Here is a 72,089-nt window from a genome sequence, read left to right as displayed (position 1 = left end):
AGGGTAGGGAGATTATATTTGCTCCCTAAAATACACAAGCTCAATATTGAGACTTTTAATGAGATTAAAAACAATGGTAGCTGCAATTCACCAATTATTCCACCAGGTCGACCTATCATCTCACAAATAGGTTCACCTACAGAACGCATAAGCCAGTATGTAGATTACTTTTTGACTCCCATCGTGCAAACACTAAGCACGTATATCAGGGACAGTTCAGTCTTCATTCTAAAAGTCAACTTAGACCACACGCTAAGTGCCTACTGGTCAGTTATGATGCAACTTCGCTCTACACCAATATGCATTTCGAGGAGCTAATTACGGCTGTTCAAATGGCCTATACAAACTTCAACAAAGCAGAATATATCATACCAGCTCCACCTACTACTGATCTTTGTTTTCTTCTACGACTTGTACTAGAAAACAATATATTTGAATTCAACTCTGCTTTGTATAAACAAACAATAGGATGTGCGATGGGTTCTAAGTGTTCCCCATCTGTGTGCGACATACGCCTACACCAAATTACTGATGAAGTCATCGATAAATTTACAGGGAAAAATAAAATAATATATCATGGTCGCTATCGCGACGACGGATTTATCATTTTTCATGGATTAGAAACTTAGATCCATGAGCTATTTGAAATAGCTAATTCATACCATCCTCTGCTCAAATTCACATATGAAATTTCTACAAAAGAAATCAATTTCTTATACACTACAGTGTTCAAAGGAAATAGATTTAAAACCAGTCAAATTCTGGATTTTAAAACCTACATTAAACCAACAAATACATTCCAATATTTGGAACGTAACAGTGCACATAATTCCTCTGTTTTTAAAGGATTTATCAAAGGTGAAACAATACGCCATATGAGAAATACAAGCAATAAAATCACCTTGCTTAAAATTCTGCGTGAGTTTGAGGTTAATCTCTTAAAAAGAGGATATGATAAAACTGAAATCAAATCTAACATGCAAAATGTACTCGCTAATTATAGCAGGGAAAAACCCCGCAAAGTAAAAGTGGCATCAGGAAAAAAGGAATTCCTCTCGTTTTTGTCACAAAGTACAACCCCTGACATTTAAAACGAAAACTGATAAAATATTGGCATATCCTTGCAAAGGATGAAGCCTGTCAAAAGGTCTTCTCTGAATTACCTATTGTGTCCTACAAACGCAATAAAAACCTGGGTGATATTCTCACCTCCTCAACAATTAAATAATCTTATTGTTTATGAGTAGATGCATAATGCAAATAGTCTCCTGATGAGGCGGATTTGCAGCAGTAGGAAGAAAATTATTTCTTCATTATGAAATTAATTTATATAAATATACCTCGTTTCACACCGCCGAAACACTAAATTAGTGTAGAGTCAAGTGATCGGAGGTACGTGGCTGATGGGAGCCACCTTTTTGAAATATATTTGACGGGCGTATCATGCTGTGGCGGGGCACTTTATTTTATTCTCCAAAGAAATGATTCAAGATGAATCTTCACCTCGGAAAACGTTGTAAATTCTTAAAACGATATCCTTTATCATGCTAAATTATCGTCCGATTTTAACAATCAACAAAAATTTTTAGAATATTAAGGTTTTTCCACATGAGGCATACATAATTAATTCTGTTTATGTAAAATAAAACGATATCCTTTAAAAGCTAAAATATTATGCGATTTTAACAATTAAGAAACAAAATTTACAATATTTAAAAAAAGGCATAAATAATTAATTCTGTCTCGTCTTTCATAACCATATATTTCCATGAAAACTAACCGCATTATACAATGTGTGAGATGGATATAAAATTAATGAAAAATTATTTTAGAGCTGAAAAAATAAAACTCTTTTCTTGTTTATTTTAAGAGCATTTTGACCGATATATCCTCGATTTATTTTTCAGATTGACTGTTTATTCATTTAACTACTTGTCAAATTGAATAAGCTTGTAAAAATATTCAGAACAGATTTAGAGATTTAATTTACAGAAAGAAAAAATACGAAAATACGTTAATTAAATTCTGATACGAATATTATTTTTCATCGTTTGAAAATTTTCTTTTTCTAAGTCAATTTTCATGGAACAAATTAGAAATTCGAAAATCTTTCTGAATTTTATGAGTCCACAGTTGAATTGTAATGTTTATAAAATTATATTTAGACATAAATGTTATAGTAAATTATCACAATTTAACATATTAGTAAACAATTTAAAGACAATTGAACATCTTACCATTACCAATTCTACTTATCTGAATTTTATCTTCAATATAAGAAAACAAAAACACAGTCATTTCAAAATGTGAATAATTTTATTTAAAAATTTTTAAGGAATAATTACTGATAAACTAATGAAAAGCCGATGAAAAGGTTGTTGAATTACGACTGAAAGGTCACTGAAAGATAACTGAAATGTGTCCGCTGAATGATGACTGAAAGGAACCTGAATTGTGGCTGAAAGGTCACTGATATGTACCTGCCATTCAGTGACTGAATGGCCACTGAAAAGTCACTGAAAGCCGTCTTTCAGTTTTGACTGAAAGGTCTTGTTTCTTCCTGTGATTTCTTCTTCATCTACCAATTTATTAGTTTAATTATCAATGATATGTTGCTTAATTTATTTTGTTGAATTCTTTTTAAAAAAAAGGCAAGTACATGTACTGATATGCAATTTGTCGTGCTCCCATCTGGGCTTCTGGTTTGTTGTTCTTCATAAGTAAAGATTTTATCGACGGCACAAAATATTAGAAAAGTATGTTGGTAACTGGTTGCTACGGATAAAGGCGCGTATGAACAGAACATAACGAAATCTTGATAAGAAAATAAGGTTCAGGCGCGGATCCAGGAATTTTGTCCAAGGAGGGGGGTCCACCCCAGGCAAAAAAAAAAAAAATCCAACCCAAAAGTTTTTGACGAACCAAAAAAAAAACGTGAATTCCATTTCCCAAACGTGAATAACACCTATTTCATGGTGGCTGTGGTGTGGGCCACGTTTTCTAAGGGGGATGGGGGGGGGGTTCCAAAGTCTTTTTTTTGCTTCTGTATATACTTTTAATAACTCTGCTAATTCTAGGGGGGTTCGGACCCTCCTCCCCCAACCCCCTCTAGATTCGCACATGTGGTTAATACATTTATGAAAGTTTACTGATTATTACTTGACAAAAATAATTAATAAATTAAATGTTAAAATTTACACTGTCATTGTGTTATAAGATCAGCAAGGTGTGACACTACTCGTGATTAAGAAGACTGGCAAAGTTTAAATAACTGTTAAATTATTACAATCCAAGATGGCAAACAATTTAACAAAGGTTCGGATCAAAGTCAAAAGGTACTTAAAATCTCTCTAAACAACAAGCGTTCACCAAAGGTCTCGAAGCCAAGGATGGTAAAAGACTTCCGGAGCCAGGATGTTGAAAGGATATATGTTAATACAATTATGAAAATTTCACAATAATAATTTTTATATTTAAATTTATACTGTCATTGTGTTACAAAGGTCAAATGAGGCTCTCTAAAGATTTAAGATTATCGTCATCTTCCTACATGTAGTCCGAATCACATACTACATAAAGGAAATATATCATTGTGCACTCGACCTTCCTGACAAACACAAGACAAGGCCAATGGCATATTCTTCTGAATGTTGTCCCAGTTGCTTGGACAGCCACCTGACAACATCATAAAGTCGATTCCTTTCTTTTACAGAGGGAGAATTGGAAAAATCTTCTTCTTTTACGACTTTTTTTTATTTTTTTGTTGAATTTTTCTTTAAAATATTACTAAATTAATTTTGTTGAATATTGTTTTAAGAACGGATAGGAAAATGCTATGCAATTTGTCCTGCTTCTATCGAGGCTTCTTCTGTTTTGTTCTTCTTCATAAGGAACAATTTTATCTTCTGATAGTGGGAAATCTAGTTAGGAGTGATTAGTCGCCATCGCTGGAATTGTTCAATTCCCTTGTTGATACGTCGTTTCTTCGCCGCGATATGAAGCTCATCTATCATTCCCTTAGGAACCCATGAACAAGAAGGGGTAGGACGATAACAGAAAAGTTTTGAACCATCTAATTAATACAGGTACATGTATCGTAAACATAGTCTAAGACTTTTTTAAATAAAACTTTGAACGTTTTAAGTTTTGTTTTATTATGTGCATTTATTATATCCATCTCATCAAAATCTAACAATTCATCATTTATTTTATGGTCATTCTCACCGTCTCATTCTTCGGCGATATCAACGGTTTGCTGTTTTGTTTCGTTCGTTTTGACAAATTCCATAATGGTGTGTCATCTTCCGAGGACCAACCATTCCTCTCTTTCTTGTATTTGTTAGCAAGTTTAGCTAGCGGTGTTTCATCTTTGCAATCAGCTCGTCATGGATTTTCTTAAGGTTTTGGATCTTTCCGGAAATATGTGACAGCTGAATGGAGGCCGAGCCTTAGCAGTCTGTCTTCTTGGAGAGTCAAAGAAGTTTGCAAGTCTGTAAGGTTTTCAATGACATGTCCTTGTTTTTCAGATGCACCGGATGTATCCATCAATGGTAAAATGGGAAATAAGTTGGCAGTCATCACTTCGTAATTCACCAAAACATTCTGCGGCCCATTTCTCTTATTTCCAATGGTGGTCTTTCAAGAATGGTCGCAGAGCAATCTTCGTTTCCTAGGCAGGTATGTACCTTTCCTGCATAGTTTATTCCCACAGAGCACTATTCATCGAGGTTTATTTCCAATTATAATACATGTCACTTGGATGGCAGCTTGAAATGGAGTTTTCCAATGGCACTGAAGTTGGCATTATTATACATGACATCTTCCCCTGTGATAGGCATATCAGGATGTCTACAATTTTAAAATTCAGTTAATGAGTGTTGTGTCTTATTTTGTTGTTTATTCACATTTGTAATTATTTTCCCCACTGCTGGTCTGTTGCATGTTGGCGGCTGACGGTTGTTAAATATTTGCACCCTCTAGGGGTGAGTGGTTGGGCTAAAAGCATCAAAATCAATGGAATCTTTAAAAATCTTCTTTACCACTGGACACCAAAATGCATTAAGCCCTCTACCAAAATTGTAAAATTCATGGCCAAAGAGTTCGGAGTTCTTGAGTTATGACGGGGCTCTGTTGCATATATGATTGAGATATATTATCTTTTAAAGCTTTCTGTAATCTCGGGGTCGCCCCCGTGGCGCAGTGCTCTAGAGTCGCGGATTAAGGAGTTGATCCTTACGTTGCGGGTTCGAATCCCATTCTGGGACGTGGAGACCGGTCATTTGGATGAGACCGTATAAACCGAGGCCCCGTGTCGCAGTAGATGCTGACACGAAAAAGATCCCTCACTGCTTAATGGCCTTGATCGCCGAGTTTAGGTCAAAATTTGCAGCTCTCCACTGCAGGTGGTGGCGACTCAATATGATTGAAAAATTCTCGAGAGGGACGTTAAACAACACACAAGAAAACAAAACTGCAAACAAACAAACAAAATGCCTAGTTACATGTATGATGGGTACGGGTGGCTCGTCCAAAAAATTGTGAAATTCATGGAACTGCACAGCACAATTAGGCTACAAAAAAGAGACGGGGTCTATTTTATGGGGGAATGTTATCCATTACATTACACAAATCTACAAATTCTTTAAAATACCACAAAATGATTTGCAATTTCAAACTATACGAGAGAATTAAACTACTTTAAACTTAATATATTACATACTGTTTTCTCGGGAGTCAAGACAGAATAAACAGAACATGTCGATGTGATCTGATCATGTCATTTCGTAAAACATTACTTAGTTTGTATAAAGTGAGAGACAGATCAACTAATATAATGTATTTTGTAATTAATCAAACATTTGCAGATAATTACCGGTAAGACGCCAATAACTTGGATACGATATCTTACGATTTTACCCATGAATTTTTCGTTCATTTCCTAATTAACTGATACTTGTGTGAAAATGCATTATTTCTTTGACAATCCTCTGCTCTGTTTCTGGGTATTAAATAAACAAACTAAGTGTTTCGGTAATGAGCAAGTGTGCCTCTTTCAGTAGTGTGCATTTCATGTTGAAAAAAAGACCACTGTGTATAGAAGGTAGACGCTATATTTACGTTTATCTACTGTACTATCAATAAGTAAAAATTAAATTGCAACATGGCGAAGCGATCGGCAGTTCCCCAACTGTTTTGTACATGAAAAAAAAACGTATATTACTAATGCTAATGCTACGTGTATATCACAAACGCTGTTTCTCAAAGAAATGCTAATCACTTATATTTTATCTAACAAAGAAACACACAATTCTGTAAATATTTTGACAATTATATATACGTGTACTCTAAACCTATTGAAAAATGATTTTTATGCCCCGCCATGAATATGGCCGGGGCATATAGTTTGTCATGTCCGTCTTCTGTCCTTCCGTCACACTTTGCGTTTAGCTCTGTTCAAAGCTCAGTTTCAAAGAAACTTTCCAAGATATTTTTATCAAACTTCATATGCTGATAGATATTGATTTAGCTATTCAACTGCATCAACATTTTTTGACCTTGATCTTTCTTTTGACCTTGACCTCATTTTTCTTAAATTATTGTTTAACTCAGTTTTACAGATACCATTCAAGATAGTGTAATCAAACTGCATATGTTGATACATACTGATGTAAGCTATTCAACTGCATCAACATTTTTTGACCTTGACCTTTCTTTTGACCTTGATCTCACTTTTCTTAAATAAGTGTTTAGCTCAGTTTTAATGGAACCATTCAATATCATGCATACCTCAAACAGATAAACACTCTGCTTAACAGATAAGTCAATTTCTTGCACATTAATCGGTGTAAAAACATGTCTTTCAATTTTGAATATAAATGAAATGTTTTTATATTTGTAATAAATTATATTAATTAAAAAAACTACGATATAAAAAGGCAAATCTCTCATACTAGCAGTAGCACATCAAATGGGTTTAGATTTGCATTAAAACAGAACATTTTTACTTATAAAGAAAAGATAATGGAGCAATGACTAGTGATGTGCATATTAATTATGACTATTACTAGCAAATATCTTTGTGAAAACCCAGGTCTTTGCGAAGATACATCTAAGAAATTATCAATTTTTTTTGTTCCAAACAAATAATAGCCAGTATCAAATTCTCTTGTTTTCAAATAAAAATAAGCTGAATATAATATGAAATAGATTCTGTAGTCAAGATTTTTACAGCTGGATTAAATTAGCATCGGTTATAGTGAATAAACATTTCATGTAGAGCGTCACAAACAGAGCGGTAATCATCATAAATATCTATCTATCGTCGTCTAAAGATTCATTATGATCTTCTGCTTGATTACGAAAAAACGCTGGTATGGTTAACACTTTCTCTCGTTCAAAAATTTGCTCGTGCGATATGTTCTCAGTTTTTTTTTTTTTTTTTTTTTTTTTTTTTTTTTTGTAATCTATACATTGAAATCCTTAAAAGTAGAGCGAGCTTACTGTCTTTGTCTGCATGGCACAACTTCATGTAAAACATCATCATTGGGGTCTTCTCCCTTTTTTCTTCGCATTTTCTGTCTGATAGTAGACAAAGTGTTGATATTCCAATAAATTTGTGAAGAGATCCTCTACTGCCACCATAATATTGAACGGGGGCTCTCCGTGTCATCGGCAATGATAAATAACCATTGAACACCTGAATTACAGGTTACAGCTGCGCTATTTTTTTGGTCGAGGCTACAACCTGGACGTTAAATGTATCAAATGACCGAGTTCACTGGAACTTTGAACCATTCAAAATTAATTTCAATGAACAGTTGACAACACTGCCGTACCTTACTTCACTCAAGATTAGGAGCGTCTTACTTCACTCAAGATTAGAAGCGTCACAAAGAATGAGTGTATATATTTACTTGTTTTCTTCTCAGAAAAAGCACAACAGTTTTAAGCCAAATATTATGTGAAGTGTATATATAGTTGTTTAATTTACAAAGCTTATATGAGTAACCTAATTTCGTTTTCGGTTTTTGTTTACTGGCATACGGAATACTGATTACATGTAGTGTACAGGCTAAATACGATTGTTTTATGTAATTACTTACTTGGTATCGATGTAAGCATTCCGAAATACTAAATAAATTCATAACTGAATCGTTTCAAATAGAAAGGTTGGTAAGATTTAGGCTTTTCATTGTTATTTAAAGCCGATAATCATGACAATTTGTTCCTCTTATGTATTCCAATTCACTCTATCCAATAATATCTACAGGGGACACAAATTCATATAATGTATATATTCTACGTAAAAGGTAGAATAAATTATGTAATATCTTTAGGTGTTATACAATTTACTGATTAATGTATATTAACGGCTTTTAAGTTTACTTTTAAAGGTGGTTTAGACTCTGTCAAAATATTTATTATCAATGTGAAGTACAGTTGTGTTATAACAAAATGCAAAAGTCGTTTTCTACCTATTACAAAGAGGAATTAATCTCGAATTCATAGAAATGATTAAATTGTCATGCATCGTTCGTGTGATATATATTTTTTTTATTTAAACATTTATGCATAATTATATTTTATATATTGCATAAAAAAAACTGCGTAGTAGCATTTATTTCATATCAACAATTGGGGGCTGACCGCTAGAGTAAGGGAAATAGAGGGGATGAAAGTGTTTTTCTACATATCTCAAAAATTTTTGCGGATTTACGAGATATCAAAAAAGCAATGTTGTTCAAAATGACAAGTAGCAACTAGTGAAATTTTCAAGTCATCATCTTACGTCACTTCCGGACAAAAAGGAAGTAGTCGAAAATGGCTTATTTTCACAGATATTGACATAGAATTGACCTTAAAATTCTCAAAGGACGTCAGACCTTATTTTCAATCAAGCACCGTCCCTTCAGACTACTACTTGTCAAACCGAAAGTAGACAGAAATTACTAATTTTTGGAGATACTGACGAAAATTAAATGATTACCATTATGGAAGACTTCAGACCTTATTCTTCGAAGATTTGCGTCACTTCCGGTCAAACCGAAAGTAGTCATAATTTTATTATGTAATTCGGCTTTGACTTTAATGATATAGAGAGACCGACATTTTTCCTCGAATAGCCTTTAGAAGTAAATTTCTTTCCATCATAAACCTATCAAGGCCGGGGACGACCTAGATTTTTTGCCACCTGGTGAAATAGGCGGTGCTTATTTTTGTATGTCAATAAATAAACAACTGAAATCTGTGTGCACTATGAATCTAATTATTCTAGATTAATTATGAAACATTTACTTATAAACACATATATACAGTGAATAAACAATTACTTTTTTGAAGATAATCACAGGACAAAAGCTTCAAACTCTGTAATGATTGAATGGAATTTTATCCAAAGTTCTTACGTTTTGGGATGTGACACATGTCTTGTTCAATTAAATTCAATAATATCAGTTTGTTCTAGCTTTGTAGACTCTTTTTACGTATCGCTTCCAAATATTTTCCTAAAAATGAAAGTTCTTTTTTTGTAGTACTGTTTACTGATAGCACTTCTAGGCATTCTGTGATTTGGTTTCCAAACAGATGTGTATTCTCTGTCTACATTTTCATTCCATTGACACACAGCCAAATTAGATCTTGCTTTGTGCATATCACCAGAACAGATCCCTTTGACCTGGTATACATTCATTACATTGTTGAAGCTTTCAACGTGAAGGTATCATGACAAAAAATGTAATCCTGGGGATGCTTATAAACAAGAAAATATTAATGACCCCTAGTAACAACTTCTCGGCACATGGGTTAGTAATGGCTTTTCGAGATATTTCATAGTTTGGTTCTATCTTGCACCTGGAGGGCGAATGACAATTTGAGTGATTGTTCTTGTAATGTTCTACTATGTTCAATAGAAGTACTCCAAGTTTTGAGGTATCTTCATCACAGTTTCTAATTGCCCAGTGAAAGTGAGTGCACTCTGGCTCCACTTTGTCATTAGTTTGGAAAGACAAGGTTTTCCCCTCAAGATATGCGGGTCCGGACGATATTTTTTTCAAAGAAGATTTAACTGATTTTACGGCATGCCACGTGTAATTTTGATTTATAGACTCGCATTCCTTACGAATATATTATTAACAGACAAATTTCTGTCATGAGTATGGATTCCTACAGTTACATTTTGATCTCTCAGATGTTGGTAGATTCTTTCTGTTCTGAGTTTTTCAGGCCGTTGTGACACTTGGTCATCAGATTTTGTCACGTTTTGACAAGATAAAGTTTTGTGAGTATTGTCCCCAATAGCCACTACGCTGGAATCTTTGGCGTTTTTGCGCCAACCATGACGTGCATCAGTCATAATATTTATGCTTTCCAGGTCTTCATATTATGCCACTTCCTCCAGAGTTGCTGTGTATATTGAGTCCTATTGAATGCGTTTTTTAGTTTTTTTTCCTCAAAATTGATAGGCAATAGATTCTTAATTATGGCGCTAAATCAATATTTCCACTCAGGTATTATCTTCAATGACGATATGATATTTTCAAATTTTGAAGTCGTTCGAACCCTTGGTTATAAAGAAACAGGAGATTCTAAAAACCATATCAAAATGACTAAACGGAATATTGACGTTTCAGTACAATGTCGGGAACAACGCGCTGCTATCAGAATCTTTTTCTAGGGAATCTAGAATCTGTATCTAGGAAAGACACTACAAGAACCTATCCAGATGATGGACATGGCTGGGGACGCCTGGTGGGAGCTTACAAGTGGCCTGAACGAAGGAAGGAAGAGAATCCGTATACCTCAGGAAATTGACGCTACCGTATTGGCGTCATACGCGACGCAGTTAATGATGAAAGAATAACAATAAAAGACTTATAGGTAGTAAATTGCTCAATTTCAACTGTTCAATTGATTTTTACAGGAAAACATCAACATAGAAAGAGAATGCGCTATTACAACTCGAGATAAAAGCAGGTTTTAATTACTACGTAACCAAAAAAAAGTTGAAAACATCAGAGATGTATTTAACTAAATGATGTGTACTTTGAAAAAGAATTAAAAAAAAAATAATTGACGTCAATTTTGACGTTATTGAAAGTTATTTTACCGATGTATTTCTTAGATTTTTGCAAAATTTATGCATTTTATCTTACTTAATACATTGACATTAAAAATAAATATCTGTACATAAAGATGGTAAAATAGTGAAACTTGTCTACGAATTTATCGAACAACCCTCGTATATGAGAAGCTGTAGACAGACGATGGTCTCCATGGTGCTGTGTTGTACTTTATTAATGTTGTCTACTGTGTTATCTGTAGACAGTTTGTTGATGTTAAACTCCCTGTCTATATAAATTAAATAACCTTCACTATTCAAAGTGTGTCCCCCCGCTTAACTACCTAAATCTGTCAGATGATTTTGTTAATCACTGTCACATTTAATTTTATCCTTTTTGAGCTCCATTCCTTCATGGGTTTTTATTTATTTATTTATTATTTATTATTAGCTCTTCTGAGCCAAAGGCTCAAAGAGCTAATGCTATGGCCATTTGTGCGGTGTGCGTAAACTTTTTAGAATATGGGCCATAACTCAAGAACCCCTTGGCCAATTATTGTCAAATTTGTCACAGGGTATCCTTGGCCCAAGGGTTCCCTTTTATACTAAAACTGGGGTTTTGACCCTTTAACAAGGGGAGATAATTAGGAAAATAGAAACAAAAGTACTGGTTGCTAAAAAATCTTCTTCTCAAGAACCACTGGGCAGATTATCACCAAACTTACACAAAAGGATGAGGATATGTTGTAGATTAACCCTGGGGCAAAGGGCGTGGTCTCAAGGTCACTTCAAAGTTGACCAAAAATTACATTTTATTAAAATGTTGATATTTTGCTTACTATAAGGACTAGTATCATCAAATCTTGTCAGTTGGTGCATCTAAGGACCTCATATCATGTTGACTCAAAAGTAGGTCACGGTGACCTACTTTTTAAATTTTGCGGCCATTCTTTTTCAAAATGATTTAGAGGCATATTTTAAAGAATTTAAGACCTATGATCATCAAACTTTGTCAGTTGATGCATCTTGGGTCCTCAAAGTACGTCAACTAAAAAGTAGGTCACCTTGACCTACTTTTTGAATTTTATGGCTAATCTTTTTTAAAACAATTAAGGTCATTAATTCGAATACGGGGAGGCTTAGAATCATTAAATCTTGTAAGATGATGCATTTTGGGGCCATAAAACATATTTATTAAAAAGTAGGTCACAGTGACCCACTTTTTGAACTTTGCAGGCATTCGATTTCAAAGCGTTTTAGAGGCATAATTTGGACATTTTAAGTCCTATGATCATAAAACTTTGTAAGTTGATGCATCTTGGGTCCTCAAAAAAGGTCAACTGAAAAGTAGGTCACCGTGACCTACTTTTCAATTTATATGACTATAATTAAATATTTCAGGTACTAATTGGCTTAGAATCATCAAACTTTGTCAGTTGATGCATCTTGGGTCTTCGGAGTAGGTCGACTAAAAGTAGGTCACTGTGACCTACTTTTGAAAATTTATGGCGTTAATTAAATATTTCGGGAATTATTTGGCTTAGAATCGTCAAACTTTGTCAGTTGATGCATCTTGGGTCTTCAGAGTACATCGACTAAAAAGTAGGTCACGGTGACCTACTTTCGGAAAATTTGGCTTTAATAAAATATTTCAGGTACTAATTGGCTTAGAATCATAAAACTTTGTCAGTTTATGCGTCATGGGTCCTCGGAGTACAACAACTGAAAAGTAGGTCACGGTGACCTACTTTTGAAAATTTATGGCTTTAATCAAATATTTCGGGTACTAATTGGCTTAGAATCATTAAACTTTGTCAGTTGATGCATCTTGGGTCCTCGGAGTACAACAACTGAAAAGTAGGTCACGGTGACCTACTTTTGAAATTTTATGGCTGTATTTAATTTTTCAGGAATTATTTGGCTTAGAATCGTCAAAATTTGTCAGTTGATGCATCTTTGGTCCTCGTAGTAGGCTGACTGAAAAGTAGGTCACTGTGACCTACTTTTGGAAATTTATGGCTGTAATTAAATATTTCGAGTACTTATTGGCTAGAATCATCAAACTTTGTCAGTCGATGTATCTTTGGTCCTCGGAGTACAGCAACTGAAAAGTAGGTCACGGTGACCTACTTTTGAAAATTTATGGCTTTAATTAAATATTACAGGTACTAATTGGCTTAGAATCATCAAACTTTGTCAGTTGATGCATCTTAGGTCCTTGAAGTAAAACAATTGAAAAGTAGGTCACTTTGACCTACTTATAAAATTTGATGATTATAATTTTAAAAAATATTTTAGGTATTAATTGGCTTAGAATCATCAAACTTAGTTGATGGGTCCTCAGAGAATGACAAGTGATAAGTAGGTTACCATGACCAACTCTCAGGTACTAATTGGCTTAGAATCATCTTGGGTTCTCAGGGTGTGAATTGGAATTTCAAGGGTTTATGTAAATATACAGGATACTTCGAGGCTTCAAATAGAAGTGATAGGTTGTACAGTTTATCAGAAGAGCGATTCAAGGCCCATGGGCCTCTTGTTAACATTTGTAATGCAATCAATGGCGCTGTACATGTACATGCAATTATAATGACCTTAAGAAAGTTAAACAGCTAAATAAGATAAGCATATAAACTACTTTATCTGTAAATAAAACAAAGTTATATAGTTAACCTATAATTAAAACGTCAATTGAATGCACTTGTAAAAGAAAGAGCTTTTAAATGTCTCTTAAAAAGGTTAAAATCGCTGATGACTCTTATGTTAGGAGGTACGTTCCACGCGGTAGGTCCTGAAATGGCGAAGGATCTTGAGGCAAATGTTTTACGTTTTGTTATCAATGGAGCGAATCTTATATGTGGATTTCCCGCAGATATAAGGGACTGTCACTGTCATTAAGACACTTAAAAACAAGATAAGTTATTTTAAATTTAATCCTATAGGTAACTGGTAGCCAGTGTAGAATTTTAAGAGCTTCTGTAGAACTTCAGTTGATTTTAGTTTAAGCACGAGTTTTAATAGTCCATTTGAAATATAGTTCTTATTCTATATTAACTGTAGGAGGAGTGGCGTTTTAAAGGAATTTCACAGAAATTTTTATTTTTTGGTAATAATGGCAACGCCGTTCATCAAAATCAAAAACCGATGCACTAAATAATGTATCTTAGTGTAGTTACTTGTGTGTCAAGTTACATTGGAATTATGTATCTTAGTGTAGTCCACTTGTGTGCCAAGTTTTATTGAAATCAGGTTAAAACTGTAAGAGGAGTAGTGTTTTAAAGTAATTTCACAGAAATTTTTTTTTATAACCATGGCAACACCGTTCATCAAAATCAAAAACTGATGCATTAGGTTATGTACCTTAGTGTAGTCTACTTGTGTACCAAGTTATATTGAAATCAGATTAAAACTGTAGGAGGATTGATTCATTGATTTTATGTTGTTTTACGTCCCATTCGAGAATTTTTCATTCATATAGAGACGTCACCATATACCAGCGAAGGGCTTCAAATTTAGACCTTTACTCGGCACTCAGGGCCATTGAGCAGTGAGGGATCTTTATCGTGCCAACGCCTGCCGTGACACGGGGCCTCGGTTTTTAAGGTCTCATCCGAAGGACCCGTAACTTTCACTTCAAAGTGCCGAGCGCATGGCGAAGGAACAGTTGCTACCCATTTTTTGATCGACTTAGGTCAGTCGCGGCCGAGATTCGAACTGACGACCTCCCGATCACGGAGCGAGCGCTCTACCGACTGAGCTACCGTGAACGGTCTCTAAATGTGATGATGTACTATACAATATCATTATGCTTCCTGTCAGTTTGTCTCTATATAATCAATACCCAACTATTTTCGCATAGTGTTCTATGGATTTATATAGCGTAAGCATACTATGCCGAAATAGTGCACGGCTTCTTTTTCTGAAGAAAATCTGACGCCGGGATCGAACTCACGACCCCGGGATTGTTAGCCCGACGCGCTACCGATTACGTCACAGACGCCGTTGTCTAAAACACTGTATTATAATATAGATAAACTTAGTTTCAAATATTTTACACTGAAAGAAAAAAATAAACAAAATAATATTCTTAAAATAGTTTCTTGCATTTTTTCCCCTTCACTTAACTAAAATTCTCTGAAACTATCTGTACATTATACCTAATGCATGAAACATTCAAAATTAAAGAAAAAAGATTATGACGTAAATGTAGCACAAATGCCTTATTGTTTGAATCTCTTTTACCTACTTTATGAGATGGAACGTTAAGATATCAAATTCATTACACATTCAACAGTGCTTGTTGTGTACTTTCGCTCATTTTCATCAAAAAGTATGACTTCTTCAAGCAAAGTTTCTAAGTAACTCCTATTCATTGACTTTCTGCTGTAGGTTCCTCAAACCTGTATTATCTGCCTGCAGATTTAGGATTTGTTTTTGATCAATAGCGAGTTGAATTTGTGCTGATGTTAATTGATTTTTAAGTAATGAATTTTCTTGTCTGAGATTTTTATTCAGTCTGTAAAACTTACTACTCTTTGATTTTTCAAATTTTAATCTATTGTCTTTTAGTCGTTTTACTGATTGTATTTCTTTCATAACTTTACCTTATTTCTTTGCATGCTCCTCAAGTTTTTGAATTTGAGTTTTAGAATTTTCTTTCTTTGTCTATTTTTTCTTTTCAGTTTTCTGCAAAGCTGCTTACATTTTATATTCAAGTCTTTCACTTTTTTTCTCCTCTCATCTAAAGTTTTTTTGTAGTCTTTTCCTCTTGTAAAACAGATGTTTCTGTTCTTTGTAATGTTTGGGTGATTGTAAAAGTAAGTTAAGAAAATGTTTCTTTTTCATCACGACGCTTACTTCACTAGTCTTTTAATGTCTGTGAATTTTTCAAAGAAAAGCAGGTTCATTTATGGATTCTCTGGGATTGGTCGTTACTTTGATACCCAAAGAAGAAAATCTTTAACTTCCAATTTCTTCACTTTCATATAATTATGAAGCTCTATGATTACACCAGTGGGTAAAGTATTTATAATAAAGGGAATGCTTTCTGAGCTTTCTATAAGACAATCTATAGGTATTTTTATAATAGTGGCATTATCTTGCTGTAGCTATTGATTGACAAGATTTATTGTTCTTTTGGAAAGTGTAAAGTAATTTTCAATATAAATGTTGGAGGTCGTTAATTTGAATGGTTCTTCCATTGATGCTTGAGTTGATCAGCTGTTGTTTTTTTTTTTAATAGGGAAAATATAATAGTTTGTGTTTGTTTTTCATTTGGTGTGTGTGACATACCCATTTCCCTTCCATCATGTTTAATGTAAATACCTGCTTGATATGATGATTGGAATTCAATCGTCTGTGTTGAGACATTTGATATGAAAGTTTGGTCTTTTTTCTATAACATTTTAAAATTGACTGAGAAAGTTTACCTTTTTCTGAATCACTGGAAACAGTATCCGACTCACTAAATAGTAAAGGACTTTCAAAAGTTGGTGGATTATTATGCCCCCGTATCGAAGATTCGGGGATATATAGTTTTTGCCCTGTCCGTCCGTCTGTCTGTCTGTTTGTCCGCAAAAACTTTAACCTAGTCCATAACTTTTGATTGGTTTTGATATGGCTTTCATATTTCACATGTGCATTCCTTGTGACAAGACCTGTCTTGGGGTACCACCATATTTGACCTTTTGACCTTGGAGTTTGACCCAGTCTTGCAAAATTTTACTAAACTTTAAACTTGGCCATAACTTTTGAACAATTGGTGCTAGGGCTTTCATACTTCACAAGTGTAATTCTTGTGACAAGACCTTCCTTTGGATACCAACAACTTCGACCTTGACTTTGGAGTTTGACCTAATTTTGGAAAACTTTATCCTTGGCCATAAAATTTGAACGGTTGGTGCTAGGGCTTTCATATTTCACATATGTAATCCTTGTGACAAGACCCGGATACCAATTACTTTGACCTTGAAGTTTGATAAACTTTTTGAAAATTTAAACTTTGGTCATAACTTTTAAATGGTTGGGCTAGGGCTTTCATACTTCACATATGTAATCCCTGTGACAAGACCTTTCTTTGGACACCAACAATTTTGAACCTTTGCTATAAGTTGCCAAAAGGGGGCATCAGTGTTTCACAAACACATCTTGTTCTCAATAAATTTCAAAAAAGTGTTCTGCAATTACTTGACTTTTTAATTTACATTTCATATACTGTATGTATAAGTTTTATTCATATCTTTTACTTGAGCATTTAAAGTAATTAAATTTAATCTTTTATTAATCTACAGGTGTAAGCAATACATAACTGACCTAGATCTCTTCTTGAAGGTTTCTGTGATTCGGACAAGATTCAACTTTCAATCTTATTTGACAATGACATATCGTTCTGCAAGTGCAAGAGATTTGAGATTCACAAAATTGTCGTTCTTCGAAACTTGCAAGATAATGCCATTGAATGACAGAATGAAATGTTTTCATATATTTATAAATTAAATATATTTTTCGAAGATAACAAAAGCTAGGAAAACTCACTGAACCGGAAAAATCGGCGATTTATTGCTTTGTTTATAAGTATACACATAATTTTTCTCGGATTTCAGAACATTAGAGTTATCGTTCTTGTTCGTTCGATCCTACCGGATTGAAATTCAATTTTACATTATTATCCGAGCATATACTTTTTACTTAAGTATTGTTTTAAGCTTAAAAAAGATAATAATTCAAGACTGACCAAAAAATCTGGGTATATTGCCGAATTCTGGTCTTGTCACCTTTTTTCTCACTTAAAATATCGATTGGATGTTATTTTAGCTCACCTGAGCTGAAAGCTCAAGTGAGCTTTTCTGATCACAATTTGTCTTTAGTCCCTCTGCATGTCTGTCCGTCTGTAAACTTTTCACATTTTCGACTTCTTCTCCAAAACCACTGGGCCAATTTCAATCAAACTTGTCACAAAGCATCCTTTGGCGAAGGGAATTTATGTAGGTTCAAATGAAGGGCCATGCCCTCTTTCAAGGGGAGATAATTAAGAAGTTGTGAAAATTTAGTAGCATGTTTTAAAAATCTTTTCAAGAACCACTGGGTCAGGAAAGATGAAACATGTGGAAGTATTCTCAGGTAGGCCACAATGGACAATCAAATTTAAGATAGGAATATATAGGAAAAATCTTTAAAAATCTTCTGAAGAAGAAACCGTTCACGGTAGCTCAGTCGGTAGAGCGCTCGCTTCGTGATCGGGAGGTCGTCAGTTCGAATCTCGGCCGGGACTGACCTAAGTCGATCAAAAAATGGGTAGCAACTGTTCCTTCGCCATGCGCTCGGCACTTTGAAGTGAAAATTGCGGGTCCTTCGGATGAGACCTTAAAACCCGAGGCCCCGTGTCACGGCAGGCGTTGGCACGATAAAGATCCCTCACTGCTCAATGGCCCCGAATGCCGAGTAAAGGTCAAAATTTGAAGACCTTCACCGGTATATGGTGACGTCTCTATACGAGTGAAAAATTCTCGAATGGGATGTAAAACAACATACAATCAATCTTCTGAAGAACACTAAAGCCACGATTGGTCATATTATAAGGAAGATTCCTCAGGTAGTGTAGATTCAAGTTTATTGAAATCACGACCCCCGGGGATAGGGTGGGGCCACAATGGACGATCAAAGTTTTACATAGGAATATATAGGAAAATCTTTAAAAATCTTCTTCTGTAGAACAACAAAGCCATGATTGGTCATATTTATAAGGAAGCATTTTCATGTTTTAAAGATTCAGGTTTGTTGAAATCATGAGCCCCAGAGGTAGGGTTGGGCCACAAGGGATGATCGAAATTTTACATAGGAATATATAGGAGAAATCTTTAAAAATCTTTTCAAGAGCAACAAGGCCATGATTGGTCAGTCATATGGAAGCATCCTCAGATAGTGTAGATCAAGTTTTTAGCTCTACTGGTCAGAGACCAGAAGAGCTTATGCGATAGTAAGGTGTCCGTCGTCCGTCCGTCTGTCTGTCTGTCTGTCTGTCTGTCTGTCTGTCTGTCCGTCTGTCTGTAAACAATTTTTCAAAACGCTACTCCTCCTACAGTTTTGGTCCGATTTCAATATAACTTGGCACACAAGTAGACTGCACTAAGATACATAATTTAGTGCATCGGTTTTTGATTTTGATGGACGGTGTTGTCATGGTTACTAAAAATAGAAATTTCTGTGAAATTCCTTTAAAATGCTACTCCTCCTACAGTTTTGGTCCGAATTCAATATAACTTGGCACACAAGTAGACTACACTAAGATACATAATTTAGTGCATCGGTTTTTGATTTCGAAGGACGGTGTTGCCATGGTTACTAAAAATAGAAATTTCTGTGAAATTCCTTTAAAACGCTACTCCTCCTACAGTTTTGGTCCGATTTCAATATAACTTGGCACACAAGTAGACTACACTAAGATACATAATTTAATGCATCGGTTTTTGATTTCGATGGACGGTGTTGCCATGGTTACTAAAAATAGAAATTTCTGTGAAATTCCTTTAAAACGCTACTCCTCCTACAGTTTTGGTCCGATTTCAATATAACTTGGCACACAAGTAGACTACACTAAGATACATAATTTAGTGCATCGGTTTTTGATTTCGATGGACGGTGTTGCCATGGTTACTAAAAATAGAAATTTCTGTGAAATTTCTTTAAAACACTACTCCTCCTACAGTTTTGGTCCAATTTCAATATAACTTGGCACACAAGTAGACTACACTAAGATACATAATTTAGTGCATCGGTTTTTGATTTCGATGGACGGTGTTGCCATGGTTACTAAAAACAGAAATTTCTGTGAAATTTCTTTAAAACGCTACTCCTCCTACAGTTTTGGTCCGATTTCAATATAACTTGGCACACAAGTAGACTACACTAAGATACATAATTTAGTGCATGGGTTTTTGATTTCGATGGACGGTGTTGCCATGATTACTAAAAATAGAAATTTCTGTGAAATTGCTTTAAAACGCTACTCCTCCTACAGTTTTGGTCCAATTTCAATATAACTTGGCACACAAGTAGACTACACTAAGATACATAATTTAGTGCATCAGTTTTTGATTTCGATGGATGGTGTTGCCATGGTTACTAAAAATAGAAATTTCTGTGAAATTTCTTTAAAACGCTACTCCTCCTACAGTTTTGGTCTGATTTCAATATAACTTGGCACACAAGTAGACTACACTAAGATACATAATTTAGTGCATCAGTTTTTGATTTCGATGGACGGTGTTGCCATGATTACTAAAAATAGGAATTTCTGTGAAATTCCTTTAAAACACTACTCCTGCTACAGTTTTAGTCTGCTTCTAATATAATTAGGCATACAAGAAGACTATACTAAGATACATAATTTATTGCATTTTTTTGAATTCGATGAACAGTGTTGCCATGGTTACTTAAAATAGAAATGTCTGTGAAATTCCTTTAAAACGTTACTCCTCCTACAATTTTGGTCTGATTTCAATCTAATTTGGCACACAGTTAGAATACACTACGATACATAATATGTATTTCTGTTTTTTTTTTTATTTGGGTGAATGGTGTTGTCATGGTTACCGGTAATAAAAAGAGAAATTTCCGTGAAATACTTTCAAAACGCTACTACTCCTAGTTTTCATTTGATTTCAATACAACTTGTCACAAAAGTAGACTACATTAAGATACATAATTCTATTTATTGTTGCATGTTGCAATGTTTCAAATCCAAGTGCTACTTTTCTTTTGTTATACAAACAGACCAGTAGAGCTACAGTCTCATCAGAGACTTCTGGTTTGAAATCATGATCCCCGGGGGTATGGTGGGACCACAATGGGTGATCAAAGTTTAACACAGAAATATATAGTAAAAAGCTGTAATAAATCTTCTTCAAGAACAACAAAGCCATGATTGGTCATATTTATATGGAAGTATCCTTAGATAGTGTAGATTCAAATTTGTTCAAACATGATCCCCGGGGGTAGGATGGGGCCAAAATGAAAGTTCAAACTTATAGGGAAAATAGCCACTGTAAGTCAAAGAAATATGTAAGCATTCTTAGTGTAGATTCAAGTTAATTCAAATCATATCCCTCCCCCACTTTTACTGGTTGTAGGGACCACTTATGCATTTAAGCTTTTCAATACTGGATTGATTTTTACTTTTTTCCTAACCATAGTGCTCATAGAGATGTGGTCCATGGGTCACTTGTTTACCATGTGCTTTCTATAAATATAATATAGGTTAAATTTGAACTCCTGACTTCAGTTTCACACCATTACTTTCGTATTTTAGCCTCAGGTTTTATCATGTAAGACCTTGCAAAATCCAAGCGCAACGAGGTTAACTTTTCCTGATTGCGGAAATACTTGCCGCCAGCGCCACCTAGCGATGGCGCCCATTGCTATCAAATTGCATTTTGAAAATCAAACACATGAAATTGCACAAGTTATAAAATACAACAAATATAGACAAAACGATAGATAAGTAAAACATAATTTACATGTAAAATAGGACAGGAGACGTCAGTAGAATTTCACGTGTTTATTTCTTGAAGTCCGAAGAAAAAGTAATTGGACAATACAAGATAGCGTCCCCTTACCGGAAAGTTTCCCATGTATACAATAATAATTCTTGGCAACATATTTGCATTGAAAAGGTAAGAAGAACAAGGGCTCAAAGGTGCCACCAAAAAGCGCGATTTGCCTAAGAGTTAATCTACGATTACGATGAAAAAGAGCGAAAATAGGTTTATTTAACGAATTAACAGAGTAAATCGGCTTCTTTTGATTTGTGTGACACTAATCGACACTAATTGATTTTTATAGAATTCAAAGAAAAATTGTCAAAATAAATATAAGGTATACTTATTACAATATAATTCTAAAATCCGTACACAACAAAGGAATTTTAAAAAAGGGGGTAAAAGGACAAAGTAACCTTTTAAATAAATGAATTCATGGAAAATACAAGGTTTTTGTGAAATAAAAATGTTTCTTAAACAAATAAAATTTAAATGTTGAAATGTGTGAAATATAGATGTGAACCTATGATAGTACTATGAAAATTAAAGACAATTTTTGAGCGACACTGACCTCTTGTTTGTAACGGCTTAAAGTGCTGTTACCTACAAGTTTTATTCGCTAATTTGCCTTCCATATCCAACAAGTAAAATTGATGTTCTATACATTGAAAAGTCGCAAAACAAAACAAGAGGGCCACATCGCTCATGGTAGGACTCTGGCTAGGAAAAAGCAGAAATCAGTTCACCCCTGAAAAGTTTTAATATAAAAGTGGTTCGAGGGGGTGGGGGGTTGTTCATTTGGATTAACTAGGATATATACTTCATAGGGATATTTTTGAATTAATATGACAAACCTTTGCTATTCTTAAGGATACACCAAAGGTTTCCAAATGCCAGAATTTAATTTGCATGTAATTCTTTCATTATCAAAGATAACATAATAAAAGTATATATCATTTGAAAGCTTGTTAAATTTACTATTTAATTATTCTAATTTAAACATTAATTAATAACTTATTTAAAAATTATTTAAATATTAATGTAAATTTTAGTGCATAAATATTTTATAAATCAACTTTTTTGTATTTAACCCCTCAAAATGGTTATTTTGCCTCAAGGTAGATTAAAGATTGAACTTAAAAACTGTATCTCAGATTTTTGATAAATCTTCTAATTCAAAAGTTACAGCCATTTGCTCTTCAATATTACCAATTTATTAGCCTAATTTAACATTTCCCTCAATAATTCCAAAACTAAGCTAGATATCAAAAATCTGAGATACGGTTTTGTGAACACACATTTGAGAAGCAACCCATCCAATTTTCAGAGAAATCGGTCAATAAATAAGGGAGCTGAATCCTTTGAAATAATACCACAAACTGTCTGATCTTACTTTACAGTAGAGGGCAAAAACCCATTACACAACAAAATCTGCCAAAGCTAGAAATATATGACACCTTTGAGATTCAGCTTTGGATACCTGTCACTTGGCCATATTTCCTATGCATATTCACATGAATGGGAGGTTCTTTTCTGTATTTAGATGCTTTTAATTAAGTAAAATAGGTTCAATTCTGAATCAGAAAGATTTCCCGGCAAAATGGCAAGAGCTAAGCTCCACCTCCTATTTTATGGTCATCAGTGATCTGTTAGATCTCCTTCTCTAAATCTAGAGTCCCTGTAGTTTAATTACTGATTACCTCTGTGTGGCTAGTGTAGAATTCCCCAAGTGGTCACAGTGATTTATTGCGTCTTTCATGAGCAGGCAGCCACAGATCAAATCAGAAGCTTCAATAACGGAACATTCACATGTGGTAGTGTTTATGTTTCATTATTGTTAAATAATTAGAAAACCATTTCATAATTACCAAGAATTTTGCATGCATTATAAAGCAGTGATTAACTTCTTTTTCTTAGCCAAAAATCTCAAAATTGTTGAAAATCTTGAAAAAAAGCCTTTGGTGTATCCTTAAGAAGAATTAATATATCCTTTGTATAACTATGATCCCCTGGTATGGCCCCTCTATTCTCCTGGGGGTGAGGGTCATGATTTGAATAAAATTTGAATCTACATTACCTGAGGGAGGGTGCTTCCATTTAAATATGACCAATCATGGCTTTGCTGTTCTTGAGAAGAAAATTTTAAAAGATTTTTCCTGTGTATTCTTATGTAAATCTTTGATCACCCATTGTGGCCCCATCCTACTCCTAGGGGTCATGATTTGAACAAACTTGAATCTACACTACTTTAAAATGTTTCCATATAGATATGACCAATCATGGCTTTGTTGTTCTTGAGAAGATTTTTTCTATGTATTCCTATGTAAAACTTTAATTGCCCATTGTGGCCCCACCCTACCCCTGGGGGTCATGATTTGAACAAAATTGAATTTCCTTGAGGATACTTTCATGTAAGTTTCATATTTTCAAACATAGTGGTTCTTGAGAAGAAGATTTTAAAATGATGCCATTCATTTTTCTCGAATTCATAATTATCTCCCCTTGGAAGAAGGCGTGTCTCTTCCTTTGAACAAACTTGAGTCCCCTTTACCCAAAGATACTTCGTGGCAAGTTTGGTTGAAATTGGCCCAGTGGTTCTTGAGAAGAAGATGAAAATGTGAAATGTTTACGACAAAAACGACGACAGATAACGGGCAAATTTCGATCGGATAGGTTACTTGAGCCTTTGGCTCAGTTAAGCTAAAAAGCTGCACAAAGGAAAAACAACAAATAAAAAATAAAGTCTGCCCTCCCGCCTCGATTTAAAAAAAAAAATCGAATTAGAATCTAGTATTTTTTAGCTCTACTGGTCAGAGACCAGAAGAGCTTATTGGATAGTAAGGTGTCCGTCGTCCGTCCGTCTGTCTGTCCGTCTGTCTGTAAACAATTTTTCAAAACGCTACTCCTCCTACAATTTTGGTCCGATTTCAATATAACTTGGCACACAAGTAGACTACACTAAGATACATAATTTAGTGCATCGGTTTTTGATTTCGACGGACGGTGTTGCCATGGTTACTAAAAATAGAAATTTCTGTGAAATTTCTTTAAAACGCTACTCCTCCTACAGTTTTGGTCCGATTTCAATATAACTTGGCACACAAGTAGACTACACTAAGATACATAATTTAGTGCATTGGTTTTTGATTTCGATGGACGTTGTTGCCATGGTTACTAAAAATAGAAATTTCTGTGAAATTCCTTTAAAACGCTACTCCTCCTACAGTTTTGGTACGATTTCAATATAACTTGGCACACAAGTAGACTACACTAAGATACACAATTTAGTGCATCGGTTTTTGATTTCGATGGACGGTGTTGCCATGGTTACTAAAAATAGAAATTTCTGTGAAATTCCTTTAAAACGCTATTCCTCCTACAGTTTTGGTCCGATTTCAGTATAACTTGGCACACAAGTAGACTACACTAAGATACATAATATAGTGCATCGGTTTTTGATTTCGATGGGCAATGCTGCCATGGTTACTAAAAATAAGAATTTCTGTGAAATTCCTTTAAAACGCTACTCCCCCTACAGTTTTGGTCCGATTTCAATATAACTTGGCACACAAGTAGACTACACTAAGATACATAATTTAGTGCATCGGTTTTTGATTTCGATGGACGGTGTTGCCATGGTTACTAAAAATAGAAATTTCTGTGAAATTCCTTTAAAACGCTACTCCTCCTACAGTTTTGGTACGATTTCAATATAACTTGGCACACAAGTAGACTACACTAAGATACATAATTTAGTGCATTGGTTTTTGATTTCGATGGACGGTGTTGCCATGGTTACTAAAAATAGAAATTTCTGTGAAATTCCTTTAAAACGCTACTCCTCCTACAGTTTTGGTACGATTTCAATATAACTTGGCACACAAGTAGACTACACTAAGATACATAATTTAGTGCATCGGTTTTTGATTTCGATGGACGGTGTTGCCATGGTTACTAAAAATAGAAATTTCTGTGAAATTCCTTTAAAACGCTACTCCTCCTACAGTTTTGGTACGATTTCAGTATAACTTGGCACACAAGTAGACTACACTAAGATACATAATTTAGTGCATCGGTTTTTGATATCGATGGACGGTGTTGCCATGGTTACTAAAAATAGAAATTTCTGTGAAATTCCTTTAAAACGCTACTCCCCCTACAGTTTTGGTCCGATTTCAATATATCTTGGCACACAAGTAGACTACACTAAGATACATAATTTAGTGCATCAGTTTTTGATTTCGATGGACGGTGTTGCCATGGTTATTAAAAATAGAAATTTCTGTGAAATTCCTTTAAAACGCTACTCCCCCTACAGTTTTGGTCCGATTTCAATATAACTTGGCACACAAGTAGACTACACTAAGATACATAATTTAGTGCATCGGTTTTTGATTTCGATGGACGGTGTTGCCATGGTTACTAAAAATAGAAATTTCTGTGAAATTCCTTTAAAACGCTATTCCTCCTACAGTTTTAGTCCGATTCAATATAACTTGGCACACAAGTAGACTACACTAAGATACACAATTTAGTGCATCGGTTTTTGATTTCGATGGATGGTGTTGCCATGGTTACTAAAAATAGAAATTTCTGTGAAATTTCTTTAAAACGCTACTCCTGCTACAGTTTTAGTCTGCTTCTAATATAATTAGGCATACAAGAAGACTATACTAAGATACATAATTTATTGCATTGGTTTTTGAATTCGATGAACAGTGTTGCCATGGTTACTTAAAATAGAAATTTTTGTGAAATTCCCATTAAACGTTACTCCTCCTACAATTTTGGTCTGATTTCAATCTAATTTGGCACACAGTTAGAATACACTACGATACATAATATGTATTTCTGTTTTTTTTTATTTGGGTGAATGGTGTTGTCATGGTTACTAAAAATAGAAATTTCCGTGAAATACTTTCAAAAGGCTACTACTCCTAGTTTTCATTTGATTTCAGTATAACTTGTCACAAAAGTAGACTACATTAAGATACATAATTCTATTTATTGTTGCATGTTGCAATGTTTCAAATCCAAGTGCTACTTTTCTTTTGTTATACAAACAGACCAGTAGAGCTACAGTCTCATCAGAGACTTCTGGTTTTATTATGGCCTAATGACCATTCTCGTTCTTCATTAGCGAAGTCTATTTCCTATATATTCCAAAGTAAAACATAGACAATCCATTGAAGCCCCATTTTACCCTACACTACATGAGGATGCTTTCATATAAATGCCTTATCATGGCTTTCCTTTTCTTGAAAAGAAAAATTTTAAGGGAATTTTACGCATTCCTATGTAAAACTTTTATTCCCATTGTTACCCATCCTTTCCCAAGGGGCATGACTTGAACAAACTTGAATATACATTACCTAATGATGAATCCATGTAAATATGAATTTACATGGTTTTTAGGTTTTTGAGAAACAGATTTTTCTTATGTTTTTTTGTGTATATTTATGATTGCCAATCGTGACCCCACCCCACAGGGTCATGAATTGACTTGAATCTACACTACCTCAGGGTTCTTCCATATAAATATGACTTCTCACGGCTTTGCTGTTCTCAAGCAGATTCCTCCTATTCATATCCATGTAAAATTTTGATCACTTAAAGTGGCCCCGCCCAACCTCTGGGGGTCAATATTTTAACAAACTTGAATCAACACTGTGTCAAACGTTGATCGATCATTGTACCCCCCCCCCCCCCCCGTGTCATGATTTGAACAAAACCATTTAGATATGACTGATCGTGGCTTTGCTGTTCTCCTAAAGATTTTTAAAGATTTTTCTTATACATCTCTATTTAAAAGTTTGATTCCCTATTGTTGCCCCATTCTACCCTGGGGATCATGATTTGAACAAACGTGCATGGTGTACTTGAACATGTTCCGGATTTGCGATGGCGCGGATATGATGATGATTGTGGCCGTTAAAGGACCAAAGAATGTAAATCTTTAGATCATGAAATACCACGCTTCTTCCATTTTATCCGGAAACTTTATTATTAACATAAAAGAGAAAATCTATCCGGTCAAACATTCAATATCCGGAAATCTGGTCTGATAGAAAGAGACTGTCGTACAGTACATCCCCGCCGAACAGAAAAAAAAATATGTGGAAAATATTTTTGTGCAAAGTTGTAGCATCAGACCAGAAATCCTTACAATTTGAAATACAATTGATTCAGAAATGAAAATGCATGAAACGACAAATGACTAAATAGCATATCCAAGGCAGTAATAAATGAAACATTGCCAGGTTACAAAAGAAATTGCATCATGGTATATAAACTAGTATTCCAAGGTGTAGTCAACCCAAATGTTTGTTGTTAATCCATTAATATGCAAACAGAGTCAAATACAATGTAAAAAGGGTCACTATCATACCACATTCATTGGGATCCCATCATATACACAGACACAAACACACTAACATTACATTTGATTCAGAATACACATTGTGAATAAACTCTCTGCTAGCATAACACTGCACAAATATGGCTATTGTATAGAGCTCTGTGATCAGCTATTACACTTTGTTGTAGAAATGACTAGATCAGGAATATGACTAGAAAACACATGATTGGATTGTACTGTAACCTGTAACAATGGAAAACAAATGCATAACAGTGATTGTATAGTAATGCATAACAGCTATACAGTGATGTATGTAAGTGATATGTAAAATACAATACTACATGAGGGTACTGTAAGTACAAATGCAAGGGATATGCAAGAAAAAACACTGAAAAAAAAATATGTTTGATCAGTATTTCTGATGTCAATTAAAAAACTTGGTAAAAAAGAAATATTAACAGATCATATTTGCATAAAACAGTATGGTATACAATATTACAGTGTCTTATACCCCAAAGGTCAGATACTAACTCATTATGACAGAACTGGGGGTGGGAATTTAGCAATACGGGTTAGAGCTTTTGCGTCAAGGTCTTTACGCGAAACCCAAAATGATTTGTGTGAAGGTTCACCACACAAAGTAACCTTGTACTGTATGTCATTGTCGACTTGTTTTTGACCCACAATTCGTTTTATCTTGTAACGACTGGACCAATCTTACGAAGAAACGATATCCTCAGATACACAGGTAGAGTTTCTGTAATGCACTGGTTTCCGAATGGTACGACTGGGTCGGAGAGAAACAAGCTGAGGTAAGATAGGTTCTGTGGATGATGATGTACTCTGAACATCTTGACTTTGTGAACCCATTTGCTGATGGTGCATCTCCATATCCACTGGAGTACTCTCAGATTGTCTCTGGGTTTGAACATTGTCCATAAAATAAGGAGAGGGTGCCGGTTCACGAACGAATGCCATTTTGAGTCGATCAATGTGAACTGCATCCTTAAGACACATATTGGTATTGGGGTCCTTGATAATGACCATGTGTGGACTAGATAAACGGTGTACAACGTAAGGTCCCTCAAATTTGTGTTGTAACTTTTGTCCATGGCCAGTAGGTTCAGTGGAAAGAAATACATAATCTCCACTTTGTAGGTTCAAAGGTTGAACTCCTGAATTGTATCGAGACACCATTTTGAGTTGAGATTGTCTGACATTTTCATGTACTTGGGCTCGGACTGTCTGAATTTGCTTAGAACACAATTTCACATATTGCTGAACATCAGGTGAAATGGAATTCAGGTCTGGATCCAATACACCAGATAGTGGAAATTGGGGTCGGTGTGAAAACACAATTTCGAATGGTGAGTACTGTGTAGTTGAATGAACAGCATTGTTCATAGAAAACACAATCATAGGCAGGAATGATTCCCAGTTAGAGAATTGATCATGTACATATGGTGTAAGTTTTTCAGCTAAAGTTCTATGAGTTCGCTCACAAGCGCCTAAGCAATGATGGACATAGCTAGGGGTAAACTGCTGAGGTACATTATGTTGAGAACACACCAAACGAGTTACTTCTGCAATAAATTCACTGCCATTGTCACTGACTAAAGTTTGACACACACCAAATAAGCTGAATAGGTGAATAAGGGCTGTGGAAACAGTCACTGCGTCCTTGGCTGCTATTGGTTCAGCATAAATATATTTACTGAAAAGGTCGACTGCAGTAAATATGTATTTCGATCCTTGACGTGAAAGAGGGAGCGGACCATACAAGTCGATTTCCCACACTTGGAAAGGAGCGGAGAGTGTTCGGAAAGCAGTTATTCCTGACTTGGTAGGTATTTTTGTTTGTTTCCGCTTTTGACATTCCAAGCATGATCGAATATAATCTGCAACTCTCTGTCCCACTTTCTTGAAAAAGTAGTCTTCCCGCACTCTGTCTAGGGTGTCCTGAATTCCAGAATGACCTCCCATGGGTGAATCATGGTAGAGTTCAATAATTGTTTTGATCATGACATCTGGAAGCACAATTTGGAAATGAGACATATTTTTGGTGCGTTTAGATTTTGCAATCCTCGATTTCAGTAAGACACCATCAATCACAACATATTCACTCGACTCCAATAGAAGGCATCTACTATGTTTCTGGGAAACTGGTAAAGTACCATGTTGAATATATTGAATAAGGGGAAATAAATCTTTGTCCACAGCTTGTAGTCGACCAAGATCAGAGACAGTATAGTTTGTGCGCTTGAATAGGTCGACGGTGGTAAGCTGTGTAGATAGTGAATCTAACACTGGATGATCATCAGCGCTCATTCCAGTTGAATGAGAAGGTTCCGTCTCTGCCGAAAGATCAACTTCATCAGTTAACACATTAGGACGAGAATCCGAGTCCGTCACTGTCAGTTCATTGTCTTGTGTTCTATTGTCTGTGTCTACTTCAGTTGTGCATTGAAATTTGTCCTCGAGTGAATCATTACAGTCTCTATCTGTATGTATATAGTGTTTGATATAACCAGAGTCTCTATCTCGGTGTGTAGCACAGTCTTTGTCTGTGGAAACACTATAAGAAGAATCACTATCATCAATTTCGGTATCAGCATCATACGGATCACTAAAGGTATCCTTCTCCTTTGGATACAAACATATGAGATCTGTGGTATGCTTCGGTGTAGATGCTTTCTTTCGAATATCAGGTGGTTTGCACAAATTCGGGTTCGTACGTAAAATAGCTGCTTTGTTCGAAATGGCTGCATTGTCTCTGTTTTGGAACAGGTGACCAAACTGAAGTCCGTCATTTTCTAGTTGAATATTTTCCTGTACATGAGGGAAAAATGCGTCATCTTCCTCTGGACTAGAGCTTAGAATATCAGTTGTCTGTTCATGACTTATTCTGGACAGAGCATCTGCAACACTCATTTCCCGAGCACACTTGTACTTGATCTCGAAGTTGAATTGTTGCATAAGGGTGAGCCATCGATCGTAGAGAGCTCCTTTGAGGGGGTTGTTGTACAAAGGGGTAAAGCCTTATGGTCACACTCCACATAGAATTTGTTGCTCCGGAGATACTGTGCACAGTCCATAATACTAGTCACCATTCCTAACAGCTCTAATTTGGTAGGGCCATATGACTTCTGCCAACGAGAGAGTCCTTTTGATCCAAAGCGAATCACACGAATTCTGGATTTCTCTTCCTCTGATTCCTTCTTGGGTAGAATTTGATACAGCATATAGCCAATGCCGTGAGAGGAAGTGTCTACAGCCAGAATAAATGGCACATCAAAACGAGGGAAAGCTAAAACTTAGGAGTTCAGGAGTCTGTGTTTCAGTTCATTAATGCACTCTGTGTGTTTGGTCTTCCAAATGAAGGAAACTCCTTTGCGCAAAAGTTCATGAAGTGGCTTAGATATGGCGCTGAAATTTGGTATAAATTTCCTAAACCAGTTCAATAGTCCTATGAATCTTTGGAGTTCCTTGGCGGAAGTTGGCAGGGGATAATCCTGTATAGCTCTGACACGGTCTGGAGGAGGCCGAATACCAGTACTCGATATCTGATGTCCTAGAAAAATGCATTCACTCTTAGCAAAAGTACATTTTTCGGTCCAAGTTTAAGTCCAGCATTTCGTAATTGCTGAAACACTGCGTTGAGGTCTTTTAGATGCTGGTCAAATGTTGATGAGAAAATAACACAGTTATCTAAATAACACAATACTGACATAAATGTTAATTTGTGCAAATTCTTGTCCATTAACAACTGCAGTGTACCAGGTGATGTGCGTAGGCCCATCGGCAGCCTGTTAAACTGGTATGTACGAAATAGGTATTAAAAGCAGTATATTTGCTAGAATCTGATGCAATGGGAAGTTGAAAAAATCCCTGCGACAAGTCTATACAGGTAATATAGTTGGGCGGATTGTCAGCTAAAGATTCGGTAAGTTCCTGCAGGTCAGGTATAGGATACTGAAAGTCCTTAGTCTGGGAATTGAGGTATCGAAAATCTACACAAAATCTGTATAGAGATAGACTGGCTTCACGTGAACCAGGTAAATAGTCTTGTTCTTTCTTATTGCGTTTGCGCACTAAGACCACTGGGCTAGTGATAGGCAAATCTGCTTTTTCAGATACAGGGGAGATAATTCCTTGCTTAAGAAGTTCATCGAGTTGATGTCTTAATACTTGTTTTTTGTCAGGAGCAAGGCGAAATGGACGCTGTAGCTTAGGGACAAAGTTCTCTTTTAAGTGAATTGTGTGTTCGACTAAAGAAGTTTTCCCTAGAGCTGGTGATGATTCTGTGACAAATACATCGCGGTTTGCACTCAAAACATCACTCAATGATTTCTGTTCACACGTGGTAAGGTTTGGGTTGTCCAGATTAAATTCACTCAGAAATCTGTCATAAGACCCCCCATCAGTGTCACTATCACCGTTTGAAATAGGGGAAATATTCACATAGTTGCAAACATTCTTTACAGGAACACTTTGATGAAAGGGTATGACACTACATGAATTATCAAATGGTGTAAAAGTAGCAATCTTAGTACCTCTACTAATGACAATAGGTGTATCTGTAGCATTCAGTAATTTGATTGGAACAGTATTGTCAATATCAACTAGATCAATACATTTGCATGACACAGCATTTGATTTGGCAAAACTATGGTGTTGTAAACATATGCCATGAACACCAGGGTATACTTTTGAATCAGAAATGGATCCAAACACGACAGCCTCAGATTCTGGGGACAAGACAATAGTACTCCTGCTTACGACTTTGTAATTTTTGTTGTAAACAACATCGGAACATTTACCAGGGTCAGAAAAGTCTAACGAAATACCAGACCGTGCCAAAAATGTGTGCCCAGAATGACAGGCTGAGATGTCTGTTCCAGTACATGAAAAACAACATACAAATATTTGCATAATCGAGGAACATACACTTTCACCCTTGCTGTACCAAGCATTGTAATATAAGAACCGTTAGCTAATTCTAACTTATCAAATGACAATTCTTTCAATGCAGATTTCACAGATTTCTGTAAACGATTGTACAAAGCAAAAGACATTAAGTTTTTAGTACTACCTGAATCTAACAAAGCTGCAATTTTGACATCTTGAAAATGTAAATACAAATACAGTAAACTACCAAGAACAGGTGTAAAATTATCATCAATACATGTAGAGTCACTAGCACATAAGTCAGAGTCATGCTGAGCTACGGTTGATGAACATAGTGAACCCATATGTGTTGGTGTTTGTTCGCACGAATTCCCAAGCTGGCGGGCCTCGCACTTGGGAGTATTTAGTTTTTTCTGTAAGCACATTTAACAGCGGTATGTCCCGTTTGTTTACAGATTTGGCACTTGACTCCTGGATTGACACGGCCTTCACCATTCCACTTGCACGCAGGGGCGCTATGTCCAGTTCCATGACACTTGCTGCATTCAGTGTCCGCGTTTGAATGGCGAAATCCACCTCGGTCCCGCTGTTCACTGCGATGGCTTTGCGTACCGGCATTACGATTTCCTTAAGAAACTTTGCCTCTCGGCATCTGGGGCACCGAGTTTTGGGAAGTACGTAGATGTTCGACGTCAGCTGCAAGTTTGTCGATCTTCTCCATCAGAAGACTAACTGATGGCTGAGCGTAGGCTCCAGAAATTGTTGGAACTTCAGGTGTACCGGTAGGTAATGGCTCACTAGGGATATCTCTATATCCACACGCTGCGCCAGATAACGCTGACTCTAAAGCCTGGGTGTGGTCAACTGGTCGCCCAGCACTGACAAAAAATCCAAGTCTCTCTGGTAAGCCCGCTATAAATCTGTACATAATGTCACGATCTGCTAGTTGTAAACGAGCTCCTAAAGTCAGCACGACCGAGTAAAAGTCCTCAATGCGTTGGGCAGGTTTAAGGGAAAGAGAGTGAAATTTCTCGATATCTGCACTATATGTTCTCTCCAGGTCATTGTATCGCTGAAGAAAAGCGTTCCGTAATGCTTGCCAGTTATACTTGGCATTGTCTCCGTTGATACCACGAGAGAGCAGGTCCGCTTAAATGGAGGTGCAAAGCTGCGCACCTTCGGTCGGTGGCATTTAGCTTGATTCCATGTAGAATCAGATAACTGTCCAATTCATCCAGAAATTTATTTGGGTCCTCGTGTGAGTGGCCGGAAAATTTCGTGATGTGGACGGCCTTCGAAGTATTCGCATCCATGCCAAATTTGCACGTGCTAAGTATATCACAGTAAAAGGAGGGAAATGAAGAAAATGTCACCCACAACGTAATGTTCTTTATGGTTTTTGATTCTCCACCATGTTCCGGATTTGCGATGGCGCGGATATGATGATGATTGTGGCCGTTAAAGGACCAAAGAATGTAAATCTTTAGATCATGAAATACCACGCTTCTTCCATTTTATCCGGAAACTTTATTATTAACATAAAAGAGAAAACCTATCCGGTCAAACATTCAATATCCGGAAATCTAGTCTGATAGAAAGAGACTTTCGTACAGTACAAACAAACTTGAAAGTACACTACCTGTGAATGCTTCCATATAAATATAATTGAACACACCTTCAATATCTTCATCAGAAGGTTTTTAAAGATTTTTCCAATGCATTTCTATGATAAACTTGGATTGCCCACTGTATCCCCAACCTACCCCCTGGGGTTCTGATTTGAACACATTTGAATCTACACTAGCTTAGGATGCTTATAAGTATAAGTATAAACACGTATAGTAATACTTAAATAGCATTATCTACTTTACAATATACTTGTATTTCAGAGTCTATGGTGCTACCAGGGTTCCGGGCCACTGGCCACATCATTGTTTTCGGTAAACCTGGTAGCCTGGCCCAGCAAAATTGAACTCTCTTCATTCTATAAAAGCACATTTATAATAGTAATCAACACATACATTTGTATGACCTCAGTCGTCTAGTCATACCTAAAATCGGAAACATGAATTTTACGACCTCCAAGAGATTAAACAGTTTTGAAGATTTTGACAGTTTAAATACAATTAATTCTCAAGAAGCTTGTATATATATTGATCAGTATATTTTTGAGAGAAATTGATTTTATGTACATTTTCAAGATCAAATGCTGACTCCTTTCTAGTGTGAATGTCCTTCGTGTGGCTCAGTTCAAGTGCAAATTTAATGTACTTATCACCATTAATGTCAATAATTGTCTGTTTTTCTAAATAAACTTATCTCAAAATAATTGGTGTGCCTTAACAGAATTAATATGTACGTCATTTCTAAGTTGAGGTATTGACCATCGTGGTCCACCATTTTTCCTCATTTATTTAGGTGCATTATTTCACAATACCAAGATATTCAAAAGATCAGTATACCCGACTTTTTGAACAGCTGATATCTAGTTTTTCTGTTGCTCTCTTAATCTCTCCTACCTTTTTGCAGCTCCCCACTCCTTTTAGGTGGTTGTGTTTCTGGCTGGTCTGCGAACCTGCCGAACTGTCTTCTCATCTTCTATATTTCTACTATGTTTTCCTCTCTCATAAAGACTCTCACGGTCGCTTCACTCGGCAAAGCGCTCGCTCCGTGATCGGGAGGTCGTGGGTTCGAGCCCCGGCTGCGACTTACCTAACTCGATAAAAAAAAAATAGGTAGCAACTGTTCCTTTGCAAAGCGCTCGGCACTTTGAAGTGAAAGTTGCGGGTCTTTCGGATGAGACCTTAAAACCGAGGCCCCGTGTTACGACGGGCGTTGGCACGATAAGGATCCCTCACTGCTCAATGGCCCGGAGTGCCGAGTAAGGGTCTAAATTTGAAGCCATTCACCGGTATATGGTGACGTCTTTATATGAATGAAAAATTCTCGAACGGGACGTAAAACAACATATAATCAATCAATCCTCTCTCATAAGCATTTTCAGTGATGTCTCACAACTGTTATTATTCAAAACAGAGTTCAATGATGTTATGGATTTTTGTGACCTTGACCTTCTTGGTCCTGTCAGGCTCCTTCCAATTAGATTTCGACACTGTTGCAGTGAATGGCCGAGATCGAGTATCCATTATAAACATAAAGTAATTAGTTTCCTGCAAACAAAAATAATTATTTACTTTTTTATGGACTATATAGTTTGATATATACTTAATCTGTGAAATAGGACAGTCTCAATTCAGAAATGTTGCCACATTCAAAAATTATTTCATATTTAATAAATCTGACGAGATACATTACTTTTTGTGACCTGTTTAGCTTTGGTCAATTAAAAAATTTTGTGTTTCCAGTAACATGCCAAAATATATAAGGATAGGCAGGCAGTAACTTTTTTTTTTACTTTCCTTTTTAGAAATTATGTTCGCAGCTAGGATTTTCATACTTCAAATGTATATTCCTTGTGACATGACTTGTCCTTAGGTACTAAAAATTTATACCTTTTGATCTTGACCTTAGACGCTTAATTTGGCCGTAACTTTTCCATATTTTGAGCTGGGTAGTAATACCGATATGGTCAAGGTCGCTACAACGCCAAGCGCGTTCTGGGCAGCTCCGGAAAATTAAACTTTATTATTGAAATTTGAAAAAAAAATCACAAGTGACTGAAATGTTTCTAGGATGTTTGTTGAAGATACAGTACAGTGAGTAATCAAAAGAAATGTGATCTATCCAGTTACTTATTGAGAAAAATAAAGGTGGCTCGGTAGCATAACTTTGTGAGTAGTAATCATCGACCATTCAGTAACATTATGGTTGCATGTGTAATGCTCCAGTATGCCCAGGAATAAAAAAAATCTTATTCTACCTCAAATAAATACTCGAGTGAGTATTTTATTAAATTTGCTCAAAAAAGTCACGGTCTGAAATAGAGTCTAGTTACAGTAGTCAGTGACACTTCCCTAATGGCAACTACATGTAGCGACGCGACCAGTCATGATCACAATGAAGGAAAAAACAAACGTAACTTTCCCTTGGATAGTATCTCTAAAGATGAAATAGCTATAAAGAAGGATGTAGAAGTTATACTCAGCAAGCAAAACAATATCAGAGGCCCTCGTAGAAAAGGAGACTCAACTTGAGTCACAAGTTGAGAATCTTACCCTACGGATGGACGATATAGAACAATATTCCAGACGGTACCGTCTGAAGTTTACGGGAATCCCCGAGAATGCAGACGAAAATAAGACCAATTATCCTGAATGTAATTAACAAGTATGTTCTTGACACACAAGACGCAAAGATAGTCTCGATCGCATCAGCAGATCCCACAGGTTGGGCAGACCACTTAAAAACGATAACAATCGTGGAGACCAAGGCAACATTCAACGTCCCCTCACCTTACATTTCAGACCATGTCTGGGATTTTGCAAATAATTTGTCTTTCCTTTTTTTCTCAAAATAAAAATGGATTGAGAATTTATTCAAGTTAATTAATTACAGTATAGATGAATCAATTTTAAAAATTTATTTTAAAGCGCTATGGGAGTGATATCATTGTGAAATTCTTTTCATATAGAGATCTGGCAGTCATTTATTCAAAGAAAAATAACTAAGTCATTCAACAAAAAGGAACCTACAAAATCTTTATAAATGAAGCAATAACAAGGAAAGGCACAGAAACTCTTTTTCATGCCAGAAAACTCATGAAAGAAACGCGATAGACCATGCTTGGGAAATATACTCGTTAAAACACTAGCCGAAAAAAACAAACTGTCAGAAGTTTTGACGACGTACAAAAACTCAAACATAATGGTGGCCAGTACGAAAAAAACAGTCACAATGACATTCACTCCACTGAACAACTTTACAAGTCTTGAGACTCGTAGTTTGCTCAGTCACTATCACATGGGATGTACTCGACTGGGTAGTGTTTGTACAATTGTTTCATGTAAGAAAGATAACTCTATTTCTCTATGTCTAATTTTATGTTGAGATATCACCCTTGTCTTTGTTCTTAGCTCCGGTTCAATAAATACATGTTGTCTTCAATGACGAGTGTTGAATCTGGTTTAATCCGTATATGTAGCCAGTGTGAATCTACAGTTCCAGAATCGCTCTGAACGCAGTTTCGACCATTCCAACTGTTCCACGAATAGAATAAAACAGAGTTCATAGTCTCCAATAACAAGGTGTTTGAAGAGAAAACATGACATTTAAGCATTGCTTTGTTGGGCTTTCCAGGAAGATGCTATGATGCGAGAATACTGCGAAAATCTGATCTTTGGAAAACTGGTTAAAGTCAATGTGGTTAAGGCCATATTGTTGCAGATGGAGCCTATCACATTCAAAGATGGTTACTGACTCCCTATAGAAACAATGGTCATTTAACTCAGGATGAAAAACACTTCAATCGGTTGTTATCTACTAATAGGGTTACAATTGAAAGATCCTTTGGTCTGTTAAAGGGAAGATTGAAGAGGCTGCAGTATTTAGTCAATGCTGAAGTGGAAACTGTATTGAAAATTGTTAGGCTGTGTATTTCACAACATTTGTTTTTTGAATTCCGACTCTATTGAAGAATTCGTAGAGGTTGACTTGACAATAACAGATTGCAAAACCCGATTTTGTTTGTACAGAGAAATGCAAATAAAATGAAGGAGTTGTAAATCGTGCTATAATTGATTTCAATTTACCACGTTAAAAGTATGACCTTGAATACTGCTACTTATTGAAATATGCAAATCTTTCTGACAATAAATTCAATGTATTCATTTTAAGTTGTTGGATTTCTTCAAATAATAAGAAACACCAATAATGATTTCAGCTTTATTTTTCAAAAAAACACCAATTATTATTTCAGCTTTTTTTCAAAACAAAAATTCAACTGGTATTTAAAAAAAAAAATCCAGAAGAACTCTGAGATCAATTGAGTAGTTTGCAAAATGTACCAAACTATTGAAAACTTAATATATCAAATCTTTGTTAATTAACCTTTAAATATCAAAAACTTATTTCTCTCGGGAAATGCAGTGATTCACTTTTTTTTAATTTCACAAAATAACAGGTATTTAATTACAATGTATGGTAAAGTATGCTAAAACAAAAAACTCCATGGAGTGGTTCCCAGCCTTAAGAGCAACACTGATTGATAGAAATTGCAATATTGTGAAATCTTCCCTTAATAAGTTAAATAAATTGACAAGAATTCAGACCTTTTTGAGTTTATTTGACTAGAATCAGGAACAATATGTACACAAAAGTACACCTGTCATACATAAGCATTCACAATATGATAAAAGAAATGAAGGCAAGTTTCCTTTGGATAATGGACAGTCATACTTGCACAATCTTAAAAAAAAATTAATGTCACAACATATTATCAACTTTAAGAGCCTATCCTAAATCAAATCAAGATGTGGACAGCGTTATATGGTGAGATGGGTGTATAAAAATTCATATATGATAGTAATTCCAACATTAAGAGGGCTGGGTGGTTGTGGCCATTTTCAGACTATATTGATCTCCTTTAGAAGAAGAGCTCCATATAAAAATATACAAAAATGATCAAATTTTAAAACTAAAATGTATGAAATTTTTGTTTGCCAAATGATAGTTGACAGCTTAAGATATCATATCTAAAAAATTAAGTTATATCTGATGGTTAATTTGTTGACCCCCAGCCTCCTTAAATTTCAATGCCTTGGTATGGCTTAGTTTAAGAACATAGTTTCATTGAATTAGACAAAAAATGAATAACAAAGCAAATATTTCTCTTGGTATATATCTATGCTTTAAAAATTTTGATAGCTTTCCTCAACAGATGGAATATTCCTTTATTTGATTGGCACATTCGGAGTAGCAGTACAGATGGCTACAATCCAAGATAACACAATCCATATGTTTAATGGACTTTTGAGCTTGAATACTGTTCGTTATCTCCATATATTTCATTTCTCTTAACAAATTGTACGCTCTCGAAATGGCACATCCAAGTCATTCAATTTAAAGAGATAAATTATCTTTAAATATACATTTTAAAGTCTAGCATCAACAAACACTAGTTTTATGCACAAAGAAAATTTTTGTGACACATCCGCTTTTTTTTAATTTGGTCAGGAAATGTAAGAATTGAAATAATGATAATAATGTACTTTTTCATTGTTTCAATAAGGGCATTAAACATTGCCATTTTTTCAGTGTGCATTTTTTCTCACTGCTCCATTTCCTTCTTGTATTTTTTCTCTTGTTTCTGCTCACATGTGCTTAAAAACTCAATAACTTCTGATGACTGTGTTTGTTGCTTTTTCTTTTGACTTGTACATGATGATGATGAAGCTGTACTATTCTCTACATCTGAATCTGATTCATGCTTTCTCTTACTAGGAGTGGGTTGGATTTCTTCAGAAGTTTTACCTGTTGATGTAGAAGCACTAAACAGAAGACACATTGGAGTAACTGCATGGTCTTTGCCAACACTACCGGACGAAAAAAGTGCTGAGAATCCCAAATTTTACTGATAATGTTTGATAATTACTGATACGGTGCTGTTCTTGCTGATAAATACTGATATTTACTGTTATTATTACTGTCGTTGCTGATAATTTTAGTTGTTTCTGATAAATACTGATAATTACTGTGGTCTTTACTGTTGAGTCTGATAAATACTGATAAATACTGTTGAAGTGCTGTCGATGCTGAGATTTACTGATAATTACTGTGGTCATTGTTATTTATCTGGGAAGGGACTAAAATTGCCTAAGAAATGATTATTTGTTTAAAAAGAAAGTATTTTATCAACAAATTCATTACAGTATTCTAACAAAAAAAAAATTCTAGGAAAAAAGTCACATTTTATTTGTTTTTAAATTTCATATATGAATTTTATTATAATCATTTTTACATCATAATGTTAAAACTAGATCATAAATGTTTGTGTTTTTCTTTATCTTTATATTTCTCCTTTCACAAAGTTTTCAATATCTGCGGAAAATAATAATTGTGTTGTTATTGCAATGGTTTTTCTCCCCAAGTACTTTTTAAAACAAGTTTTTATTTTTAAAGGTTAAGAAAATCCCATCTAATATTTTTTCCACGTGTATTTGTATTGTCATCAAAAGCTTTTAGAGGGCATCTTTAATATAGTCAATGGTTGTTATTGTCAATTTATTTTTTCGTGTGGAGAACTGAACATGTATGAGCTCTATAAGTTGAGAACCCCCCCCCCCCCTTTATTTACTTACAACTCTCATTTTAAGAAGACACTTTAGCCAGTATTAAATATATCTCACAAAAAAAATCTATTCTGATTTTATGTTGTGTACACTATGTCCTTTTATTGAAGAATGTGACAGGTTTTAAATAATAAAAATAAAACATCTTTAATTTGCAGAATAATCTCTTTCATTTATATACATATAGCCAGTGCGCTCTAGTTTTCTGATTATGTTTGATATCATTGTGTGGTATCGACGCTTTCAATCTTTCGTGTTTTTTTTTTAATTTTAATTATTAAGCCATCAGTACACTATAAATCTTATGCAGTGTGATTTTCAATCAATGAAATACACGTCTTTCTTTAATGGTACACCGGCGCCTGTTATCTTTCCCTTAGGTGGCGCCACAGAAAAATGCGGTCCCCTTCGGAACTAGCTCGCGCATTATCATTACGATTTTACCATAGCACATGTAAACAAATCGCTGTCATATACACACGTGAAACATGCCGGAGACTTGCTGTTGCGTACCTGGGTGTAGTAATAGAGGTGGACACGCTTTCCCATCAGATCAAACGAGGCGAAAATCATGGATTCACGCAATTAGACGAGGAGAAACACGTTTTCAGAGCTGGGAACCTCCTGCCTATGCGGTGGTGTGCAGATCGCATTTCAAAGAAAGCGATTATTTAGCAGAGACTGTTCACGGTAAAATACTAAAAATTTCCTCATCTATTTTTTAAATGTTACATAAACTTATTATGCACAAAATAATTTATGGTAAAAAATTATAATTTTAGGTATGAAATCAACAAAATACAAGTAAAATATATGATACGTTCTGCCGAATTTCACGAATGACAATTGACATATTTTTGAGTTTTTATTGAGTTTTTTTTTTTTTTTAGTTTTAGTGAAAAGTTTAGTCTTTCTTTATGTGTCTCATTTTTTATCAACAAAAGTAGTTAAATTATATCGTAAACAACAGCTCTTGACATCAAATGCCAAGAGTACACCCCCACTGATTTGCACTATCGGAAACATGCCATACATACGTAAACAACTGCCCTGTGTAAACATCTGGCATCGTAAATTTCTATGTTCAATGAGACCACCTGTGGTAAATGATGACTTCTTCTGCATTTGTTAATTACATTAGTCTAATCTCCTAACCTGATTATCAAACAAAGAAAAACAATGCCATAGTAATTAATTAATAGTTTGCATCTTCAGTCAAACTTATTCATATTTTTTTTTTAATTTTTTTTTTTTACATATCCATATGTTCTTATTAATCATTAAATGTTTTACATACTGAAATGAAAAAAAAACTTTGAAATATATATTTTTTCTTGAAAATATTGATGAATATCATCAATGTATTTCCAGGAAATACACCTTTAAGTAAGAGGTTAAAGAGAACAGCAATACCCAGCCTTTTCCAATGGGCAGATCCAGCAAGCCCAGCTGTACTTGCCAGGGCTGACAGAGCTAGGACAAGGGGTGTCAAAAGAAAATTAATAGAAGACATTGCATCTACCAGTCACAGTTCAGAAGAAGTGTTTTTTGATGACATTAATATTGTAGAAGAAACTATCTGTGATTACAGCAGTACTACTAATGAAAATGTCTCAAGTCAACATGATGATCAGCAAACAATTCGTCAAAATGTGGAAACACAAACGCCAACATTTCCACCAATGTGCATCGATAACTTTGAAAAGGATGATGCTGGCATTCATTTTTACACTGGTTTGGAAACTATCTCTAAATTTTATTTTGTATTAAGAACTTTAGGTCCTGCAGCATATTCTTTAAATTATGTTTATCACCAAGTCACAAATATCAGTGTTCCAGATCAATTTTTTCTTGTTCTCATCAAATTAAGGAGACACAGAACTAATTTCGAATTGTCAAGATTATTCGGCATTTCAGAAAAAACTGTATCTAATATATTCTATACCTGGATTCTATTTATGTCCAAACAGTGGAGAGAAGTTGATATATGGCCACCGAAATCCCTTGTGAAATATTTTTGTCCCTCTGATTTTAAACTAAAGTTTCCAAAAACCAGAGTTCTAGTTGATGGAACAGAATGTCCTATCAAAAAACCAAAACAACCAAAATCCCAGCAAGCTACATTCTCAACATACAAAAATAAGAACACAGTGAAAATTCTGGTTGGTGCAACCCCTGGTGGCTTAGTTTCCTATGTATCTTCTGCATATGGTGGTTCAACAAGTGACAGACAAATAGTGGAACGTAGCAGTTTGCTGAATTTATGTGATCCTGGTGACTCTATCATGGCTGATAAAGGATTCAATGTGCAAGACATGTTTGTTCACAAAAATATTCAGATAAACACACCTACATTTTTCAAAAAAAAAGAACAGAATGTCATGTGCAACTGTACTTCAAGACAGAAAAATTTCGAGCAAAAGGGTGCATATTGAGCGAATTATTGGTCTTGCTAAAACCTTTAAAATTTTAACTGAACCAATGAATAGTTCAGAGACAAAGCTGTCCTCACATATAACTTTTGTCTGTTTTATGTTATGCAATTTTAAAACCTGTATTGTCTCATCTTATGCATAGCAACATGAATTGCTTTCATTATTTATATATATTGGTTTTATATTTGATGTTGTCTTAATTTCTAACTTAGTGCATTACTATAACAATTAAAATGAACACAAACTGACTGCATCAATCTTTTATTTTGGACAATGACAGTCTTCATAAGATTTAAAATAATTTTTTTCCAGAACAGCAGGCCTAAAATTATTTTCATAGAAAAACTTTAGTTTTCCTATCATCTCTGAAATGAAAGTATCGTTTCTTTGAATTTGGAAAAATAAAATATCATTGAATGTATGCACAATAAAGAAACAAGTTTTTTTCTCTGCACAAAAAAGTTGTCCTTGAACTTGATAATAATAGTCATGGTTTTTGTCCAATGAAAATGTACCATTGTTCTGTCTTATATAAGGGACTGTCTGTCGAGAAATCATTTCGTTCCTTGCCACATAAGGGCACTTCACTTCAACAACAGTGTCTTCATCAATGATGCTATCAGGTGAAGCAGCCAAATAGGGATTTGTTAGGCTTACACAAATTCCTGTGTCATATACTGTATGTCCAGTTATGTCCTGGAATTTTTTTATGGCAACTTTTTCAAACTTTTGTCCATGGAGAATTGGAGCTGAATGGAGTCGACGTTGTTTCGTAACAAGTGTCTCTGCTAGTTTTACTTTGTCTGTTCTATCAGTCATTTTGCAGATTCTGCCAAACACAGAAGAGTGCAGACGCTTGCATCTTTCTTCGTGCCACATATTGCATGCAGCCTGTTTTGCTGTATTTAAATTAAGAATCCGTGCCTCTTCTTAGGCTATCTTTGAAACATTTATACTGTTCAAATACTCGCAGCTACCTTGAAAAGTAAAATAGTCATGGTCCACATCAATTCCCCTCATATTTGCTGGAGGGAAAGTTTGAAATATAGGAGTCTTGCTTACTCCTGGATAAGAAAGGCATACATTCTGGAAGTATGATTTATATCCTGGATTGTTCCTATATTCTATTGGCCTTGGATCAAATCCATCAGCAAAATTACAAACTTCATCACATCCCGGCATGTCCAGGTTATTCGCTTTCATAGGGGTTCCTCTATGTGGCCTCACTCTGTGAAATGTCTGCAGCCTTTGTGTGCATGTTTGTTCCGTTTTCACAATTCCATTTGTCTTAAAGGAAAGACATGCATACAGGGCTGTGCATATATGTTTACAGTGCGCAAGTGGTCCCATTCCAGCTGCACACTCGCACTGACACTCTGCAATGTTGCCATCATTTTCCATCACAATGTCTATAGTATACACTACAGACTTTGACATCTCTGCTCTAATGGCACTCCTAACATACCATAGGGAATTGTCTGCAGTGGTACGGATGTACTTAATAAATCCATCATTGTACAAATTCCTTGCTTTTGATTCCAGATTTTTATTGAAGTGTGCCAAGTATGTGGTGATGTTATCCATATTACACCCAGGAAAATTCTTGTCACTGTTTAGATCTTCATATTTTTGAGGATCAGGTAAGGCCATCACATAATCTTGAGCAGTAGTGAGGTCTGTCCTGGAGCAGTGGGCATTGCGTGTGTATGCCTCAAGCCTGTTAAAAACAAAATAAGCTGTTACTATTCATACATAATATGGGCCTAGTCGACATTTCTTCTACAAAACAAAATTAACCATTTGTCAACATTTTCACAACCGTATTGTAGTAAATGAGATCAGCGTAATTTTTGTCACTAGCAGAACATTTAAAGAAATATGAAAATGTAATGATAATTTATAATTAAAAGAAAGAAATAATTGAAGGTTTTTACAGCCCTCAGTTCTTCTTTAGCCCTTCCCAGCTTAAGAACAAAGACCACAGTAATTATCAGTAAATCTCAGCATCGACAGCACATCAACAGTATTTATCAGACTCAACAGTAAAGACCACAGTAATTATCAGTATTTATCAGAAACAACTAAAATTATCAGCAACGACAGTAATAATAACAGTAAATATCAGTATTTATCAGCAAGAACAGCACCGTATCAGTAATTATCAAACATTATCAGTAAAATTTGGGATTCTCAGCTCATTTTTCGTCCAGTAGTGCAAGGATATCCTCCATTTTAGAGAAGAATGGAAAGTCCTTCTTGACATTTCCTGAAAAATAAATACACATACTATTTTGTGCTATCAATGAAAAAAAAATGCATTTCTCAATGATAATTGATGATAAAATTTTACAATTCCCACATTTTCTCTACACATCAGGCTTGCCATTATGGTCCTTGGTCTTTTTGTACAAGCAAACAAGGGTCTTCCACCGGCCACTCACTTGCATCTCCGAGTATCTATAACCTTGTTCTCTCAGCTTCCCTGAGATTTTTGACCACTGAGCTACTTTTCGCAGTCTGCACCAGTTTCAAGGGCATTTTTATGGTTCTTATACTCTTTTAGTAGCAAGAGTGTAGGGGATTTAGACCAAAACCCACCCCCCTCTCTATTTTCTGTAGTGGTAGGAATATCGGGTAAGTCATCGGTTTCTCCCTGTACATCAGTGATTTCAGATGTGACAGGCCCTTTAACATTTATAATCATAATTATCTTAAAGGTACAAGTTTCACTATGCTAAGGGTCTGTATAAAAGGGTAAATTTGAAAATCTCCGTATCATAAGCATGACAGATCTTTGACTTCAATTTTATTTCAGTTGGTAGTCTGATTAAACAATTAGATAAGGAAATAAACCCCTTAATAGACTAAAAATGCCTTTAGTATGATTGTCTTTCATTGTCTTGGAAAACTTAAAAAATTCATTGACTTTTTAACATAAATGGGCAAAAATTGAATTTAAAAAAAATTGAAAAGAAAGCCTGTCAAAGTTTCGAATTTTAACCAAGAACAGTGCATAAAAAGATCTCATTTAAAAGTCATTTTCAGTCATACTTACCGTTCCTACAGCATAAATGCTTGGTAAAAATGCCCATGTCCGAGAAGAACAGTTGGCACTCTTCACATTGAACAAGACTCCTCCTCTTCATATGAGGCGTTTTGTTCACTTCATCCGAGGACTCTGTCCCAACAATTGTCATATCAGGAAAGGCACCTGTAGCAACATAAAACAGATTAACTTATTAGACTACATAAATATTATAACCTTATATAATTTATTTAATTCATGTGCATGTGTTTATTGTAGTCAGGTGGGAGTTTCAGAGATGCCTTGAATTGTTGAAATCCTCACTGGCCAGCTGGTCGAAGGTGGAAAAACAATTAGAAACGGGGGAGGGGGCTGAACCCCCTAATTGACTACTTCTGAATGAATATACATTTATATATATATATATATATATATATATATATATATATATATATATATATATAAAATTATTACGGTACAATTTGTACTGACTTTGCATTACTTCGGTCAACAAAAATAAATCTATGCTTACCGGTAAATTGTCTAAATGACCAGTTTAATGAATGTTCTTTTTTCTGCATCGAAGGGAATATCATATTGCAAAGGGAGCAAGAATTTATGCGATATATCGTTTGATGATTTTCCGCCATTTTGATTCCGTCTGCACCACTTATCTGGCAGGAACTGTACCAACAGTACCAGAACAGCGATTCCGATTCGCTCGTTTGGAATTCCGTTAATTCTCCCTGGAGGAACTGCCAGTCGAGTAAGCCCATGGTAGTTTATATCTTAGTCTTTCAAACGCTTAAGATTTAAGGGATTTCCCCAGTTCTATAAGGTCCCACACAAGCAAATAATTTCACTACATGTATTTATATAGCTTTAATTGAATAAATTAATTAACTAGACTCTCAGCAGATAAATCATGAAAGAGAAAATAAAGATTACTGCTGAGAAAAAATTTGAGATCAGAAAAAATACGCCTTGTGCGGCTTTTAAGAAAGAAAATCGAGAGTAAACATATCTACCCCAAAATACACGTGGGTTTCACATTTTGACAAACAGCCTACACACCATCTAGGAAGTTGCATCATGCGTACCTAAAAAAAGAGTTCCCTTTAATTCAGTGGCTCAATTCTGCTTAAGATATGATATCCCTAGTACATGAATCCAAAATTAATACTGTAGGCCTAAAAAAAAGTTGCCGAAAATGAAAAAAAGAAAAAGAAATTGTCTCTCTATATATATAGAACTATAATTGAAATGCAAATCCTTTAGATTATTGAAAAGTAAAAACTTCGAATGGTGAAGTTGGCCTCAATATTGCACAGGACATCGTTAAAGAGGACATAAGCATGACAAAAACGTGTCATGTTTAGATTTCTCGAGTACTGTAAAAACCAACTATGACGTCACACGTAAGGTAAATAAGCGAAATAAGATATACCTACATAAGATTTCTGTCATCAGCCATGCGAAAATAATTTTTGTGTTCCCCGTTTCTCAAAAATATTTCATCATATACTGATTATGACCTGTTTTTACATAATAATACTGCCCCTGTATTCACCGAGTATGATCTTGCTGTACTAACAGATCGTGTATGACGTCATGGACTTGTTGGACGCGCAGTTTAGGGAAACAGTGGAGTGGATCAATCTTTTTCATAATTTGTACATGTTTAAAAGAATATTAAAACTTTTTTTATATAATTAAAGTAAAAAAATATTGTTAAAAATTTACACAAGAACCGATGCTTTACAAGTTTTGCACTTATATTATCAGAGACTATGACGTAGTTAAACAGAGTCATATTATCAGAGACTATGACGTAGTTAAACAGAGTCATGTGACCATGAGTCCTTTATCCCCTTAAGGGATGAAAAATAAGAGATAACTCTTCCTAACAGATTATTATACCCCCGCAAACGCAGTTTAGGGGGGTATATTGGAATCAGCTTGTCCGTCTGTCTGTAGACGAGATTTTGTCCGGACCATTTCTTGGAAACTGTTGCAAGGATTTCTCTGAAAATTTGTACACTTATTCTTTGCCATATGAAGGTCTGCACCTGGTATTTTCATCATGATTGGATAATTTTTTGGCATTTTACAGGTGTTTTTTTTCATTTTTATTATGGGGTTTTGTCTGGATCTGTTCCCAGAGACTATTGCATAGATTTGTATGAAAATCTGTACACTTATTATTTACCATATGAAGATGTGCACCTGGTATTTTCAACATTATTTGATAATTTTTCTACATTTTACAAGTGTTTTTTTTTTTCATTTTTATTGACTTAGTCATTTCGGGTTCATGTCTAAGGTTTGAGACATTGAATCTAGAACATCTGTACAAAAATGTGAATTACAGCTTAAAACTACTCAATAGAACTAAAAAAAATCACAAAGTATTAAAAACAGTTTTTACATTACACAGCAGATAGTGTAAATGCATTTGTCCCTTGGGAGTAATGAGTGGACATGCATCCAGTTAAAGATTAATTAATGAGTTCAGTGTGGGAAGCTGTTAGGGCATCTCTGATCAAGCAGGTCTTATCTATATCTCCTGGGAATTGGGCAGAAAGAAATAAAGGTCTCTTTTGTCTAAGTCTCTTAATTGTAATTTATGTCTGTCAAAATACATAATTACCGGAACCAGCCTTTTATTTTTAAAATGAGTTTGATATAAAGGTATTAAGATCAATTTGATTTTGTATAATTAATTATGATATTTTTTTTTCAACAATCAATTTGCAGAGTGTCATGTCTCATAAAGATGAAAGATAGTTGCAAACTATTTTTTCAATGTAATAAAAAACACTGTAATTACTAGTATTGATGTTTTATTAGGCTGCACCTTAGTTTCATTCATTAAAAAAAATATAATGAGTAATTAAATTTTCACTCTAAATGTTTAGGCAAATTGTGAACACCTCTCACATCTAGAAAACATTAGTGATTTGATACCTTCTCTGAAAATCCCAGCGGGGGTATTTGTCCCTTTTGGACAGTTCTAGTTGAATTTTAGGCTAAATTTTTTGTACAAATTCATCTACAGTATATTAATTTCAAAGTTTGAAAAAAAAAAACTAATGAGTGAATTATTGAGAAAAAAAATTTGGAATAAAATGCAAGCTGAAAAGTTGGGGTTCTAGGCTTGAAAGTTTTTTTTCAACTCTTAATTAATAAGCTCTAATTAGCTAAGAAACAGGAAGTTAACTGATTTATAAGGAATTCATAGCGATTCTCTGTAACCACTTAAACTTCTTGCCACGCATGGTCACCAATTTTGATGAAACTTTGCCCATTATTAGAACTTGACACCAGAAACATATATCTAATAAAATTTCGTTGCTATGTGTCTTGGTTGCCATGGTAACAGCCAGAAAAGTTGAAAAAATTGAGATTTTCAGCTGCTTTAAATCTTTATTAAGCCTTAATGAAGACTAAGAAAAACAAACAAACCATTCTCCCAAAAACATGACACCTTGTTGCCACTTATGCTATAAAGAAACTATTTAGAATTTATCTCTAAGTAAGTAGTAACCATGGGTACATTTGGAATACATTTTAGATGCTGAAAAATGCTGAAAAACGCTCTATAGTCACAAATGATAGATTTACATGATCAAACTCAATCAACAACGCAAGAAAAACAATGAAAAATATTTGACCTCATGTAAATAGGTATTGGCAATATTATTCTAAAAATAACTTTCATTGTTGCCATGGTAACACAGTGTCTGTGTCACCATGCAAAATATGTTGCTATGATTGGGTTAATGCTACTATCGTAAGGAAAAAACAATAAAATTCAACAATGCAACATCAACAACATAAGAAAAATTGAGATTAATTGTTACTTTGCAGTGTAACCATGGAAACAAAGTACTAGTTGTTTAAAGTGATATTTTTTGGCTGCTTTAGGAATTTACTAACCTTTTAATCGAGAAAAATATTATTTGAATCACCTTGAATAGTACTCATCTCGTAGAACTAAAGTTGAGTATCATTTATTGATAAAGGTTTTTGAAAAATACAACACGGTTGCTATGGTTACCAAGAAGAGAAAATGTTCGATTTTGTTATTTTTTTGTCAGTATTAGACCCTATGTGCCAGCTTTTTGCATCCAGTTAGAGATTGGGTGATAGTCAAAATTGAAAGTCAGGTTAGTTGTTCACATATATCAATCATTAAAGTTTTGAGAATCTACATACAACGGTACGTATCCAAGGAAAAAGAGTATTTTTCAAATTTTTATGCATGTTTTTCGCCTTATTTCAATAGCAACGCACTATTTAAAGAATTGAAACTGAATTTTTTGAAATATGAAAATTAGGGTCACACCAAGGCCTTTAAAAATTGATCATCAGTTATTTAGAAATATGCTTTTTAAAAAGACAGGATAAGATTAAAACACTAAGAGAGTAAATTTAAAATCCCTTCGTGGTATTAAAACCATGGCAACCATTGCCAACCTATAAGAAATATCATATTTTGTCCTTGGTATATGTTACAAGTATCTCTTCTCTATTATTTGCTTGCATTTCAACCTATAATTGTTTTTATTCTTAAATGTATGACTTTATAAAATTAAATGAACAAAATTATTACTTTTGAATACTTTGTTTCCATAGTAACGTATGTAATAGTTGATTTACCAAACATGTTTATCATGCATTTAAGACACCAGGCCTTCAACTTTCAGAAACACTCATTGCCACTTGTTTGCTTTGCTGCAAACGTTAACTGTGGGACTCTGAAGATGTTGAAAAATGCCATTTTTCAAACTTTAGGACATGTTGCTATGGTAACCATGACACGTAGCAACCAATTTTTGCCTGATTTGAGTGTACAGTATCAAAGACTTTTATCTTAGAGAGTTTGGAGAAATTCTGAGACTATGCGTGCCACAGCTCCTATATAAAAGTTCAAGTCATTACAGAGAATGGCTCTCAATAAGCAAAAAATTGAAAATCTTAATTCTAAAACAAAGTCAGAGACTGGAAAAAATGGTGTCAAACGAGACTTCAATAATTGTCCTTGGAGCTTTGATAACAGTGATCACTGATTAATGGCTGGTGATTAAGACAAGGGGTTCTGTAGAATTGGGGGGTGATTAGGCTTTTCCATCAGTCATCTGAAAATGGAGTTTCTCTTAGAAGACCAGGCAGCTTTAAAATAAAGAAGTAACACAAAAGTTTACAATCAGGGGTGTGCAATTAAAAAAAAATAAGTACTAGCCCACGGGCTAGTAACAGCAATAAAGTTACTATCCCCAAGTAAAAAGTTACTAGCCCAATTGTGGGAAGGGGGGTATATATTGAAAACAAAATAGTTTATTGTTGAAAAAGTCAGGGTTTTAAAGTCATTCTTTTTAAAATATAAGTTCAATTCTCACTAGTAAAATTGAATTATGTATAAATTAATAATCAAGATAGAAAATAAAAATGCATTTAAATAAATTATTTTCCCTTTTTCTGTGCATTGCACTACCTCATAAAATCTCTTTTTTTTTTATCTTAAATCATTAAATACACTGGAAATATATTTTATATATTAAACCACATAACACAACTTTCAGTTGATTGGGTGATGGTAAATAATTTAATGAGATATCTGCATGTATTTACCATAAACAGAGGAATGGAGGAAAAAAAAGATCGTTTTTGGAAGTTAATAAGTCAGGTAGTACTGCAAAATGGATAAGATTATGGAGATTTACGAACAATAAGCGCCTGGAAATTTTTCATTGGTTGGGAATTTAATAGCAAAATATGAGTGAATATACCGATAGTGATTTTCATGTCTTACATTGGTAGTTTTAATTTTTACTAGCCCAAGGGGCTACTTTCGTGCAGGAAACTACTAGCCCGACCCCAAAAAATGGTAGCCCCGAGCGTCGGGCGATGCTAATTGCACACCCTGACAATACTTAAAAATGTGCACCACATACAATAGCATATTCTTAGGAAAAGTCTAAAAGTGTACAGTTAAAAATAATCATGCCAAAAAAGGGACCAAAATGGTTGCATAAACATCAATACAAAAAAGGAAGTATTCCTCACAACAAAGGCCTGAAGAATATAGTGACCACCAGCCCAGTCCAATTTCTAGTTCCCATAAGAAGACTAGGTAAAGAAGAGTTTAGCGACATTGTACGGCCAAAAAAAAAATGAAATGTTTGCAGTTACAGATGCCAAGAGCAGAAGCAGTGAGATGAAGATTTTGCGACCCGGGCCAAGTAAAGTCCAGCCTGTAGACTCCTACATGGAAGCTGTGTCGGATGACCCGAATTCAAAATTATCCAAAGTACTTCACCAAGAAGAGACTGCTAAATTGTGGAATCATGCATTTAAAGAACACTCACATAAGTTTCCAGACTGTGACGGTTTTCTGGACTGGAATCAGTATGGGGAGGAAAAACGAGGCGTGGCATGAATCCTTTCCATCCGATGTAAGACGTGTCACTATACCAGTCACCGAGAAAAGCTTTACGAAGAAGTGAGGAGATCTGCAAGGGGACGAAAAGCTACACAGCTAAATGTGGCCATGGCTGTCGGTCACCTGGGTACCAGTCTTGCAACAGAGGGTATGCTGTAATATCCAGGTGCACGGGATCTGCTGGCCGACCAAATGAACCATAGGCCCTCGACCCAAGACAGTTATTATATGCTGAGCAAAAAGAAGGAAGATGCAGTAAAGATAGTCAAAGTCATCGAACATGTGATGAGGAATGTCGATGAGGAGGTCTACATTTAATGACTTCATTTTCACAATATTTGTTTATGATTTGAAGATTTCCAGACAATTGCAGAAATTATAACTTGTTTAAAATACATTTTGTATTTCATTAGGTGATGATAATAGACGACAACAACGAAGGACCCGTCATCGAAAAAGTAGAAGAAGAAATCAGACCTGATGTCCCTGCATTGGTATATTATTAAATATTTCTTTTCATAAGCTCAGTGCAATTGCTGTAAATATTAAATATTTTGAAAAATAATTTTATTTACACTAGAATGAAGAAGAAAGAGTTCATGGGCATGACAGACGGCTGTTTACGCCAAAGGAGGGAGAGGAAATTAAAAGATTATGCAGAGGCCTGATTGATAGTGAGAAGCATTTTTTTTCCTAAGTTACTACAATTTCCTTTTCCAAAGTCTCTGAAAAGAACTTTGATTGAAAATGAAAATATCAATTATAATTCCTTTTCTTTTTTTCTTATGTAGACTACTTTAAAACAATCACAAAACAAGGCCTGTATCGAGATCCTCAATACCACCCCAGAGGGCATGAACATCATTGAAAGAATCCAGAAAATCCATCCGAACGACTACAGAAAAAGGACTGGGGACAGGGTTAGAACGGAGAGAAGAAATATTAAGAAGTAAGCAGATAGTTCATTGTCTTGGTTATTTTTTTTTTCATTTTGAGTTTTCTTTAAATGCCCCGAACCTCAATAAAAACTCAGAATAAAATGCATATTCTTTTTATTTATTTCAGATATTGGCAGTTGTTGAAGAACATGAAAATTTCGATACGTGTTATAATATATTGAAGAAATTTATTAAAAATTCTTACTCATTCTTTCAAGTTTTATTTTTGCCAAAAAAAATTATAAAGTTTCGTCAAAAAACAAAAAAGATATGTACAAATACAGCAAACATTGAAGAAGAGAAGGACCACATTGACATTATCAAAAGAAATTAGAACAAAAGAGGAGCTGTCAAATTATAATTGTAAACACTGTTCATTAGATTATTTACTTACAAGTAACACTTTCTAACCCTGTGGTAGTCAGTATTTAAATAATATGTTAATAGCCTCAGGATGAAGTATTCTACCAACCTTTTTCACGACTTCGTCTTTCCTATGCGCTTACCCTATCCAAAGTCAGCGCGTGCTCAAAGTGTTGACCTAAGCATTTCACACCTGCTGCGGATGGCATCCTATATACAAAGCCAGCAAATGCTCTATAATGACGTAAGACTTCAGAGGACCACGCTATACACAGCGAAAGCTTTATGGGATATATAAATTAAAAAGAAAAAAATAGCCTAAAAGGGCATGTATTTTGCCTTGGGGTTAGAAAGTGTAAAAGGAACTTAATCATTTTCTGAATTTTATGTGCTATCTAAATTAAAAAGGTATAGTATGTGAGAACTTAACAAAGTATATCATATTTCTAATTGTTCGCAATACTTGGATAGTTGAAAAATGAATGAATTTAGTGATTTCGACATGTCGCGACACTTGATTTGTCCTTATTTCTGTTGAACTTGAATATTTTTATTTATACCTATACAGTTAACTTAGGCAAAGAAGAAACAAACTTTTTTTTAATTTTATTTACATGTATTCTTTAATAAATACAGTATAAATGAATTTTCGCAACACTCGGTTAGATGAAAAATCATATCGCAACTAAACAAGGGCCACTTAGGCCAACATTTTTTTATTAAATGATTTACGGGAATTTTTTTCTTGAAATTGCGTCCGGGGGGGGGGGATAAATAAAAATAAAATTGGAAAAAGTGTCCGATTTTTTTATTTTCAATCATTCGATAAAAATGCCATACATACTGTGTGGAGCTTAAAAAATGATAACCGCAACACAAAAATTAAAGTAGACTATTAAACCCTTTTGAGAAATGGGGACTTATCAAAATATTCATCATGACCACACCAAGATGACCAAAGAAAAAAGTTTAAAATGAGAACCTCACTATGCTCAAAGTACTGAAAAAATCATGAACCAATAAATCAAAAATGAAAAAACTGTTATAAAGAGAATTTCAGTATAATATAAAACTCAGAATATAATTATTTAAACCTGTATTTTACAATACAGTATATGTTTATGCATATTAACAAACCACTGAAAGCTTGAAAGTATTAACACATTAAATACCGTTTCGTTTGCAGTGTCTGTTTATATCTATTCTAAAACTATTTAACATACACAAAATGCTTATGAATTTCCAGTCTGTACGGTGCTGCACATGATCTTTTTAAAATGTTACAAGTTTGAAATTGTTTCTTGGATATACATTACAAGTTAGATACGTCACATTTTATTCTTCACAAAATTAGAACGTCTATTTTCGATTTCCATTCTTTTATCACGTTCATCAAAGGTATCAAAATTGTAAAAGAGCACTACTGTATACGGTACCCACCGCGAAAGTGACAGTCCTGTCAACATATCCGCTTGTAAAATTATGCTGATCACTTCTTTAATTTCTATTTAACTCCAACTTTAAACTTCGTCATCGGACTTACTCTAATTGATTTTCCTGTAAGCTATGGTTGACTTGGAAAAACTATCGTGTATAAGGACGAAGTATTCTCAACGTTTGTAAAATTTGACATTTCTGCATCCATGTTGGCACGTTTTATACACTTCCGAGACAGTTGAAAACAAACATAAATTGCTTGGATGATAATAATGGCTTTCGATAATGCAGCCAATCAGAATTGCCGACTTATTTGCACATTATTTTATTTTCTTAGTGCACTTGCATGGACGATCGGCGGGAAATTTAAAAATAAAATCAACAACAGGAACTTTTATTTTTACTTGGTTTCAGCTAAAATTGCAGTCGGCGCTCCCGTAAATCATTTTATTAAAAAATGTTGGCCTTAAGTAATTTCAAGATTTCGCGACTCCTGATTGGTCCCTATTTTTGTCGATTACGTATCAATCTTAAGTTTTTTGCTTTATATTTGTATGGTTAACTTAGACGAAGAAAAAACAAGCGTAATCTTAGTTAAATTCCCTGTATTTTTAAGAAATACAAGAAAAATGTATTTCTGTAGGGACTTAGAAAATTTCACCTTAAATGCTGCTTACCTCTGAGCAGAGGTCATTTCGAGGGAAGCTGTCAAATACTCTCTCTAATTTCAGGTTATTCATATAAAATAAAGGTTGATTTTTTTCTAATATCTAATATAAATTGAATAATAAGCACAAATTAGCCAAAAACGGAAATATAAATATCACTTTGGGGTTAGAAAGTGTAAAAAATAGGAAATGCATCGAATAAACAAAATTTTACATGTTTTTAATTGTTCGCAACACTCGCTTAGTCGAAAAATCATGTCGCAACAAATTAAGAAGGCCTTTAGCGATTTTGACATGTTGTGACTCCTGATTGGGCCTTATTTTGTCGATTACGTATCAACCTGAAATTTTTTGCTTTATATTTGTACGGTTAACTTAGACGAAGAAAAAACAAGCTTAATCCTTCTTAAATCCTCTGTACTTTAAGAAATTTAAGAAAAATGTATATTTGATGGGACTTAGAAAATTTCAACCAAAATGCTACTTACATCTGAGCAGAGGTCATATAAAAGATAACTGAGAGATTTTGGCATTATATTTTGATTATTTATCTTAAATAAAAGTATTTTTTTCTACAATATCCAGTTAAAGTTGATTAATAAAAAAAGAGGGCCCAAAGAGGGAAATTAAAAAAAAATTAAGTTACATTTTACACTTTTGTCTTTTAACCATACTCAATATATAGCCCTTAAAGGTCACTTCTTAAGCGCTAAGATTTGTGTTTGTAACCATGACAATGTCCTTAATGAAAATTTTGGTGAAAAAAGTTAGGGTAAGGGATAATTTTCAAAAAACGTTTTTTTCACCCATTTTAAGTTAGCTAAGCTGAAGATAGAGCTAAAATCTACAACATTTCCAAAAATCATAAAATTCCGCCGGTTTTTCAGGACTTTAGAGAAGCTGACCACTTCAAACCCTAAACAATATTGGGATTTAGGTATACCCAAAATTTTGAATTTCTTTATCCGTTTTTTACCGAGGTTTTTTTTCTTACAGGGGGTAGGCGGCGGTTAGAAATAAACCTTTGAGGGGTTAGATTTATTTCCTAGCTCCCTAGTTAAGCCCTAATCCCCTGCAAATACAAGCCCAAATCAATTAAGTTACATGTTACACTTCAATTTTCAACACCTAGGGTTACGTTTTTAAACCTAGGGTTAGATAGTAACAACCACATAAATTTGTTATTTTGGGCCAGAACTACCTAATACGAGGGGGTATCAAAAATTTCGTGGACTAGCACCATAAAATTAAAACCGCTTTAGGTACATCAATGAATTTTAAAATATTTAGTTAGCATCATCTTTTCTATCTATAGACTAAACCACAAATCATAAATTTTATTTTTTAATAAATTAGTAATGTTTTTGTAAGCAATGGTATGTCCAGGCGGCGCAACCTCGAATATGACGTTTTTTTCGACCTAAGTGATACTGAGAAATACTCTTTTGTTATGAACATTTGACATCCAAAAATCCCGTTAATTCAAGTGTGTGATTGGACACTATTGTTCCGTAAAATATGCAATTTTTACCTTATTCTGTAAGTTCTATGAAATTTTATCGTAAATTTTGTATGGAGTGCCAAACAATTAAGGGCTTGAAAATGACGTCAAAAGGGGGGAGGGGTTTCTTTTTCCAACATTCTATAAAGTTTTTCCCCTGAAAAAACAGGTATAGGCCTAGGAAATGTTTAAACTGGCTACAGAGAAATAAAACGCATCCAGAGTATTTGTTTTTAATGCCAAAATTAATTCAAAGAGAAAAGGGATGAACAGTAAATGTCTATTTGTAGTCAAGGTGTGAAAAGTCAATCACGTCAAAAAACGACGTTGATCATGTGTGCTAAATATTGCACTCCAAAAATCAAAATATGCTTGTTTACAATATTATATGCATTGAAAGCAGCTGTTCATGACATTGTAAAGTCATATAAACAAGACGTGTTTAAGTCTTACTCAGCTCCAGGGAATCTCATCAGGATAAGGTAGAAGAATCAGACATTAAAAAACAATGACGTTGTCGGACGTCATGAAACTAAATGGCGACAGCGCCCAGTGATCATATATTGCCGTTTTTATTTCATAATAATTTGGCAAATAATGAACGTATCAAGCTAAATTTTTCAACATTTCTTTATTTTTTGTTGTTTTATGTTCCTTGTAAATTTTGAAAGCACAGACTACATAGTACTTATTTTATCGCCTCAGTTCACGAACCTTTTGATAACCCCTCGTTATCACCTCAAATAATTCCTAATATACGTTGATAATAACATAGGCTAGGTCAAAGATTAAGTTACAAAGGGTGTAAATAAGACTATAATTAGGGTTAGGGTTAGGGTTCTAGTCTAGGTGTAAAATGTAATAATTTTACACTTTTTGTAACTTAATCAAGACCAAGTGTAAAATGTAACTTAATTAAGTGTAAAATGTAACTTAATTGTGTAAAATGTAACTTAATCATTTCAAATGTAACTTAATTATTTTTAACCCCAAATTATCGATCTCTTTGATTTTATTGATTAGTTTAGCCCGAATTTACTCTGTTTTGAGCTTCCTAACCCTCTGTGTTTTAGCGTTATATCTTGATTTATAGCTGAGATCTGAACCTATTAGGTTACTTTTTACACATTTATTCAGACTATTTTCTCATGTTTTTAATTACAGAAATTAAATTTTTAATTGAAATCATATGTATAATTGAAATATTTTGAACAATATTATGCCTCAAAATACTATCTTTCTCTAAAAATAAATCTAGCATATCTCATTATGTATTAAGTTACATTTTACATTTTCTCACCCCCGGGGTTAGAACAATTGTTATAATTTTTGCAGATTATTATGTTTTTAAGCTTAGAAACACTTTGTAATGATATAACTTGCCATTATAATGAAAAATAAAGCATATAAAGTCATACTTTGTTCAACTTATCCCATATATTACGTTGTAATAGAATGTATATGAAATGACAGACTGTTTGATACCTAAGATAAGGAATATGTGCAGAATAAACACAAAATAACATGTTTCTAATTGTACGTACAAAATACATCAAGTTTTAAATTGTTTGCAACACTTTGTTTATCGAATTTTCAAGTCGCGACAAAAAATGAATGCCTTTAGTGTTTTCAACTTGTCGCGACTACTCGATTGCCCTATTTATATATAATTGATCCCTGTAACCTTGAACTTTGACCTTCACCTTCTACTATCAATCTTGTCTACTTTATGGCAATGAAAGTATTATAGAGTATTAACATTATAAAAAAAAACAATATAGTTACAATTTACACTTTCTAACCCCGGGGTTAGAGAGTGTAAAATGTAACTTAATCATGAATCAGCATGCACATGCGCTGTACAGGTGGTAACTTACAATTTGGTTATTCAGCTCTCATTATCCTGCAAAGAAGCAAAAGCTTTGCTGGTTTTTTTTTCATCATTTTCATTAAAATAAAAGAAATAAAACTATTCCGGATTTTTCACATTTATTTGTTTCCTTTTCTCTGTTTTAGCTTTCTTTCATTTCCTTTGGATTCAAGAGGTAAACACGTACTAGCAGACAGCATTAAAATTTACTTAAAAACATAATTAATATGTATTTTGTAGCAAAAAAATTATGTGTATTTATGAAAAGTACAGTCTTGGGCACTATAAGAAAGAGGTTTTAATAAGTTTTTCTGGTGAAAACTACATAAACCAGACTCATTTAACATTTGAATTTTGCTTTGTGTGATATTTGATTTGAATTGTAAGGAATAATATGATTGGATAGTATGTAATTGTCTATAACTTTGATGTTTATAAGAGTATCACTCTCAAACTTTGCATGTGGAAAGATATACGTAAGAGCTATTGAACAGTGTCATAAAGGTAAGGCCAGGTATGCGCATGCGCATCATATATAGAGGATAATAGAGAATTTTAAAATGTCAATAGGGTCCTTACTTTTGATCCCACAGATCCCAAATTTAGAATATAAATACCTGCATACAATATGTAATTAATCACTTCGTGAAAAGTCACCTGCTTCTGCGCATGCGCCAGTTATTTTCAAATAAATGGAATTTTTAGAATGGTAATTGTGTCCTTATTTTCCATCCTATTGATACCAAATTTTGTGTGCTGACAGATATAGGTAAGAGCTACTAAAACTTGTCATAAAGTAATGCCAGTTATGCGCATGCGCAACATATACAGAGGATAATTAAGGAGTTACTAAAATGCTAATTGTGTCCTTATTTTCCATCCTATTGATACCAAATTTTGTGTGCTGACAGATATAGGGTAAAGCTATTAAACTTGTCATAAAGTAAAGCCAGTTATGCGCATGGGCAACATATACAGAGGATAATTGAGGAGTTACTAAATTGCTAATTGTGTCCTTATTTTCTGTCCAATTAATTCCGAATTTTCAAATGGAATGTATATTTGAAAAAGCATGTGACCTATATAGGTAAACTCTCCCTAGTGGTGCGCATGCGTGAACTTTATACAAAAACGAAAGGATATATAATTGCCATTTGTAGCCTTATTAATTGCCCGAAATAAACCAAATTTTCAAGTTACATGTAAACATGCAAGAGTACATTTTTTAGAAGTAAAGATCTAATTTTTATTGTAGAAAGTGTATAAAAAGTGAAGTTTTGGAGAATGGCTCACTCTGAAGATGAGGAAGTAAGCTTTATACATAGACTGTTTATGAATATCAACACCTTTTATACATGATATACATGATAAATATTTAAAATGATACAAATTAACAAAAATATTTTGTAGGTTGTTTTAAACTCAGAGAGAGATCTGACAGAGGAGGAACGGGATCTTTTCTTCAAGAAGGTTCTATTTAACCCGGATTTTAAGGTATTGTTTTCTCCCAAATTTATTTGTTTCTAGCATGTTGTGTTTAAGACAAAAACACTTCAATAAAAGTTCATCTTTTATTAGTTACCGGAGAGTGACAGCTTCGAGGTCAATCCCCACAATCCAAATCTGATGCGAATAAAAATGCGCCCTATAAAAGGAAGTTATCCCAACCTCAAGAACTACCGCCCTAAAAGAAGATTACACTGACAAAAAGGGTAAAAATATAAGATTTGTTTACAAGAATTAGTAATTAAATAAATAAATAATTAATGCTTGCAGTATTTACTTTTATGTTACAGGTAGAACATGATGAGGAGGAGGAGCAGTGTATGGAGTTAGACCCTGAGGTCATTGAAGAAATAGAAAGGGAGGATGACCCTGACTATAAACCGGACGAGGAGGAAGAAGAAGAAGATGATATAATGGAGGATATAGCGAAAATTAAAAACTCTAACCATACCCTTGGTGAGGTGTGACCAGAAAGAGGTAAGCCAAATGCTTTCTTATTCAATATAATGATTGGATGATTCTTGTGTTATTTCCCTTGTACTTTACCTTTTAATTTCTTAGGGTGCCAATTCCTCTAGCCTCATCACCAAGAAGCCTGGAAATCAGGTATAAAATAAACAAAAAATTATATCAATTCTCTTTAAAGAAAATCAATAGTTTATTTTGTTTACATTCAATGTCATTTAAAACAATGGTTACCTTACAGGAAAAACAGATACCCTCCCTCCACAAACCAATTTCCCAAGGAAAGGTTCTAGAGAAATCTAAGGGTAAATATGATAAATGCTTTGAATATTCTGTTGCCTGTATGGGAAACATATTATAACCTAATAAAAGTTTTTTCCTCAACAGAGAAAGAGAGAAAGAAGAGACCCAGAACAGTGTCAAGAAAGCAAAGTAGTGGGAAAAGAGCCCGGAAGGAGTGTCAGGATTGTGGCATCCAGGTGGTTCATCTGGTTCGCCACCTTATGACCGCCCACAACTATACCAGAGAAGGGGCAAAAGTAAGCCAGAAGACAGCAAGGAAGAAGTAAGGAATTTGAGATAATTCATTTATCAATATTCATGGATTTTAGCATTGGTTTCAAAACAAAATGTCAATACCTCTTGTATTTTATGATATATTTTAGACTTAAGCAGTGCCCCATTCCTGGCTGTGGGGCAGTTGTGAAGAGGCTTGACAGCCACCTTGTATATGCTCATGAGCGGGTTAGGGGGAAGAGCTACACCAGGTAGTGGTTAAAGCCAAGAAACTTGAAAGTCGGTGAGTATTTGCCATTACATAATCTTTTTATTCTTTTATAGAATGATAAAGTATGATACATTAATAAATTTCTACATTTTATAGTCATCCAGAAAGTGACCCTAACCCTAACCCTGAAGACCTCCAGGATACAGAGGAGGAACAGGGCGAATGGAGAAAGGGTAAGCCCTGTGCCAGAAGCAACTTCAATTTATATTTCTCTTGAAACATTTTTAACAGAAATGTATATGAATTTTTATAGAGAAAATTTAAGCAATGGCAGATGAGTCTTGAAAAGAACAGACCACAGAAGGTGACAGAGCAGCACTGCCAACAAGTATTCACAGTTTGGAACAAGTTAGATAACTGTGGAAGTCTGAATGCAATAACTGATACAGCAGCAATCGGGGACAAACGGCTCCAGCCAGCAAGAGAAACCTTTGCTCCTGGCACCATAAGAGCATACATTAGTAAAGTTTCATATACTTATATTCGAAAGAAAATCTACTTAGAAATTATACTACTTTGTTAAACAATTAACCAAGAATTTTTATTATTATTATTATTATTATTATTTAGGATCTCTCAAGGACTTCTTCGAGTTTCTGGGGGACAATGGGGAGGTTGAGAGCACAATTTGTTCAACCATTATTGAGAAGTTGAAGAGGTGGGCCAGGTCCCTCCAGGTCGACATACAAAGAAGGAGGGTCCAGAAGAGGACAGAGGATGATTGTGCCTTTTTTGCTAGTAATCACAAAAAGTATGGAGTTATTATTCATATACTTACGTATAAGATAAGTTAAAATGTATCATTCTTACAGAGGGAAGGATTGAGCCACGTGACATCAGGGCGTTCGAACAATCCGACATCTATAAGGAGGCGGTTGCTCTGTTCGAGGTCTTGGAAAAGGGGGACAGGGAGGAAGTTCTGGAGGGGGACTACCTGCTTGCCAGGAACTTCCTTATATTAAATCTCCTTATTAGTAATGGTCAGAGGGTTGGGGCCATTCTCAACATGAAGCTGAGACATGTGTTCAATGCGGAACAGAAAGAGGAGTGCCATGTCGCTGTTGTAAGTTTATTTCCATATGTTTAATTCTTTAAATTGTTGATTCTTATTCCTATATGTTCTGGACAATGTTTTTCTTTTCCCATGTTTATCCAGATCTCCGTGCACAAGACAGGTCACCTGGCCCCTGTGACCATGGTTTTCAACAAGGAAATATTCAGATACCTTATGATCTTTTGCAACAAAATCCGGCCTACTCTTCCAGGCTTTACTTTCCAGCTTGAAGTTGAAACATCACCACTTTTCCTAACCTTTCCATACCAGACAAATTTCCCCTCTGCCCTGAACACATCAACTATAGAAAAGGCTATCAAGTCTCTGTGGAAAGCGGCCAAGCAATCCAAGAAAATTTCAGCAACACAGTTGAGAAAGGCCACAGCAACATCGGTAAAAAGATTTAGGAGCATAAATAAATAGCTACATAGAAAAATAGATATAAAACCAAAGAGAAATAAATAGATAGATAATGTCTTTTATAGGTGAGATCCAGATATCCGGGAGCTCGAGATCTACTGGCAGACCAGATGAACCACAGGCCCTCCACTCAAGACTCTTACTACATGCTCAGTAAAAAGAAAGAGGACGCGGTGAAAATTGTCAAAGTGATTGAGCATGTTATGAGGGATGTAGATGAGGAGGTCTACATTTAATGACTTCATTTTCACAATGTTTGTTTATGTGTTGAAGATTTCAAGACAATTGCAGAAATTGTATAACGTGTTTAAAATATATATCGTATTTCATAAGGTGATGACAATAGAAGACAGTAACAACCAAGGACCCATCATCCAGGAAGTGGATGAAGAACCTGATGTACCTGCATTGGTATATTATTAAATATTTCTTTTCATAAGCTCTGTAGAATTGCTGTAAATATTAAATATTTTTAAAAATAATTTTATTTACACTAGAACGAAGAAGAAAGAGAAGTTGAACATCGAAGAAGGCTCTTCACCCAAAAGGAGGGAGAGGTCATTAAGGCACTGTGCAAGAGTCTAATTGACAGTAAGAAGCATTTTTTCTGTTTGAATTACTACAATTTCCTTGTCCAAAGTCTCTAAAAAACTTTGATTGGAAAAGACAATATCAATTATAATTCCTATTCTTTTCTTCGTATGTAGACTACTCTGTACAAATTACAAGTCGTGCCTGCCTTGACATCCTCAGTACCACCCCAGAGTGTGAAGCAATAGTGGAAAGAATTCAGAAAATACATCCTACTGACTACAAGAAAAGGATTGGGGATAGGGTGAGAACAGAGAGGAGAAATCTTAAGAAGTAAGTAGATATTTCATTGTATTGGTTACTTTTTTCTTTTCACTTTTAGTCTTCTTTAAATGCATCTAACCTCAATAAAAACTCAGCATAAAATGCATATTCTTTTTATTTATTTCAGATAGTGGAAGTGGCAGAAGAGTTGGATTTTCTTATAATATATTGAAGAAATTTATTAGAAATTTTCACTCATTTATTAGAAATTTTTACTCATTACCAAGTTAAACAACCCTAACCTAATATATTGAAGAATTGAAGAAATGTATTAAAAATTTTTACTCATTCTTTCAAATGTCTTTATTTGTTGTGCAAAAAAATGTATAGTTTTGTCAAAAAGGATATCTACAAATACAGCAAACATTATAGAAGAGAAGGACTACATTAACATTATCTAAAGAAATTAGAACAACAGAGGAGCTGTCACAATTATAATTATAAACACTGTTCATAAAATTTTTAAGTTACAAGTAACACTTTCTAACCCTGTGGTTGTCAGAATTTAAAAAATATATTAATAGCCTAAAAATGAAGTATATTGCCTACCTTTTTCACGTCTTTGTCTTTCAACTGTCTGCATAACTATGGGCTTACCCTATCCAAAGTCAGCGCGTGCTCACGTGTGTTGACCTAACCATTTCACACCTATGGGGGATGGCATGCTATAAACAAAGCCAAGAAATGCTCTATAATGACGTAAGATTTTAACATCTTCAGAGTACCACGCTATACACAGCGTAAGCTTTATGAGATGAATAAATTAAAAAGAAAAAAATAGCCAAATAGGGCATATATATTATAGCCTTGGGGTTAGAAAGTGTAAAATGTAACTTAATCATTTTATTGAATTTTATGTGCTATCTAAATTGAAAAAAAGGTAAAATATGTGAGAACTTAACTAAGTAAATCATATTTTTAATTGTTCGCAATACTTGGATAGTCAGAAAATGATGTCGCAACCTCACAAGAATAACTTTAGTGATTTCGACATGTCGCGACACCTGATTTGTCCTTATTTCTGTTGATTACGCAGAGAAATTGAATATTTTTATTTATACCTATACGGTTAACTTAGACAAAGAAGAAACAAACTTTATTCTATTTTATTTACATGTATTCTTAAAAGAATGAAGTGAAAATGAATTGTCTTAAATCTGGGGTTAGAAAGTGTAAAATGTAACTTAAATAATAAGTGAACCTTATGCCTTGTTATAGTTGCAACAGAGTGGAATATGTCTTAAATTAACTAAATATACATTGATTCTAACTGTCCGCAACACTCGGTTAGTCGAAAAATTCAGTCGTGACTAAACAAAGGCCACTTTGATTATGAGATGTCGCGACTCCTGATTGGTCCCTATTTTTGTCGATTACGTATAAACCTTAAGTTTTTTGCTTTATATTTGTACGGTTAACTTAGACGAAGAAAAAACAGCCCTTATTTTACTTTAATTCCATGTATTTTTAAGAAGTACAAGTAAAATGTAAATTCTTAACCCTGCTGTTAGAAAGTGTAAAATGTAACTTAAATAATAACTGAACCTTATGCACTGTTATAGATGCAACAAAGTGGAATATGTCTTAAATTAACTAAATATACATTGCAACACTCGGTTAGTCGAAAAATTCAGTCGCGACTAAACAAGGGCCACTTAAGTGATTACGAGATGTCGCGACTCCTGATTAGTCCCTATTTATGTCGATTACGTATAAACCTGAAGTTTTTTGCTTTATATTTGTACGGTTAACTAAGACGAAGAAACAAGAGGCCCAGGGGCCACATCGCTCACCTGAGCACTATGGCTAGGAAAAAGCAGAAATCACTTCAATCTTGAAAGGTTGAAAAGTTTAAATATAGAAGTGGTTGGGGGGGGGTGGGGGTGTCATGAATTGAACAAATTTGAATCTACATTATCTGAGGATGCTTCCATTTAAATATGACCAATCATGGCTTTGCTGTTCTTGAGTAGAAGATTTTTAAAGATTTAACCTATGTATTCCTATGTAAAACTTTGATCACGCATTGTGGCCCCACCCGACCCCTAGGGGTCATGTTTGAACAAACTTGAATGTATACTATCTAAGAATGCTTCCATATAAATATGACCAATCATGGCTTTGCTATTCTTAACAAATAGTTTTTTTTTTTTAAAGATTTTTACTATGTGTTCCTATTTAAAACTTTGATCGCCTATTGTGGCCCCACCCGACCCCCGGGGGTCATGATTCGAACAAATTTGTATGTACACTATCTGAGGATGCTACCATATAAATATGACCAATCATGGCTCTGCTATTCTTAACAAATAGTTTTTTTTAGGATTTTTACTATGTGTTCCTATGTAAAACTTTGATCGCCCATTGTGGACCCACCTGACCCCCGGGGGTCATGATTTGAACAAATTTGAATGTACACTATCTGAGGATGCTTCCATGTAAATGTGACCAATCATGGCTTTGCTGTTCTTGAGAAGAAGATTTTCCCATATATTCCCATGTAAAACTTTGATCACCCATTGTGGACCCATCCGACCCCCGGGGGTCATGATTTGAACAAATTTGAATGTACACTATCTGAGGATGCTTCCATGTAAATGTGACCAATCATGGCTTTGCTGTTCTTGAGAAGATTTTTGAAGATTTTCCCATATATTCCTATGTAAAACTTTGATCGCCCATTGTGGCCCCACCCCGACCCCCGGGGGTCATGAGTTGAAGAAACTTGAATCTACACTACCTGAGGATGCTACCATATAAATATGACCAATCATGGCTTTGTTGTTCTTGAGAAGAAGATTTTTAAAGATTTTTTCCTATATATTCCTATGTAAAACTTTGATCGCCCATTGTGGCCCCATCCGACCCCCGGGGGTCATGATTTGAACAAATTTGAATCTACACTACCTGAGGATGCTTCCATGTAAATACGACCAATTATGGCTTTGCTGTTCTTGAGAAGAAGATTTTTAAAGATTTTTCCTATATATTCCTATGTAAAACTTTGAACGCCCATTGTGGCCCAACCCAACCCCCGGGGGTCATGATTTGCACAAACTTGAATCTACACTACCTGAGGATGCTTCCAAGTAAATATAACCAATCTTGGCTTTGCTGTTCTTGAGAAGAAGATTTTTGAAGATTTTCACATATATTCCTATGTAAAACTTTGATCGCCCATTGTGGCCCCACCCGACCCCCGGGGGTCATGATTTGAAGAAACTTGAATCTACACTACCTGAGGATGCTACCATATAAATATGACCAATCATGGCTTTGCTGTTCTTGAGAAGAAGATTTTTAAAGATTTTTCCTGTATATTTCCTATGTAAAACTTTGATCGCCCATTGCGGCCCCACCCTACCCCCGGGGGTCATGATTTGAACAAACTTGAATCTACACTACCTGAGGATGCTTCCACATAAGTTTCATGTTTTCAAGCACAGTGGTTCTTGAGAAGAAGATTTTTTAATGATGCCATTAATTTTTCACAAATTCTTAATTATCTCCCCTTGGAAGAAGGCGTGGCCCTTCATTTGAACAAACTTGAATCTCCTTTACCCAAGAATACTTTGTGGCAAGTTTGGTTGAAATTGGCCCAGTGGTTCTTGAGAAGGAGTCGAAAATGTGAAAAGTTTACAGACGGACAGACGGACAGACAGACGGACAGACGGACTACAGACAAAATGTGATCAGAAAAGCTCACTTGAGCCTTCGGCTCAGGTGAGCTAAAAACAAGCATAATCTTACTTTAATTCCCCGTATTTTTAATGAATTCAAGAAAAATGTATTTTTGATGGGACTTAGAAAATTTCCCCTAAAATGCTTCTTCCATCTGAGCAGAGGTCATATAAAAGAAAACAGAGAGATTCTTGCATTTTATTCTGATTATTTATCTTAAATAAAAATAATTTCTTCTACAATATCCAATTAAAGGCGATTAATAAAAAAATAGGGCCCAAAGAGGGAAATTCAAAAAAGATTAAGTTACATTTTACACTTTTGTCTTGTAACCATACTCAATAAATAGCCCTTAAAAGTCAAATACAAAAGGCTAAAGTTTGTGTTTGTAACCATGACAATGTCTTCTAAACAAGGTTATGAAGTACCTCTATTTTTAATGCTAACCCCAGACCAGGACCATTTCCTTTTTATATGATATAAAAAATTAAGTTACATTTACACTTTTTAACCCCATTTATATGACCCAATTTTTGGAAAAATAAGATAAAATTATGTCAGTTTTGTAGCATTTTATTAGTACTTTTAGGGGCTGAGAAGCATTTTTCTGTAACTCTTAAAAACATGCCCAGGGTTAGGTTCGAAAAAATGTCAAAAAGTGTCAAATGTAACTTAATCAAAATTTTCGTGAAAAAAGTTAGGGTAAGGGATAATTTTCAAAAAACGAGTTTTTCACCCATTTTAAGTTAGATAAGCCCAAGAGAGAGCAATTATCTACAACATTTCCAAAAATCACAAAATTCCGCCGGTTTTTAAGCACTTTAGAGAAGTCGACCACTTATTTTTTTCAAATCCTGAACAATATTGAGATTTAGGTATACCCAAAAATATGAAATTTTTTATTCCTTTTTACCGAGCTTTTTTTCTTACAGGGGGTTAGGCGGCGGTTAGATACCAACCCTTGAGGGGTTAGGTTTATTTCCTAGCCCCCCCCCCCCAAGTTAAGCCTCTAACCCCCTGCAAATACAAGCCCAAATGGATTAAGTTACTTTTTACACTTTTCAATTTTCACCACCTAGGGTTACATATTTAAACCTAGGGTTAGATATCAGCAACCATATTAAAAGCAAGATGGCGCTCGAGGTGTGCTGACGCGGTAGTTCGGTGAGAGCAGATTTTTGGCAATTTAATGATTTATTAGTTGCCTCTTCTTCTGAAATACTTATGAGGCAAGTCTGCAGGTGTTCTGAATATTATTAGTGAAAAATTAAATGTGAGACAGTCTTGGACAGGGAGTTTTTGTGGATTGAAACATTTACGGCTCAGACAATCGTGAGTACTCTTCATTGTTATTGTGAACCGATCCTCGCTATATATTTCAAAAAATCTATAGTGTAATGCCACCCACAAGACAATCAGGAAAAAGCAAAGGGGATAAAACTGATAACATGGAAAAAGTGCAAGAAAACGCAGGTCAACCCAAAGGAATTCAATCAGGTGATGAATGGGTTCTAATTAAAAAAGATCTACAAGAGATTAAAGATCAACTAAAAAGCACAATAAAAACAGACGACATTAAATCGTTAGTCACCAGTATTGTAAAAGAATTGCTCGAAGAGCACAGAAGAGAATCGGAAAAGAAAGAACTCTTTTATAAACAAAAAATAGAAAAACTGAGTGACAGCGTAGACAAACTGACACTTGATAATGAGACGCTCCAAGAAAAACTATGCGAAAACAACAAAAAAACTCGTGAGCTAGAAACCAAATTCCAACAAGTAGAAGAACTGGCCTCTTTTGCAACAGTTAAGGCAAATTATAACGAACAATATAGCCGTAAAAACAATGTGAAAATATATGGAGTCAAAGAAAATAAAAACGAAAATACTTTGCAGGTTGCAAAAGAAATATTGAAAGTAAAGGGAAATGTTGACATCGACGATAATGACATTATTGCTATTCATCGCATACCGGGTAAACAAAAGGCCCCAAGACCTATCCTAATAAAATTTAAAAATGCAGACACAAAAGCGAAAGTTATGCGACAAAGGTCAAAAGTCAAAGAGTCGGAGGGCAATGTGAGGTTAGGAGATGATGTGATAAGGGAAAACAGCGAACTCATCGCCAAACTTATTGAACATCCAGAGATTACATCAGCCTGGTATTTCAATGGTTCTGTGAATGCCAGTGTGGATGGAAAACGTATGAAGTTTGACATTTTAGACGACATTGATTATAAATTGAAGAACCGGAATTCTCGTGACTAACCGCTATGGACTCCGCATTTATAACGCTCTTCACGATTCCGATTTTGACAGTGAAAGGAAAGAGACATGCCAAATGATGCTACTCAAGCCACTTGACTTTTGAAAGTAAATTTTATCTGTACACAGTTATTCTATTTCATTTCTCATTCATGTTTGTGTTATTCTCTCCTTACTTTTCTTCTTCTGTCTCTCTTTTTCTCTATCTGATTTGCTGCCTGTTCCCAAAATCCCGTTGGGTCTGTTCATTTATGTCTGTTTTTATACAAATACCCGATGGTTGAAATAATATCAGTCAATTGTCAAGGTCTTGGTGATATCGCAAAGCGCAGAGATGTTTTTAACTACCTTAAGTCTTTAAAGTGTAATATGTATTGTTTGCAAGATACTCATTTCTCATCAGAAATGGAAAATGATATTCGAAATCTGTGGGGATACGAATGTTTGTTTTAGGTCATACACCACTAATTCCAGAGGAGTGGCTATTTTAATAAATAACAATATTGATATCAAAGTAATCTCAGAAAAAGGTGATGCAGATGGAAATTATCTAATACTTAAAACATGTATAGAAAACCATGAGGTATTGATATGTAATGTTTATGCTCCAAATACTGATAAACCTGATTTTTTTGAAAGTATACAAAATCATATAGAAGATTTGCAGTGTAGTAATATTATCTGGTGTGGAGATTTCAATTTGGTTTTGAATCCCGAGTTAGATTATTATAACTATAAAAAAGTAAATAATCCAAATGCAAGGAGCAAACTCTTAGAAATACATGTAATAGAGATTAATGGCTATGTAGATCCTTTTAGACAACTTCATGAGTCACTTCGTAGATATTCATGGAGGAAAAAGTCTCCATTAAAGCAAAGTAGGTTAGATTTTTTCCTACTGTCAGAGCCACTTTTATCAGGATTAGATACATGTACAATAGAGCCAAGTTACAGATCAGATCATTCTATCATTTCTCTCTAGTTAGTATTTAATGACTTTAAGAGAGGTCGCGGCTTGTGGAAATTCAATAATTCATTACTTTATAATGAAAAGTACTTGAACTGTATTAAGGATGTTATCTTACAGGTTAAAAGACAATATGCAATTCCAGTTTACAATTATGACAACATGCACTCAGTGTCAGATGAAAATATATTCTTCACAATAAATGATCAATTATTTTTGGAAACCTTACTATTTGAAATAAGGGGTAAATCTATCTCTTATTCATCATATGTCAAAAAGAAGAGAGAAAATGAGGAAAATTCTTT

General features: G+C 34.7%; 1 protein-coding gene and 1 pseudogene across 1 annotated transcript; one reads left to right on the top strand and one right to left on the bottom strand.

Annotated features, from left to right (window-relative positions):
* Positions 1-40,082: 40,082 nt before the first annotated feature.
* Positions 40,083-45,769, bottom strand: LOC133198938 (uncharacterized). The gene is made up of 2 exons (XM_061334839.1): positions 45,757-45,769; positions 40,083-40,345 (listed from the first exon to the last, which is right to left on the bottom strand). Exons 1-2 carry the CDS (start codon positions 45,767-45,769, stop codon positions 40,083-40,085), a joined length of 276 nt encoding a protein of 91 aa, XP_061190823.1.
* LOC133198937 (uncharacterized) lies at positions 41,448-43,680 on the top strand (annotated as a pseudogene).
* Positions 45,770-72,089: the final 26,320 nt, after the last annotated feature.

The sequence above is a fragment of the Saccostrea echinata genome, unplaced genomic scaffold, assembly GCF_033153115.1.
Source record: "Saccostrea echinata isolate AGI-Se365-2 ecotype Australia unplaced genomic scaffold, CSIRO_AGI_Sech_v1 ptg000033l, whole genome shotgun sequence".
In the NCBI taxonomy this organism is placed as follows: Eukaryota; Metazoa; Mollusca; class Bivalvia; order Ostreida; family Ostreidae; genus Saccostrea; species Saccostrea echinata.
This window is presented reverse-complemented; position numbering and strand designations above follow the sequence as displayed.